The sequence below is a fragment of the Struthio camelus genome, chromosome 18 (genome assembly GCF_040807025.1).
Source record: "Struthio camelus isolate bStrCam1 chromosome 18, bStrCam1.hap1, whole genome shotgun sequence".
Lineage (NCBI taxonomy): Eukaryota > Metazoa > Chordata > Aves > Struthioniformes > Struthionidae > Struthio > Struthio camelus.
In genome coordinates, this window is record NC_090959.1 from 6,946,165 (window position 1) to 7,017,584 (window position 71,420).

Consider the following 71,420-nt stretch of genomic DNA (forward strand, 5'->3'; position numbering starts at 1 on the left):
AAAGCACATGATGAATCAGGTCAGTATAACAGTTTTGTAGAGCTCATTGGAGTTGACTGTCCATGTATTTGTCACCAATTCTAAGAGCAAGAAAGGATTAAACCAAGACTGACAGACTGATTCAGCTGAGAAAATTTTGGAAACGAAGACTCAGATTTTAGTCAAATTAACTGATCCCTCTGTATCTTTTAAGAGTTTTCCCGAAAAATCAGACAGGGTTTTATTGATAAAAGGTTACATGAAACAGGAAGGGAGGAAAAAGAAGTGGGGAGGACTTCATCTCTCTCAAACCAGAGCAGAGGCATGTGGAGAGGAGCAGGGCAAAAGCATTATTCCAGTCTTATTTTTTACACATATTTTTCTACAGCTGACTTCAAAATAAACAAAAAATAGAAGCTGTTGAAGAACCTCCAGGATAAAGACTATTTCAGCTGTTGTACCAGCAGGTGCTCTTTTGCTGTGTCTGAAGTACAGAACTGAGGGGAATTTCTTGGTTCTTGAATTTGTTGACTCCAGGGCTTGATGACACCCTTTTTCCCCCTCTCCCCCTATCCCTGAGCCAAAAGAAACACCAAAGAAACCCAGGCTGCAAGGGAGCCCTGATACGCCCCAGCCGGCATGTGGGAGGCTGAGGGGCCAGAACTGCAGGGTCTGCTACACATCTGCCCTGTAGCCTTCCGTGTGATGGCTCCGAGTACGTGAGAAACGCCCCATGTGGAACTCCTTGCTTCACTCTCGGGCTTCTTGCAAGCCTTTGCAAGATTTTCTCCAAGAGGGCCAGCTACTGCAAATCACCTCTGCAGGGTTTGGCTGTCGTCTCTGAAAATGCAGAACTTTCCCTGAAGTCTGAGACCCGTTTTTGCCAAGGGGAGATTTTTCCAAATAAAGAAGCCAGAATTTGGAGGAAGGTGAATAGAAAAGACAGCAGTCACTAAAGCAAACTCCTGGTACCATGCAACAAATCCTTCTTCTTAGTACAAAATAGAATAGCAGCTAGTGCAAGTTCCAGTCAGCACCTGAAACATGGGGAATAGCCTTTGTTGGGGCAGACATCACTGAAAAGGTAGGTGGTAAAATAAGCATATCCTGAGCAGGGGAGACCAATAAATCATTCATGAAAAGAATGGGAAGCATCATAGCCAGGGCAAAGAGAATGCTAATTTGCTTTGCAACCTGATCAAATGGAACGACTGGCCTTGAGGGATGCAGCCATTTTGGGGGTTGATTGCCAAAGCTAATACAGAGCATTAACTTTGCAGCTTTGCTCCAGGCAGAACTTGTCCCAAGTGATCTAAAACTTTCAATGCACTTATGCTATAGGAAGATTTGTGTGTGTGTGTGACTGCCTAATTAATGAGGTTCTTTTCAATATTAATACGCAGAAAAGTTTATTGCCTTAAAGGTGTGTCAATATATACATTTTTCTGGTTAAAGCCATGTGCCTTTGGCTATTCTAAAATATAAAAGCTATTAATTAAAGTATACAGTGCTTTAGGAAAAAAAAAAAAAAGATCGAATTGCTGAAGTCTTTGGGGGGAATTGCTACAGAATTTATGCCAAACATCTCAATAAATTGATATGTTAAAATGAGTAACCTGAAGTATTTTAGTAAAGATTTTTCACAAGGCTTCACCTACTCCCTCCCACCCACCAAAGAATACTGTCAAGTGATTTCAACCCAACTGCAATCAAATAAAGCCAAATTGCACAAACGCCTCCCAGACCTGTTCTGGGTGCTCCCTTCCCTGCGTAAGGACCGGCGGGGAGCAGGGGAGCCCCTGTGGGGTGAGGCATCGCCCCAGTGCCAGCCCACAGTGCCAGATGGGCACTTGTGCCACTTCCCCCAGCCGGCTCACCCTCTAGCTACGTGGCAAGCTCTGGCCCCATCTTGGCCAGAGCTACGAAGCCCCATGGAGAGGTAGAGCCATCACTCCACCGAGGCCATGCTTCATTTCAGGTGTGAACCTGTACTCGGAGGTGCTCCTTGACCTGTACCTCATGTCTGGGAGAAGCCAGGATGGAATAGAAATGATATTATTACCTTTGTTTTTACATACGGTAAACTGAGGCACAAATGCAAGATAGATTTCCAAGGCTATTTCCTCATGATTTTACCCGCCTAAAGGCCCCCAAAGACAACCTTCTCCAAGCAATTTTGTTACAGGTTATACAGGACGTCTGTGGAAAAGCCAAAGGCCAAGGGCTAAGTACAAAGCTTATATTTTAGCTGGATGACTGTCCTTCCTCCCCAGTGGGTGCCTGTACAAAGACGGCCAAATGGACCCTGAAACTATCCTTCCCGCTCTTAAATTTCTGTGGACACTTCATATTATCCTTTCTAGTGTAGCAAAGCCTGCTGCGTACCTCCACCAGTGATTGCTTGATATTCTGAACATGCCCTCATCCCCAAGACCTTGCGGGAGGGGAGCAAAACCACCTAGCATGCCTGGACCCTAAAAGTGCTGTCTAGAGATACGCAGGAGCACATGCAGCATTAAATATTTAGGGAAAGTGGAAGGAAAGAAAATCTCTCATCTTAATCAACCCATTGCGGGGAAGCGGCTGATGTACATGGAGGAAAATACAGCACCTGTGGCTGGGGGAACTGATGAGGTTATAAATAGCCAGCCCGCTCTTTCTCCTTAATTGTAATGCTTGGAGCTGGAGGGAATGGAGGGGTTTCTTGAACAAAAGCTTTCTGGTCAGAAGCCATTAGTTTGGAGTGAGAGTGCCTAGAAGAACTTATATCTCATGAGAAGGTTTAACAAGCAAGAGCTAGTTAGTTACTACGAAGTGGCAGAAGTTGTAGCAAGGTACAGGTAGATTTGAGATTCCTTTCGCTTCCTCCTTGCAGATGCTGAGACAGGGATGGGAGAGGAAGTGAGAAAAAGGAGGAGCTGTGAAATGTCCTCTTAGGAAGAAAAATTTCCTCCTCTGCTCTGTGTAGTTGGGAGGAAGCAGGAGAGAAGTAACTGCTCAAGGTAGGATTAGTAAAGTAACAAAAAAAAAAAATCATGCTTCATGGATTGTGTTTGATCTCTAATAAATACAGTGAATACAGGGTTTTTGCATGACGCTTTGATCCCGGTGATGTATGCTCTGAGTTACTGCAGCCCCTCTAATGAGTGATGATCTAGGCCCTACCTAAACAGTGGCTAGTGAAATAGGGAGGAGGAAGGCAAACTCAGCAGATCCCTGTTCTAAAATAAGGTCAAGGTAGGTCAAATAGGTCAAACTGTTCCAAAGGCCCAGCTGCAAGGGCTTTGCATGGTTGTGTTTATTCCTCCTGTAGGAGCAGACTGCTGTGCAGCATGAAGAGTTAGTGCTTTAGCTGTTTGTGGCTGAGGGCAAGTCTAGCTCTTACACTGGGTGAAGCAATTTAGTGACTTCTCTTGTGTGTATTGTAGAACAGCTCCATATGGTTTAACGGATGATCACAGCTCGGGAGTGAGGACTCTGACAGACCAGACTGAGAGCTGTGAAGGACTGTGAAGTTTCTACAGCAGATGCTTTATGTCTGGTACAAACCTATCCTGGTTTCACTTGCAAAATCCCAAACTGTGTGCAGAAAAATAAATGAAAATGCTCCTTCTAGGAGCAGCGCACTGTAGAGACATGCACAGAGGAATGACATGAACCTTGCAAAGTTTCAGAGGCAGCGGTGTGCTGTGCTCTAATTGTACTGCAATCAGTTGTCTCTGTATTCAGGTGCATTTTAGCGCCTGTTTGACAGCATGAAGAGTTCGCACATGTATCTTCCTCGAGAGGAATGTACTTTGGGCTCTGCAATGAGCTCTGACTAAGTTCCACGCATGTAAAGAGCTCTAGGCTGCTTTATCTGTGTAGTTCAGGACAGCCCCTTAACCATAAGCTCTGCAGGACAAGGAACAACATCTCCTGGTGCTTGGTCTAGTGGGTGCTAATTCAAGACTGACATCTAAGGTGCTGCAGTCATATTACTAATAAACCAGTTAAAACTGGAAAAGAGTCCTGATGCCAGCTCTTGTAATAACGTGTCCTAAATGTGCTTTCTTCTCACTCTTTCAAGTCATGCACACACAAGTTTGCAAAGTGGTCTCTTGTCTGAGCCTCACAAACTTGTTTTACTTTAAACACGTCTTAGATTCTAGCAAGGACTGCCAGAGGGGAAGCAGTGTTACACTGGATTGCACCACAGAAACCACCCAACTTAAGTGGATTACTCTTTTTGCCATGGGCTGACTTGCTTATGCAGGTTTGCTTTGTTATCAAATGGCTGTTACGACACAGGAAAAACTACTGGACGGAACAAGGCCAGTTCTGTGATCTGGATTAGCCACTCTCTGTTTCCCCATGGGAAAGACTCCTCTGCATTGACCAAAAAATCCTTCTCCTGAAAAGCCTAACTATGGAAGAAGAAAATGACACCACCTAGGTTTAAAAGCTTGTCAGTGGTCTACAGTATCTTGAAAGACGCTCTTAGTCCTCCCATTGGTAAAGCCTCAGATATGAAGAACTTGGATGTTGACCATCAGGCTGCTAGGATCCCTTCAGTCTCTTTCCTAAAGTGTCAGCTAAGTCAGTGATAGCATTTCACTTGTGCTTGATTTCACTTTAGAGTTTGAACTTTTAGAATAGAATTATGGCACCTAAACCTTTCAGCTTGTCTGCAAGAGATGGGCTAGGAATCAAGGAAGTTCTTCTTAATCCTGTCTTCCGGGTGTGGGTTTTCTCCAAATCTTGTTTCCTATTGTAAGTTTGAATGGCCTCTGACTCCAATTAGCGAAACACAATAAAAACAAGGCTGAGTTTCAGAGGATGTATTTCAGTGCCAGAACTATCGTAGCTCAATGTTGGGCAACGGAGTCCTATTTTCCCTGTCCCCTTCCCCCTCAAAAATTAGAATTTTAGTTCCTAAAATGTGAGTTTTTTGTAAAGCAGGTCAGGAGTTCTTCTCTTCTGCTGTCTTGATTCGCTGTTTTCGGGCCTTCCCCATACCCATGCAAACCAGAACCCTTCTTCTCTTAATCAACGCTGAGACTCTGGCATATGCAAATGACTGCAAGATTTAGAATTTTAAGAAAAATACCAAATGTCATGAGACTCCTCATAAAATCATGACAGTTGGCTAGCTAAATACACAAAGAGCAGTCTTGTACTTTTCTCTCTGAAGTTACTTCTATTTTGGACTAAGGAATCCTAGAAAGAAAAGGAGCAAAGTGCCCACAAAAGATCCTTGTGTCATGCAGCAAAATTCCTGGAATAAAGTTACTCACTCTCTTCCTCTGGAGAGATGTCAGCCTTTGAAGATGCAGTCTATCAGACAATACACCAGTTTGTAAAGGTATTAGAAACAGTACTTGGAGAAGCCAGAAGCTAAAAGTTGAGAACTGAGGTTTTCAAATGTGAAGGCCTGAAGTATATCGACTTTAAAGTACTTTCTATACCACTATAGACAAATAAATAAACCTTTTAAAAGAGAGGGTAAAATCAAACCAGAGGAATCCAGGCTGTGACTAGTTATCCTCCAGTAATCGTGAAACCTAGCTAAATTTAGAAAAAGAGGCCCTGAAACTTCTCCTGAACAGAACTGGTGTTTATACCTAGAAACGGTGATGAGAGTTTCACTTTTCATTAAAAGCAGATTATTCAGGCTTCTTCAGCACTGGTGTGTCAAGGAATTTAAACCACTATTAAAAAAACGTGTAGCTTTGTAAACTGTAAAATGACTGCGGTAGCAAAGCCTACGCTTGCTAAAGAGGAGTGAGTACGCTCCCCGCAGAGGGAAGTGCAAGCCTTAACGCCCCACTGTGGGATATAACAGACGACAGGGCAGATGAAAAGCAGCGATATTGTCCTATTCATTTTCGTTTCTAGGGCTAAACTCCTCGGTTAGCCTTAGACGTGTCTGAGAGAGGTTAAATTGGCTTTGTCTTGTGTGCTTTGACAATAACGGTTTTCACCTTTTCAACGTCATAGACCTCAGTGGCCAATGTAATCCCGGTCATCCTGCTCTTCCGATAGCTAAGACAGATCTAGAGATGGGGTACTGCTGTGGCCTACCCTCCTTCACAAGGTGCCTCTTTAAGGAAAAGAGCTGTTAACCCAAATTACTTGGCAGCTCTAAGAAATTCTAGCAGGTAATTTTTGCAATGCAGTCAGTCACTCTCAGCCCCCGTGGCTGCACTAGTTGCTCTGAATAACTACAGTAGCTCTGATCCCGAATTACTGTGATTTGTCAGCTGTAATATAAGCCCAGCTAGGGTTTTGATGCTTTTGCCAGCAACATGTGAAAGAAAATATTTGAGTGAAGCAGTTTAAGCCAGGTTGGGTAAAGAAAAGGGGTGGGGGGAGGAGGGAGCCAACCTGACCTGCCCAGATTTATTTCACGTGGTGGTGAAACCAGCCCACTGACTGGATTTAAGACCAGTGGATGTAATTCATCTATTTGAAAAACTTCTGATGGGTGTTGGGCTGCTTTCCTTTGGAAATTATAATCTGATTCTGCATACCATCTAAATAATGCAATAACCTACTATAATGTCTCTTTTCTTGGAATAAGTATACACAGCACTGAAAACAGAAGTATTTCTTTAAAATGGAAAACACCCTTCTGACAAGAATTGCTACAATTTGGATAGCGAGAATTTTTTTCCTTGCTGGGGAAGGGACTGACACCGAGATGAGCAGGGAGCAGGGAATGCAGGCTGATTTCTAAGTTGCAGTATCCAGCTCTCTTTGGTGAACTGTGCAGAAACCAAATGCTGAATAACTAACAATAACTGTACCTAGCTTACTATTGGGTAAACTAAATGATATTTTCTGCATCCAAGTGGGAGTTTGTGAAGGTCATTGAACTTGCTCAGTGAAATGTGCTAGGTAACTGCAAATGCATTGGTAGGGGCGTTCGCTGTAACAATTTATGTACATATTTTCAGTAATCTGTAGTTTTGTAAATTCCTGTTGAAAGTTCTCCTCTTGCAGTGAAGACCTTTGGAGACGGACATCCACACTTACCTCCACGCTTCACAAGAGCCTGTTCCAGAACTGGGTCCAGATTTTCAGTGGACTCTTTCATAAACCAGTATCCTCTAGCAAGAATTTGAAAGGACAGTACTTAAGCGCAAAATCAATCGAGCTTTTCTTCCTCCTGCACATGCTCTATGACAAATGAGTGCTGAAGGTTAATTGTTACTCTAGGATATTATATTTCTTCTCTCTCTTGTTAATTTTGGGGGCAGGGTGGGGAAAGGAAATCCCTGATACTTGAACCTTGCTGGAAATGTCTGGATGGTTGCCTAAAACAAATGTTTGCCTAATAAGAAAAAAAAAAAAAAAAACCACAGTCCAAAGGTATATCTCTTTTAAACAAAACTCGCTTACAAAAAGCCGCAGATTTTACCTGCTGCTCTGAGTGTTCCTATAGCCACGAGAAAGGGTCTGAATTAGGAACACCTATGACTTTGTATTTGTTTGTTTTAACAAGAGCAGAAGCCTAACTCTCTTACCCTACAAAGGTAATTCCATCGATGTCAGAGTTTCTCTGTGGCTTAAACACCATATAACAAGGTCAGAACTAGTCCTGTTAGCTCCAAGGATGCATGAGGAATGAGTGAACAAAAGAGGTGTTTCATTTTCCAACTTTTTTTTTCATTATTTTCCCGAATAGAGAAGAAACCCATACCCTTCATATTGGCTTAAAACTTCTCAGGAGGGAAGGGAGGAGCATTAACACAGTGGGGTGGGAAAAAGAGAAGGCAGAGGAGAGGGCCTAGCTGCAGTTCCTGGCTTTCTGTGCTGCCTCCTCAAATGGACTACCTGGCTGCCTCATCCACCCGTTACCAAGGGGAACAGCTACTGGCTGATGAAGCAATTTGGGCTTTTTTTTGAAGATCAATGAAAACATTTCCTGTGTTGGCTGCGGAGGAGAAGACCTACTTCAAGTCCAGCCTAAATGGATGGAGGCAACTGCACCAGAATTGCCAGTTCAAGCCAAAGGACAGAGTAGTGCTCCTGGAAAAGGCAGAGCCATTAGGATCACATTAACTGACTGATGAACTGCCTGTGACTGCCTGGCAGATTCATTTCAAACGCCATCCTTTTAATTCTAGCTTCTCTTTCTTCCACGCAAACCACAAGGGAGCGGATACGTGAGGGTTTCTACCCAATTAGGCCTCTCTTCAATGGCATTAGGAGACTGGGAAGCTGCTCAATACCTTGCTGAGGTAGATGGAATATTAGCATCTAAGAAGATTTATGTCCGTGACCTTCTGGATGTAAGGTGGCAGAGCAGCCCATGCAGTGCTACATCTAATATGCATATTCATGGCTCGTTTATTCATGAAAGAAATGACTGAATTAGCAATAGTTTGAAGGACACTGATCGTGGAGTTGAAATAAATTCAAGTTGCTCACAAATTAGACCGCCATCATCTTTGTAATAAATTGGTAACCACTGTAAATCCTTGCATATCGGTGTTGTTATTGGAAATACTATGCTGTATTTTATTGGATTGGAAACATTTCACAGCTATCAACCTGTCAATTATTTTAGCACAACACAAGGTTTCTCACAATGATAGATGGTGATTCTAAATAATTTTTATAAAGTATTTCTACTTACCATGGTGTCAGGAAGCCTGCCTGCCTGTGAAATATTGTGATTTTTGAAGCACTCACCTGATAACACTCCTTAATTGAGTAACATTAATCTATGTGTCAATCAAATACTTGCAGACTAATATATGGATTTTTTTTTCCTGAGGTTTTCATAGAGGGGGAAAAATTAAGATCACAGAAAACTGTTGGCAGCATATGAAGGAAGAAGCAATGCCAGACTTGTAACCAGTCATGAAAATGCATGTTACGAAGAATAAAGAAAAGATGAACCCTCTTCACTAATGAACTCTACTTTTATTCAGAATAAGAGTGTCTTCCAGCAACATGCTTTTTTCTGTCTCTCTCTTTCTCCCCACTTCTAGCACACTGAGTGAAAAGAAAGAAGCCCAGTTGTACATGTCCCGAGCAGATTCAAACACCTGTAAATCAGTAAGGTGCTAAATATTAGATACCTCCTCTTTAAGTTTTAAACTCCTTCTCAGAGGCTATAGTAAATGATATTATTTTGCCTTACAGAAAGGAAAATTAATTCAACATCCAGTGATTTGACCAAAATCACACAGCGGGTTAGTAACAGAGGTGGCTCTAGTGTCCTAGTGGGTATACCAAGTGGTACGCTATGATCCCAATATATTTGAGAGGTCAAGTTGGCCAAAGTTACTAACTCTAACCTGGATTCCCTTTCTTGACCGCTTTTACATTCAAGTCAAAGAGCAGAGAGGAAAGGGGACGCATAAGGGGCTTAGAGCCATGGGGTGCCACCAGCTCTCTTCTTTCCTACCTGAGGGGAACAGGGCCACTGAGGCGATGGGGACAGCCTGAGGAGCACACCTGGCCGGGGGCGGGCTGTGCACCCACTTCGGTGACACCATCTCTTAATCTCCTAGTCAGCCTGGGCCACACCAGAGAGGACTTCCAATGACTGCCGCCAGTGTTGCAATTATTAGCCTTATTGTGCCTTGATCTTGCTGAGTCTGGGACAGCTTATAATCCACCACCGTCAAATGCTGCCTCAAGTGCGTGCTAAACTACAGTTCTCTCCCGCTGCTGCTGCTCATGGTTTATTGTTACCATCAAATGCGCTGGTGCCACAGTCCTATTTACCTACTTCCAGAGCTTGCTGTGGAATAAGAAAGGTCAAAAATTTTTTTTGCAAAGGTGCATCCAGAATGTGACTACAAACCCAAGCAGTTACAGACTGACATGCTAGATCTGAAAGAGTACCTGTGTCAGGAGGGTATCTAATTCCCATTGCAGTGTAACCTGGGAGGCCGATGCTGCCACCATTCCTAAGCCGTCTGTAGATTACAGTACTGACCAGTCTGAGCAACTGTGGCAGGACTGGACTCTAGGTGGTCTGCTACTTATCCCTATTTATACACCATACAGCCTTTTCCAGTCATTAAACTGATTTTATATGTGCAAGCCTGTTTCAGCAATTAGAGCAAAAATCTTTATAGCCCTTTTGGTTTGAATTGGGCTGCTTTCAAACCCAGGTACTAAAATGGATAAAATTATCTTGGAAAGCAAAGGAATTACACTGTACTCTTAGCTCCTCTGCATCATGTTATGAAAGACACAAAGATAATATTTGTATAAATTAAAGCTATTGGAGACGTATAGTATTTCTGTTTCTGCTTCATTAAGTTGTCCTCCAGCCCTGAACATCCCTAGATCTATTCTGCAGCACTTTTCTATTTTAAATTTAATCTACCCTGCTGCAGAAAGAAAGCTTAAAAGGATATTGCCTCTTTAAATTAAATGTGGAGAAAAAAAAAAAAACAATGGTGGAATTCCTGCTACAGTGAATGCAATCTGTTATATAAGTTCTAGAATTCATAACATTTTCATATGTCCATTAGCTTCTCTGCTAGTTCAGCAGTATATTTCTTCCCTGTTTCACTATCACCACAGTTATACTTGTGTCATCGATTATAAGACCAGAAGAAACCACTGTGGCCATCTAATCCAATTTCACACGTATAACGGACCATAGGACATGTCTGGATTACTTCTTAATTTAATTAAAGCAGATCTTGGAAAAAATATCTGATCTTTTCCCTAACATTTCCAAGTGATGGAACAATCACCCACTACTTTAACTTTATATTTAAAAAAAAAAAAAAAAAAGTGCCCTCTATTTTGAATTTGAACTTTTGGCTTATTCTGACTTGTAGCTATTGGATCCCTCCTCTGTGGGATTTTTTTTCCTTTGTGTAGATATGATGGCAACCAAATAACCCCTGAAGCTTTTAATTGATGGCCAAAATACTGGGACATTGAAGTTTTCACTGTCGTCCTCATGAACCTTCTATGAGTCCTCCCACAAGCTAAGGCAAGAGCCGTCCATGCTAGCTGGTAAGAACCAAAGGGATGTTTTAAATCGTGATCTCTTGGGGATTATCCACACCATTCAGTCCCGTGAGGCATTAGCCTCCCTGTCACCTCCAGAACTTAAGCCTTCTGTAGGTGGGCATCCAAAGCTCTCCTATCAAAAAGAGACTGCAGCTCTGGCTGCTTACCTGGGAGACAAGAGGCAGGGACGAGGTTTGCTACTGCACCCAACGATGCAAGCACACCCCCCCAGAAATCCCTGAGCGCATCCCATCATTATTTTCCTACCCTGCTGTATAGAAGCTCTTCTACTTTGTACAGAATTATCTGTGCTGGGAGGAGGGAAAGAGGTTGCAACCGTGCATCTATAAACCAGTGGGTAGGACATCTGCTTGGGAGAGGGGAGTGGAGTTCTGGGACTTGTAGCAAAAATTATATATACATTCGATACATAAATCCTGCTCTGTGTCAGGTAGACCTGACGGGAATGCTCAAAGAACACCATAGCAAGCAAAGCCCTTCAGCCTGGTGAGTCTGAAGAATATCTTATTTTCATGTATGTGAATGAGATATAAGTTTGAGACAGGCAGCGAACTGCTTCTGGGCATCCCAGGAGCAGAACTTTGAGGGACTGGAGAACATTATTGTTAATACTGCAGATGCCTCCAGCCTGTAAGTTTAAGGGGCAGTCTAGTGGGGTACAGAAGACTCAGTGTTCCTGGTTCCCACAAGAGGTGTTCAACTTCTTTTGTGTTTCTGCATCATCAGGAAGCAGAAGAAACCGCAGCTCCAAGTTACTGCCCCGTGGGTGGGAGAATTACTTTGGAGATGAGTAAATTCCTACAAATAGAATTAGCAGAAGAACATGAACGAAATAGAAACCCAGAGAGGTGGTGTGATCTCCACCCTCGGAGGTTGTCAAGACTTTGCTGGACAAAGCCATGGCTGACCTGACCTAGTGTTGGCTACTATACTACTTTGAGCGGAAGGTTGCACGAGGCGCCTCCAAAGCTCCCTTCCAGCCAACATTTCTGCGATGTGGGAGCATGGAGGGACATGGTCAGGGAGGGTTTTCTGCAAAATTTGCTGCATGGAGTCATCTTGGAGTCATCAGCAGGTTCTCTGAATGGGAAGCAGCTCCTCCCCAACTCTGGCCACCAGAGAGGGTTGTGGTGCGCATTCTCAGTGAGAGCACCCTGGGAAGTGGCAATCTGCAGGGAAATGAACTGTGTCATTAGGAACAGCAGTTAAAGAAGCCAACTGAGATTTGAAGGAAAAGCATGAATCTATAAGGCACAGTAGTTAATTAAAACAGAAGCATCATCTTCAGGCCTTTTTCATTCACAGGAAGCTCCCGCTTTCTGCTAAAGGCATATTGCACTGGCGACGGTAGCTCAAGACAACTGTGGTTGCTTTTGGAATGAAGTTGTTAGTTCAGAAGAGGAACAAACACACCCCTTCCCTGGAGTCCCAAGTTCTTGGCTGAAGGAGCTTCCAGCCCTGCTGTACTGCATGTTCAGGGTGGAGCAAAGTGATTCAAGCAAAGGCAGATACTGATTATAGCTTAATTGCTGCTGCAATATATCTCTTCCCTGTGTTCAGCTATCTACTGGCACCTAACCCCCAACGGAGGCTGGGGTGAAATTCTAGGCCCAGCAAAGTCCAATGGCCAAATTCCCACGGACTCTGTTCTCTCAGGAAACGTGCCCATGCTTCAAGCATACTAGGGGCTCCTCTCTGTTTCTTCTGCATCCCCTTTGGATCATAGTTGCTGGTTCACTCACCATATCTGTTTGCTGGATCAGCTCAGCCAGGCCCATCTGGGAACTGGGCTGTGCTCCCACTGCTAACATTTGTAAAAAGCGGTACACAACAGGGGCACTCTAATAAACTTCTGGTACAATGCTGATAGAGCTGACGGGTAACTAAGCGAAAGACTAAAAAAGCTTTTCATTCAAAGGTTTAGAATTTTCTTAATTGAAGGGGTGGGGGAGAGGGAATGGTATTTTTCCCCACTTAATGAAAACGGCCTTTTCCTCACCACAACCAAGAAAGGAGGCTGCAGCACTTGGCAAACAAACTTCTATTAAGTGCATTTGCTGGAAATGTTTATACTTTGCTCTTGACAACTATCTTGAATATACTGAGCATTGCACTGTGCTCTAGCTTGCATAATTCAAACATGGGAGCAAAGTCCTTACGGGGGAGGTGGTAGTGTCTTTCTTTGGGATTTTTTTTTTCTGTTTAATACCTGCCACTTGTAATCAGAGGCAAAAACCTGCTTTGGAAAGTATTTTCCTCATCTCGAGGGATTTTCTCTCCCCCCAGCTGATTTTAGTAGCAGCAGGAGGAGAATGTCTTTGAAGGGTGTTGAAGAAGAGGGGGGAACTCCATTAGCACAGGGAAATCACCCCTACCTTTCATTCAGCCTAGCAGATGTTTAACAAGGGGTTCTGTGCCTTCCTCCAAAACTCCCCTTCTACAGCATGTTGCCTGGAAACTCTCTGCTTCTTCCCCTTTCACATTTAATTACTGCAAATTGCTGAAAACTTTATCTAAACCCCTATCAGACAGACAAATCACTGTTTGATTGGTAGCAGATAAATGGACCTAAGCGATTCCAAAAGTTGGTCTCTGTTTGCTTTGTTGGGTTTTTTGTTTATCTGGTTGATTTTTTTTTTCTTTTTCCCTGACAGGATTCAGCCCAGCATTTCCCAAGCTGAGTAACAGGAGTCTGGGCTAATTCAGGAAGGCCCTTGCTCACTGATTCTGTGTCGGACTACAAGATAAGAAAGGAGGTGGACAGAGATTAGCATAAGAGACGGGTTTGATGAATATGAATAGGTATTCTCACGTCTAAGCAAATGGATGGCAGCGAAACAGATGGTGCTTGTTCACTAGCCCCTGGTGAAACGATGCTAGCGGTGGGGTTATCCTTGCAGATGGGTCTCTTCCATATGGCTTGGCTTCCCTTCTGGAAACTTCCATCGAAATGCGACTCACATGGGAATTGAGTTACTCTTTGCCCCCAGCCTCCAGCTGCGAAGATGGAGGCCGGAGGCAAGGATGACACATCGCATGGGGAGAGAGGCCAGAGGGGAGTAACTCGTCATCTCGGTGCCATGCTAATCCTGTGGTTAAATGAGAGGGTGTCGCACGGCAGCAGTGGCGGCGCTGGCACGACTCCCTGACACCGAGGGTGCATCCACCCAGGTGTGGCCTCTTGGCACTCACTTCCCAGAAGAGAACCTGCAACACTGTCCCCAGGTCCTCCACGGAGCAGGAGGCATGCGGTGCCTCCCAGGGCAAAGAGCTTCCCCACTGAGATGGGAACAACCACGGCAGGAGGCAGCACAAGCCGGGTGTTTCTGAAGGTCTCCCTTTCATTTGAGGTGAGGGTCTTTCCCACCTGCAGGAGTCCTACAAGAAGATAGAAGCATAAAGGGGGGGCTACGTTTCGGATTTTGATTCTGGTTGTCCTTTATAAAAGAGCATTATCAAAGGCCATGAGATGCAAGCTCTGGACACGATTTGCAGGCTCCCAAGGAAGGAGCTCGTGGACTCCAGGACCATCGCAGGTTGGAGAATGGGCTGCATTGTGAAGCTGTCAGGAATAATTCACTCTGTCGTGACTGTCGTCTCCAAAAAGCAGAGCCATGGCAAAGCAGAAAGGCTAAATCACCCAGATGACTTCCAGAAAGAATAGTCTCCCCTAGGTCAAGAATGTTGGCAAACCTGACCTGAGGGCTAGCTGCCCTCAGGGCTTGCTTTTATCATTATTTTTTTCCTCTGACAAATGCCTGGCTGCTGATTCTGCCATAACCCAGTTTTCATTTCCTTTGTGAGGAAAGGCGAGCTCTTGAGGCACCAAAGAGTTAATCCATGCTGGAGAGGAAGCACGGAGCCCCGCACGTCGGAGACAGGCTTTTCTCTCGCGCTTGTGAGAATCCCCTTTCCCATACAGTTTTGCACACTTGCAGCTATCACAGTGAACAGGTTGTTTGTCTTTCGGTGGATCGGAGGGAGTCTGTGTAAACGTCCATACAACTGACTTTAATTACCTGCCAAACCTGCACCAAAGCATAAGCCCACATATTGTATGTGACATTACCAGTAGAGCAAGTACTGGAATGCAGGGGCTAGAATAATTTGACAGCTAACATAAAGCACTGTGATTTATATTTTGGTTATATTGAGATTTTCCCCCCCTCTTTGAGCACTCATATAAATATTTACTTAGATCCTAGGACCTTGCTTAACTCTCACAGTGCCACGTTTTATCTTCTTCCTTTTTTCTTTTTTTTTCCCCCGGTATTTTTGTTTTTCAGCAGCTACTCCAGAAATGCCTTTCATTTGAAAACACAGAAGATGTAAACCAAAAATAGCTTCACCTTTAAACTGTTTCATCTGTAAACAATGTCATCCAGTAATCTTCATATACTTACTGTAACGTTCAATTGAAAACAGATTATGGAAAAGGACTTCTTTTGAAAGATATAAGACTTTATTTAATAGAAATAGTGTTTTTAGATTCTAGAGCAGAGACCAGGTGATAATTCCACTATGTTTTACATTTGATCCAAATTACTTCATTAATTATTGAGCTGTGTAACATGACCATAAAATCAGTGTATTTCAAATATAAACCTACCTGCTGTCTAATGCAACTGTTTCTGTACTGCTTTATTTTGATTCAGGAAAGGGTCCTTTAATTTTGTCACCTCATGCTTTAAATCTGCAAGCTGTAGGAGAGAAATCACTTTGAGAAAGATCCAGTAATACTGCAAATCAGAAAGGTGTAGACTTTTATCATTATTATTATTATCACGATTCCTGGCTGGCTGTCTGGCTTATGCATGAGTCACTTATTATATAGCCCCAGAGGTTTTCAGGTATTTGCTTAATACCTTTCTCTTCTGGGTGCCTGAGTGGAGATAAGTGAAGACCTGGAAATACCCTTCCAAAAACATTTTCTACTAACATCTCTGCTATTCCTTTTGTCCATCTGTGGAGTGAGTTAACCTGTCACTCTTCCAAACCAGCGCTGGATCTAATGAATTTACGCTTTTCCAGTCTTTGAGATCAGGATGTTCACGCGCACCCCAGCATAGCATTACCACTGCAATACCCAGAAGAAAACGCCTGATCCATGGATCAAGGCTGACATAAAAATAATGACGGTCTGTTCTCAAAAGAGGGTCAGTGGTCCTCTTTCTGGTGTCCTGGATGCGCCCTGCGCTGCTCAAATTCTGCCCCATGCTAGAGCTGGTGTTAGCAGCTTGGCAATAGCGCTACCACGCCAAGCAGAGCTGGATGTGGTCAGGCAATAAGGAACACAGGCCAGGCTGCACATAAATGTAAAAACTTTCCTTTAGGATCTTGTGGCCAGAGATTTCACATTTGAAAGCACGTTTGCCTATGACTGTTGAGCACCTTAAATAAGGGGAAAAAAGAGATCCAGGGAGCTGTAAGGGCTAGTGTTAGCTCAGAGACCTGTTTATAATTAAATGTTCCCTTTCTCATGTTTGTAAAGGCTTTAGTAACTGCAGCACAGCATAAGAGCAAGGAAGAAGCAGTTAGCAGAAGTCCAAGGTGCGGGTTTATTGCCCTCTGTAATTTCTCTTCTAAATGGGCCCCCTGAAAACAGCAGGAAAGTTTCTGCTCCATTAACCAGAAGAAGAGCCTGGATCCATGCAAACACTGGATTGCAGGGGTTTGGGGCTGACTTCCCCTTGCAATGGTCGGTCTTGCCCTGTGCTTCCAGCTGGCGTGACTGGTGGAGAGGCAGCGCGGCCTGGGGAGTCTGCAAGTCCTAGCCCTGCCGTCAGTCTGCAGCTGACCTTGGCAGCGCAGGGCGCATCCAGCATCTGTCAGTGCCTCGGTTTCCCCAGCTGTAAAGTAGCAGTAATGGCAGTGACCTCCTTTAATAAATTGCCTGAAATTCTACTGATGAAGAAATAAGTATTACTTATTTCTATGAACACAGATTTCAGATATGTGACAGTGATTTCTTGCCGCTCTTATATCAGAAAAATTCCTTCTGAAGCCAGTGCCCTTCTCACTGGGTGTCTGATACCCTTTATAAAGCTAGCAGCACCTCTTTGGGAAATGAAGTCTCGTTAGTGGGAAACCCAGACTAGAGCAGAATCAGATCTCTGAGAGTTTTATCGACAGGAGGCTGCAGGCTTCGGTAGTCAAACACAGGTGCAAATGATTCACGTATTTTCGATGCTTATATGTTACTACAGTATTGAACGAAAGCATCCTCTTTCAGTGTTTGTAAATAATCCCATCTCTATATCTGTGCAGACATGTCCTAGTGTCTCTTGGTATCACAGTGAAAGTAAGAGTCAGCATAGACTGTACAGTCAACAAAATGGTGTATTAGAGCTGCATGATGACCTTGTCACTGGAGGAGTTTACTCTGGTATAAACCTTTACCCATTGCCTCTAAAAACGAGGAAGAAGGGAGGAGAGAGAAGTTTGAGATATTTCTTTAAAGAGAGCACTAAACTTGGTAAAAGGACATAGCTTTCCTACCTTGCTCTCTGCCCCTCATGCCTCAGGATATCATAAATTTTTGATATCAATAAAACAGAATTTTTGATGAGCTGCTATTTTGCATTAAAGCAACTTTACATGCAAAGATTGCATAATAGGAAGCAAAATTGAATTTTGCCTCAGAACAAGTTCTTATTATTAATTTAAATGTTTTTATATATTTTAGCAGCAGCTTATCATTCTATATATTTAATTTCTTTCAAGTGAGAACACTTAGCATTGGTTTCCTTATCAAAACAAATCTTTTAAGAGAACATATGTATAAAGTGGAAATACAGTGTTTTGCATCTGTGCCTTAAGACAAACAGTGAAACTTTAAAAGGGGAAATAAAATATGGCAGAAGATAGATATCTCTAAAACCTAATAGCAGCCACTGTGGGACAGAAGGACATACCGCTTTCTTTGTGTGGAATGTTTTTTTTTCCCCCATCTTTACTGTGGCTGCAATGTTTATCCCAACTATATCATGACAAACCTGTAAGTACCATAAGCCCCCAGTGGAGCAATTCTGTTTAAGGCAAAGCATTTGTAGTACGTTAGGTCTCAAATATAGCGCAATCCATTTTCTAGCACTTCCATACAACATGATGAGCAGGACCAGCTCACAAATATAAGGAGTATCTTCCCTCTTCTGGATGCAATAGCAGAAAACCGTTTTGTAGTGCTTCATGCTGTGTTCAAAATTCACTGTTAAGAGACACCATTTAAAAAGCACAAAAAGGCAGCACCGAAAGCTCTTTTTCCCCCCTCTTCTTCTTCTCCTTCTTCTTCTTCTCCTTCTTACATAAAACAAAAGTCCAATGTGGGATCTTAAGAGACCGCTGCATGCTACATTACTGAACACTCTAGGCAGGATTATGCAATAAGCTATTTAGAGTGTGTGTGTGTGCGCGCGTGTTAACCTCAGATTTACTGTAATCTTAACAGAGTGAAACATAATGATTTAAAAAAAAAAGTGAAACTTGCTCAAATAAGGCGCAAACTTGCCATTTCCCCCTCGATGGCTGTGGAAGCGCTCTTTCCATCGTCTAAGGACGAGATCAGAAATTAAAAAAAAAAATAATAATAGTATTAAAAGAGGAAAAAAACAGAGGCACCCACTGAGCACAGCGGCGGCAGGGGAGGATGCTGGCAGGCCGGCGGCGCGGGCGCGGAGCCGGCCCGACGTGGTCCCCGGAGCCAGCGCTCCGCGCCCGGCGGGACGGCCGGACTCACCTGCCCGGGCGGCAGCGCGGGCCTGGCTTCCCCGCGCACGCGGCTCCGCGGCCGCGGAGAGCCAGGGGGCTCACCCGAGCGCCGGAGCGGCTTTATCTGTCCTCCGCGAAACCTGACACCCGCAGCCCTGAAGAGCTTCCCTGACCTTGGTCTGTCAATCACAGAAAACAACCAGCCTGCTAGAGCCAGACGGGCACTTAGCCAGCTCAGGGGGGAAAAAAAAAATTAAACCCTAAAGCAGCTGGGAACAGTTATCTCGCAAGCCCTGGCTCATCCTAATAACACATCTTGCCTGCCCACCCCAATGCTGAACGCTCATCCACTGTATGGCAAGAGCGCTCAGCATCTCTGGAAAGTCTTAGCCTGATGTTTCCACCTCTAGTCCAAAAAGTCTTTTAGACTAAGATTCCTCTGTTTTGAAATTAAGGACAATCAGTTTTATATACTCTCCTGGAGGAGAGGAGGGAGAGGAACGCTTGAAATAGTCGATTAAATGCTTGGCACAGATAGTCCTTAAGTTTTGTGTCAGCAAATGGGGGAGGGGGGTGTTGCCAATTGCGTTTCCTATCTGAGTGTCTGGTTTAATTCTGGGAGCAGCCCTCCCCAGTAGTCACCTCTGCCCCGGAGAGGGGGATGCAGCGCTCGCTCCAGCTGTTAGCAATAGCTCTTGCAAAACTGCGAGATCAAACAAAATAATACGGTTTTCACCGAAGGGAATCGTTCTCCTGCGCTACACGAGACCACTGGTTTAAGTGTCGTCCGGCAGCTAAATTTGGCTGCACAAACCTTAGGCTCTTCCCCACCCCACGCCCCATCCCTGAGGGTGCAAGGCAGCCGGCCCTGCCGGCGCTGAGCCGTCGGGGAGCCGGGCCCAGCGCACCCCGGGACGGGCAGCGCCCTGCGCGCCCCCCAGCGCAGCTCCCCAAGCCCTGGGCCGGGGGCTGCCGGGCCCGGGCCCATCTCGGCACCCCCATCGCAGCCTCCCCGTGGCTGCAAGGAGCGGGTGCAGGCGGGACCCGGCCCTGGCTACAAGGGGTCTGGGCAGACAGTTTGCACCGTCCTCGCTCCGGAGAGCCTCCAGCGTTGCTGCCCGGTTGCCTGCCCGACTGCGGGGTCGGCGGCAGCGCTCGGCCCCTCGGAGCTGCGCCCTTGGCGGGGCGCTGCCCGGGTCCGAGTGCGCGGTGCAGCCCGCTCCCTCCTCTCGGCCTCCCCGCGGAAGGCCGGGCCGCCCGGGCGTGCTTCGCCTCCGCGGGGCGGCGCGGCGCGGAGCGGACCCCCAGCCCCGGCCGGGGGCGTGCGCGGATCCCTCCTCGCGCTGGGCGCAGTGACTCCGACGAGGGGCAGAGAGGGCGCATGCAAAGCGGCACGTCCAGAGAGGGGGAAGGAGGAGGAAGAAGAGGGGCTCCCGGAGGGAAGTTGCTTTATTCCCCGCAGCTTCTCCCTAGCGCTGCCGAGGGAGGCGGGGAGCCAGGCTGCGCCCCGCGGCCCGCTCCGGCCCGGCGCAGCCCCCGGCCCTCGGGGCTGCCACCGAGGCAGCGGGGCAGCGGGGGGCGCTGGGGCAGGCGAAGGGCACCGTTTTTCCCCTTCTGCTTCAAGAAACTCCGTTCCACAGTGCCCCCGACTTCTGCGGCAGCAGCCCTTTGCTTATCAGTAATGAGTGGGGAGGTATCAAAGTAAACACGCGGGGAGGGCAATAAACGAGCAAAGCCGAGGAGCACCGTCCTGCACCCCGGCCCGTGCTGCGCCCCCCTGCCAGCGCCGTCACCGCTGGTCCCGCTGCCGTCGCTGCATTGCCACCCGCCGGGACAGAGCTGTCCCCGCCGCAGGCCGGACAGCGCCGATGGCTTTGGCTCGCCTCGACACAACGTGTCCCTCCTGGCGAGCCAGCGGCCGGCCGGAGACACCGGACCCGGGCGGGACGGGAGCGCGCACAGCTGGGGGACTCCGCTCCTGTGCCCCGTGGCGCTGGGTTTTGCTCAGCTTGGCAGAGCCCTCTGAGCATTTGCGGGTCGGAGTCCCACCAGCTCAAGCTGTGCCGGTGGTGGTGGTTGGTTCCTTTTTTTTTTTTAGTCAGATAAATTAAAACTCAGAAATGGTACCGAGCCCTGCAAACACGCTGACCGCCGCAATCGCACTCCCCGTACAACGCATCTGCCCCGCCGCTGACATAGTTCTGCGGTGGGAATCCGGAGGGCTTTTCTAAGGCCTGGTTTCCTATTTTTTTTGTTGTTGTTGTTGTTCAATTAGCCCTAGTGATTTATTCAATGCATGCATGAGGGGACATTAATATGCGGTGGCAGTTCCCACAAACAATATTCCTCTCAGGCTTTCTGCAGCCCTAGCATCTACTGGCAAGGGGGGAGGCAATACACGGACAGCCAGGCGCTCTCATCTTTTTCCTTTGCGAACTCCTGTCCCCCTTCGCGGGGCGGGAGGGGGCCGCAGGGTACGAGGTTGGTCTCTGCTCCTGACCCCTGTACCAGGGGGCTGGGACCAGCCTCTGGCCCCTGCTCCGCTCTCCCACCCCAGCCGTCGGCCCAGCTGTCTCCGACAACGCAGGGATGCGGCTGGGATTTAACAGGGGATTTTGTTTTTAGGTTACTGTATTTGCTTTTCATTTTTTCCCACACTCTGTTCTTAACCGGTTTGTCCTCCAACCATGCCTATGTCGTCTCTGGAAAGGTAGTTCGCTGCTGTCGGAAAGAAAAGGGCAGAGAGAGGTTATTACTTCGGTTGTATGCTGCACTGGATTTTATTTTTAAGAAGGATTTAAAGTTCAGCCTAGTTTTCACACTTTGAGAGCAGCGGCTTGCAGAAGTGCTGCGGCCGGGGTCTGGGGCTCCCTTTCCCGCACCAAGGCGAGGAGCAGGGGCGATTTCTAACCTCCTCTGGCTGCAATTTAGGGAGCTGAGCGATTATCTGGGCTTGAAAGCAATTAGTGTATGGTGACACTGCCTTATGGTGGGGGAGAGCCCGGGGCGGGGGGGGGGGGGGGGAGGAGATGCAAAATATACAATCTCTGCCCTCTTCTGCACATGCACCTAAAAAGTCTTCGAAACTCTGTCCGTTGCTCAAGCTTTAAAAAAAGGCCAGAATAAATAAACTGTGCAGATGGAGAAGAGGAAAGTGAACTGCCAGCCCCGATCCCAAAGGAGCCAGGGGAAAGGACAGACTTGCCCAAGTCCTCTGCTTTTTCAGTACTGCGAAAAAAAAAAAAAAAAAGTGCCTTCACTTAGCGCTTCGCTCTCTGGCGGCCCCGGGGGTGGCTCACGCCGGAGGAAGGCACGGTCGCGGCCGTCAGCCCTGCGCCCTCCTGCCCTGCTGCATCACCTCCCGCAGAAGCGCAGCCCACCGCGGAGACCGGCGCAGCGAGGCTGCCGCGGCTTTCGGCCCCCGCGGGCAGCGGGTCGCGCGTGGGAACCGCGCGGGGGGAGGCTCCCCTTGGGCCAGAGGCGAAGCCGGGAGGGAGGCGCGGAAGGCAGCGGAGCGGGGCCGCGGCTGCGCTGTGCCCCCTCGGAGTGCCCGAGGCACGACCGCCCGGTGCCAGGCAAGCAGCTCCGCAAAGCCCTGCTCAAACTTGGGCGTAAAGAGAGCAGTCGGGCGGCTGCTTTGGCTGGACAGCAGTTTGAGGAGGGATTTCGGGTCCCCAAGTTTTCGGACGCGAGAGGTTAGAGAAGCAGGTCCCTCCAAGAAATGCCATTTCAATGATTTTAATAAGCAAAATAGGAAACAATTTTAATAACCAAAAACAGAAACCAGTCTGAATAAAACTACAATAGACCAGGTTTTTTAATATTTTTCATATCGTAAGCAGGATTTGAAATTGATCCCTTCAGAACTTTACATGAAATAAAAACAATTTTTTCCGCTGCTGCAATGTTTTGATTTCAACACAGTTGAATCAGTAAAAACCAAAGATCGTTTTCTGATGCATGACTAATATCCACAATATTTAAAACTGCAAGCACCATGCTGTTTATTACAATCTTGTTATTACTGTTAATTTATAAACTAATACAAACTTAAAATGCATCCGGCCAGCAGTGCCAGCTATCCTAAAAGGAAACTAAAAAATAAGTTTTCATTTTGGTATTTTTGTCAGTGCAACGTAAAATCCTTTTACTGACCTGCAGGAGGAAAAAAAAAGTGATAAAAACACCCATAAGACTCCAAAGTACTACTACTATACAACTGCAAATAAATTTTGGCTAAAACTTTCACTCGCTGCATAGGGAAGCAGAGAAGCAGACTACAAATCATTGCAAAAGAATACACTTAAAAGTTGCGGTATGTCTTCTTAAAAAAAAGTTTTAGTTTTATATGCCTTTCCAGCCCACTTATCCACTACTACCATTGATAAACCTAACTTAAATAGCAACACGAATCATTCACTGCGATTGCAACTTGACTCGTAACAAGTTTTTTTTTCTTTTCTTCATTTTACTGAAAATCAAGGGGCAGTTGTTTCTTAAAAGGAACTAATATCTCGTCCGTTCCTCGCTTCCTGAGTGTATAATCAGAAGGGAGACTGCATGGCCAAGTCTAACCACTACAGGCTGAGAATTGTCCTGAAGGAGAAAGAGCTTCACTGCCACTTTAAAACGTAGAGGAGGCTCTAGTGACCGATGAGAGCTTTCCCTGTTAAGTTTAGGTTTGTCAATGCCATTCAGGCGTTTTTTTTTTTCTTCTGCCCCAACAAACAAAAACCAAAATGAAAACTAAAAAAAAAAAACTTAAAAGTGCACCAGATATACAAAGTTTTTTTTTTCTGAATGCAAAATGCCCATAACTTTAAGTATCTCTTTAATACCAAACAAACCGTACAACCAGCCTGCTGAAATGTTTTGTTTTTGTTTTTTTTTTTCCTGTGCGGTTTGAAGTAGCAGATATTTACAAGCTAACAACCATGAAAGAAAATAGGAGAGCAAAACCAACGAACAAAACTGCACAAGCAGTAAAAAGTTTTGATAACTTGTGATGCTTTTCTTATCGATGAAACAAAACAACAGAAAGCTATGATCGATGATCAACATGCTAAAGTTAAACAAGAAAATGGTACAAAATAGAAATTATTACCATACATGTCCAGCATGCAGGATTAATATTTTTTAATGCAGATTTTCGTATTTTTCTATATAATCAAGCAGGCAATAAAACTGATGTGTTTTTTTTTCTTTCTTTCTTTCCTTCCTTGGATTGAATGTCCCATCTGAGTCCTGTAACTTATTTCTCGAAGCAGGCAATATATGAAGAGTTTGCATATATTGTCCTTTTTATTTATTCTCTTTTTCCAAGCAGGTAAATTGTGCATGAGATGGTGCTGTAATGTCCTCTCTTTCCAAGCAGGCAGTATGTTATAGATGGCTTGTTCATTGTCCTTTTTATTATTATTCTCTTAAAGTCCATCTCGTTCTGAAAGCAAGCGATCTATAAAACGCTTCACTTGTCCTTTTCTCCTTTGCCTCTGCCTCTGTCCCTCTTTCTAACTCGCAAACGAAAGTCGAAAAGTTGCACTTTACCTCTCCCATCCCCACCCCCAGCCTACTTTTCCCACAGCTAATCTAGAAGACTGGATGCTGCAAAAATCAAGTCTATTTTTCTCTCCTTCTTTCTCGCTAGTCAAGCAGACAGATGGATGGAGATGTCGGAGGAGGATAGGAGTGGGGTGGGGGGGAAGGTGCTGGGGATCGGGGTCGGGGTTTTTGTTTTTTTAATTATATTTGTTAAGCACTCACATGAAGAACTCGGGGGAAGACGGGTTGTCACTGGTGGAGCCGGCCTCTCTGAAGCCATTGCTGGCAAGTTTCTCACACTTGAGCTTGTAGGCGTCTCTCTCTCTGGCAAGCCGGGTCACTTCTTGCTTGAGCTGTTCCACCTGCTGAATTAGCTGGGTTTTTTCGTTCTCCAGGTGATGTTTCTGCTGGACACGTTTATACCTGCAGGACTGGGCATAGCCCCTGTTCTTCAAGGTCCTCCTCTTCTGCTTGAGGCGGATCACCTCGTCTTTGGTGAAGCCTCGGAGGTGCCTGTTGAGCTCCCTCACGGACATGGAGACCAGCTGGTCATCCGAGAACCGGTCCTCCACGCTGCTAGAGGGGGGATGCTGCTGGTGCGAGTTCTGGAGCTGCTGGGAGGAGCTGGAGGAGGTGGAGGGGGTGGGAGAGGCCTGGTGGTGATGGTGATGGTGGTGGTGGGGGTGCCCGCTGCCGGCCAGGTCTTCGTGGGTGACTGCGGGGTACTGGTGGTGGTGCTGGTGATGATGATGGTGGTGGTGATGGTGGGCCCGGAAGCTCTCAAAGCCTTGCAGCTGCTGGGACACCTGGTGGGACCCAATGAGGGCTTCGACGGCGTCCTCCGGGGTGAGGTTCAGCGCCTCGGGGTTCATCTGCTGGTAGCTGTTGGCCATCCAGTACAGGTCCTCCAAGTGGGTCTTCTGCTCAGTGGGGCTGAAGCTGGGCGATGAGGGCACGGAGCTGCAGGGGGTGCTGATGGGGGTGGAGGAGACGGAGCCGGCAGGCTGCAGGCGAGTGCAGTGCCTGCCGGAGCGGTCGTTCCTGCCCAGGGGCTCTTTCTTCACGTCGAACTTCATCAGGTCGAAGTCGTTGACATACTCCATGGCCAGGGGACTAGTGGGCAGCTCGGCTCCGATGCTGAGCTCTCCGGCCATTGCGGTCTTGCGGCACCTCTCCCGGCGCAGGGGCTGGAGACCTCACTCCAGCGCGCAGCCTGGAAGAGGGCTGGCCGCGCTCCCTTATTCCAAATAAACTTTGGCTTTGCTTTCTCGCTTCCTTTCCTCTGCTCCCCCTCCACCGCCTCCTCCTCCTCGGCCGCCTCCTTCTCCCGGCTTCTCGGGCTTCTTCAGTCCGGAGCAACAAAGCCAAGGACGAACCGCCACCCGGGGCCGCCTGGATGTCTCCTGTCTTGTATCAGCGTTTGCAACGCACCGCAGGCTGCAGCAGCTCCTAGCACTTAGACACCCCGTTGCAAGGAGAAAGGAGCAGTAGCAGGAGGGAAAAAGCAAAACAAAACAAAGATGCAGCCTTCGGGTCGGTGCCGGAAGAAGAAGAACGGTGCAAAACGTTTAGCCTGTGCCTCTGGCTGGGTTTGTAAGTCCTGAGCCTTCTCCCCGCGGTAGCAGAGCACCGGAGTCTGCCGCAACTTTCCAGTCCGAGCAGGCGGCCGGGGGAGCGCACTGGCTATTTGGCGGTGGTGGCTGGGCTTTGCACGGGAGTTTTCGCTGGCTCTCGCAGCGCAGGGGAAGGGGAGGGAAGAGGGGGAGGAAGGAGGGGAAGGAAGGAGGAAAAAAAAAAAAAGGAGGAGAGGGGGGAAACGAGAAAACCCAGGTCTCCGCTGTAGCTGCCGCCTCCAGCGCTCGTTGTGCAGCTGTGATTCGCAGCGCAGCCCCCCTTGGCTTCTTATACGGCCGTGCCCGCCGAGAGCGCGGCGGGGGCCGGGGCCGGCGGCGGCCGCGCCAATGGCAGCGCGGCGGCGGGGCGGGCGGCGGGGCCGGGCGGCGGCGGGGCGGGCGGCGGCGGCGGCGGCGGCGGGGGCGGGCCGCGCCGTGACAGCTCCGCAGCGCCAGCTGAGCGGCCGCCGCTCCCAGCCCCGCTCCTTTGCCTCCCGCGCTCCCCCGCTTTCTTCCCCCTCCCGCACAGTCGCCTGCTCTTTTATTTATTTATTTATTTTTTCTCCCCACGCTCCCCCCACCCCCTTTTCGGCCTCTGCAATCCACAAAGGAGGAGGGCTCGGGGACATCCTGCCCGTCCCTTTGTTCTAAATATAACAAAGTCCCTTTTTGCCCGCTCCCGTCCCGTTGCGAATTTCAGTGTAGCTCAGCTTCCCCCCCCCCATCCCTAATCCCACGCTCACAGATCTCCCCCTTCAACTTTAAGTAACCGTCCCTCATCCGAAGGAATCGTGCAGAAAAAAAATAAACACCAGCGTGCAGCCGGTCCGAGAGGGGAGTCAGAGCTGGGTGGCCGTGGGGTGGGTGCGCGGGGACCCGCGAGGGAAGGACGGGCTCGGGCAGGCTGACAGCTCTCCTTGTACGATCGCGGAAATCCTCCCCGTTACAAGAAGCAAATCGCTCCCTAAAGTAAAGCAAAAGCATTGACACAGACAATTGCAAATATTAGGGAGAGAAGGGAGAAAATATAATTGCATTTCACATCTGAGGGGACTGTGTTTGCCTTTCTCTACTGTTCCCTGAGTGAGTGACTGCATGCAAAGCACTCGGCTTGCGAGATTTTGGGATTTTTTTTTTTGGTCCGGTAACAGGATTTTTTTTTGAACATTTTGTAACGATTAAGGGAGATTAGGGCTTCTTTTTACACTGTTATACCGCTCAAACAGACAGAAAGTGCGACCCCAAGTGTCCATTTGCAGAATAACAGGAACTTTTCCCGGGGTAAAAAAAAAAAAAACGGAAAAAGGGGAAGGGTGGCCGGGGGGGGGCAGCGCAAAGCGCGGAGAGGAGCGGAGGTGTGCGGAGCCGAGCAGCGGCGCCGGGACCGGCCGCGCTGCTCTATCCACCTGTGTCTCGACCTCTGCAGCTAACGGAGCGCCCCAGCTTCTCAGCATCAGAGATATTTCCTCTCCCACCCCCCAATTATTTAACAACAACAAAAAGTTTAAGGCCTGGCTAGTTTTCCGAAATTAAGTAGACGAAAACTGCGTTGCTGGTGCTGGGACAAAGAAAACACTGAGAAAATCCCCAAGAGGACCCCCCCTCCCCCCATCGCGGATGTCTGCCAGCCGGACCCGAGCAGGGGGCGATACCAGGGCGATGCCAGCTGCTCCCGGCCGCGCTCGCCCCACTCCTTCGCATCGCCTCGGAGCCGGCCGCGGCCGCGCAGGGAAGCGCTCAGGCAAAAGCCCCGAAAGTTTCGGGGATCCCGCCGGGAGCGGTTTGGAGGAAGGAGGTGGGAGTCTGGTGAAATGCCCCTCCGTGTTGCAGGAGCTCCGGGGATGAATTCTGGATGGCAACGCGAGAAGCGCCGGGCCGTCTCGTTTGAATTTTTGCCCATTACATTTACAGGAGATATAACTCCCGATCGATAACTCCTTAGATCCGCGAACTCTGGTGCGTTCCTTAACCCACCGCTAATCCCGCAGCTTTGTCTTCCCCAGGAGGTAACCGAGTCCCCCCCGCCAAACCTAAATCCTAACCGTGGCCGGGACTGCGAGGTTCCCCCGAGCACACAGACTCCCCCGCTGCAGGTTCCCCTGCTCCAAACTCGTGCGCGCACCCGGGTGTGAAAACCCCCGTCCCCGGCTCCTCGCTGCATCCAGCCGGCTTTGGTGGGAAAAACACCCATCGGTGTCGGGAGGTCCCGGCTCCGCACGAGCACCGGGCTCCCGCTTTCCCATCAGTGCCAGAATTTGGAAATCTCCCTCTTTTCGCTGCTAACGAGCGCTCCCGAGGCACAAAGAGGTGGAGAGCTGGTGTGTGCGCGGTTCCTGCGCGGAGGGCGGCTGCGGCCGCGGAGGGGCCCGGAGCGGCTCCGGAGGCGCTCGGCGGTCCCGGCCCGCAGCTGCGGCCTCCTGGGGAGGCGGGAGAAGCCGAAAGGCTCCCGGGTAGGTCCACGGTAGTTATTATTTACTAGGTACTGCAAGGTCCTTAGGAAGAGCTTTATTTTTACCGGTAAGTTAAACGTTATCGTTGCAAGGGATACCACCTAACAGAGAGAAAGGAGACCCCGGCCAACGTTTGTGAAGCTTGGAATCAGCCTCGGAAAATGTACCATTAGATGGCTAATACTTTTTCTCTCATAATTACTGAGGCATATTCACAAGGTGGAGCTACTGAAAGGCGGAGGAAGCCCTGATCTGATTATCTCTCTGTCCATACATACTCTTTCCATTTCTTTAATCCTTTAAGCTGTGAACTACAGCTCGGTTCTGCGTGTCCATCTTCATCGTCATAACATTTCCAGGGTCCGTTTTTCTGCTCTTCCATCCTTTGCTCCCTTCCCCACATACGCGCTAGGAAATACATTCCGCAAAACTTGCGGCGCTGCACAGCTGGCTAAAATAAGAATCTCTTTGTGCCTCGAATCCCTAGTTAGAGGCCAATTTTGTTTATTGTAGTTTTGAATTCAGTCATCAAAGCTTAATCACTCTCGGATGCATATGTTGGAGGGAATCTCCCTTCGTCTGAGCCACTTTTTTAGAACAAGCACACGGGGAAAAAAAGCGATGTTTCTGGAGTAGAAGAAGAGGAGGAGGGTTCCTGGGCTGGGCGAAGCACAGAGCAGCCCAGCGGGGCAGCCTGGGAACAGTTTCCCCTCGGTGGGGACGAGGCGCCGAGCCGCTCGGCAGCCGCGGGCGCGGTGCTGCGCGCAGGGCGGGCGCCGCGCAGCCCCGGCTGAGCCCGGAGCCGCGGCCGCGGCGGGAGGATTTCCCCTGCCCGACGGCCCGAGCCCCCCGAGCCCCCCGAGCGGCGGGTGCCCGGCGCCGGGCGGGCACCTGGCGAGGACAGGGCGCGGAGAGGCACAGAACCCGCCTGCCTGCCTTGGCCGCGCCGCTGCGCATCCCGCTTCTCTCCCCTGAAATCTTCCGGGTAATTTTTGCTTAATCGTGACCCACTCCCGACGCTTAAAAGCTTAGCAGCTTTCAAGTGGTGCATTTTTCTTCTCTATTTTTTAAGATCTTTTTTTTGTTTTTTAAGGCTAATTTCAACTAAGGAATGACTTCTTCCCCCTTCCACCTTGTCACCCCCCCGCCCTCCCCCAGACTCCCTGTCAAAATCAGGAAGAGTTCAAACAAAATGATAGTGTCATTTCAGAGCAGCGCCATCCGGCGTGTCCACCCAGATCAGGGCAGCGGAGGTCCTTGAGCTACTGAAATTTGAAAGCTCGCCCTTAAAATTGGTGCATATAGATACCTGTACGGACATGGTTTGCAAGGGCTTTTGCCTGAATCGGAGATTTGACATCTGAAAGGGAATTGTATTAGGGAGACATTCCAATCCCAATTCTTAGAAACAGCAGAGCTAGGTAATTGATAAAAATAAAAATGTTCTCATATATTTTTCACGGTGCTGCTTCTTCGAGAAGCACTTCTCGGTTTTGGAAGCTGACTGCTACATTTTCCCCTGAATTAGCCTTTTCACCCCATGACGTTAGTGGGATGTGTTGTCTGAAATGGTAGTTTTGTTAACAAACCTACAAACCGAAATCACCCATGGCTGGCAGTCGGCACTGATGGAGAAAAAGGGCATCACTTTGCTAATTCTTACCTCCCCTCACTTGATTGTTAATTTCTCAAATTGCAAGCAGACACTGTGCTGTTTATCAGTATTTCTTTTCCCCAGTGTAAGCAGCAAGGGACCTGGTTAATCATCTATCGCAGATACATGTGCATGAGAAAGAAAAGTGTTGATGTTTGCTTGTTCGGGTTGATGGGGATGGCCCACGAATTTAGGATTAAATTACTAATGGTAATCATAAATCTTTGTTTCCTCTCTCTCTCTCTCTCTGTCTCTCTTTTCTGCTGGGATTGTCAAAGTAAAGCGCACAACATTCTTTGGGCAAAGTCTGCACAGCAGCTTTGCAATATAAAATAAGCTATTGTACTGTCCTGGGTTAACTGGGATCTCTCCTGATCTTAGCCTGAACCGATTGAGAGCGAGGCAAATCCCAATACTAACTTTAGACCCGTTTTCACAGGTGCATCTGAGAGAAGGAAGTGGAGCTAACACTTCAGAAGGGTAGGTTTTGTGCGGGTATTTTTGTTCCCCGAGGCTTCGCAGCGCCCAGCATTAAGCCCCGGTTTGGGGAGAGGGGGTGTGGGGGAGCAGGGCTTGCGGCTTGTCTGGACGCGGCGGGTCCTGCGGAACCAGGCGCCTTGCGACGCGCCCGGACGCGGACTGCCCTCCTGCAAAGCGCGGTTTAGAGCGTTCATCTGAACGCACCACGATTAACTGAAAAACACGACTTTGTCCGCGCGGGGTCTAGGTGCAGGCTTGTTTCCCGGCGCAGGGATGTGTCACCTGCACGCCACAGTTAACTCTGGACGGAGTCCTGCCAGGCGCGCACGTTTGCGCACCCACTCTCAGCCCATCACCTCGACGAAACCTCTCCTTTCAGCAACTCGGGCGGGCACACGCCGCTTTTTCTCCCTTTCTAAGCATCGAGGAATGAGCCCGGCTGGTGTCAGGGCTGCGGCGGGGCCGGTGCAGAAGGGGCTGGGGGCCGCGGCGCGCAGGGACGGCGCCGGAGCGGGGCGCGGCGGCCGGGCAGCTCGGCACCGCGGTGCTCCCCCGCGGAGCGCGGGGGGCCCAGCCCGGCCCCCTGCGGGGGTCCCCCCGGCTCTCGGAGCGAGGGGCAGGGGCACGCTGCCGCCGTGCCTTTCCTCCTGCCTGCGAGTGCCCTTGTGGAGAGAGAAGCGCGGCTCCCCAGCGGCACCCTGCGCAGCTGGCGCGGGTTTTCGCTGCACGGTGGGGAGGAGGAAGGGGGTGTCTTCGGGGCCAAGCAGCAGCATTTCACCCTCCTCCACAACATCCCGTGAAGAGTCCTTTTGGCCGCGAGGCAATCAGAGAGCAGAAACATTCTCCTTTCAGTTATTTCTTTCACCTTAGCCCCCTCATCCGGTGCCACGGATGAGTCGATCCTAATTTGTTTTCAGGGGAATTTGTCTCTTCCTCATCACTTCCAAACTCTGAGGTCTTATTAAGGCCCCCCTCCCAACACAGGTACGTGCCTTCGCTATTATTCCCTTTGCTATCACAGTAAAAAATGTTTCTATCAGAAACGCCCGATCCAGAAGCACTGGTTTTTAGAAACGACAAAATACCCTGTTCAAACCTTGCTAGAGGGAGCTTTCCTGCCGAGCTTGGGTGGGTCCCCGCTTCTCACTTGAACCCTGGCATGTTGAGTCTTAGATTTGAGCCCTTTTAGGAGCATTTAGCTAAAAAGCAACGCCAAAACTTTTCTGAAAGATCGGAACAAGCCTCTCAGGTCTGAAGTAGCCAGTAGAAGGTGAAGAGCTGCAATAACTGCAGCCACATCTTAGAATGGCATTTCATGTCATTCAGGGTTTCTCAATTACTTCAGAACTTGGGCCACATCTAACTAGAGGAGTTTTCTCGCCTACTTATCTGCTTCTTTTGCGATCACAAAGGGACTGCATAGATTTCTGGGTGGGAAAAGTGATCTTCCGGAGGGTTTTTAACATCCTTGAAAGAGATTTAGAAAAGGAGGGTGTCAAGAAGAAAGGGAAAGCGATCCAGACCTATGCCCAATGTCATCAAGTCATCAGGAGCCGGGAGATCTTCAAGGAAAGGTCAATCCTCTCCCTTCAGGAAAAGATCAGCCCCCAGTCTTTTCCCTGTTTTTTCCAAGGGGCTCAGCATGAGACGTTCGCTACGATCAGACCTTTAGATGGTCACAAAAGAGAAAAAGAAGATGTGGCCTCAGTCATGCTTGAGGCAACCTACGGCCATGCAAGCCCACTTTCGAGAAAGGTCAATATTGCTGCAGGTTCAATAATCAAGGCATCGAAAAGCCTACCCATAGCAGAGCTGAATACATCTCGTGCCCCTTGCAGGATCAGGGGACTAGCACTACAGACCATGAGTCCATATGCATGCTCTAACACCCACTGGGATCTGTGCTTTCATTCAGACTGATTTGTAATTCCTTTTCATTGCACAAAGTCCTAGATCCAAAAAAAAAAAAATGCTTATATATAGAAAATTTCTGGAATTCCCTTTCCAGCATTTGCTGCATAAGGATTTAAATATAATCATAAAGCCCGTACTGTACATTCTTCTTTTCGCTCTTTGCACCTTTAGTCCCTGTTAGGGATTTAGTTTTGTTTCTGTTTTGACAGTCACTGTATATATGTGTTTGTGGTTGTTCTGTACTGTTTCCTGATTTAATATCTGTGCAGTTACAGGAGAAGGATGCACAGTTAGCATTTTTTGCTCAAAGTATTTTTCAAGCTCCTTTTTGATGTACTGGTCAGGTTTGCAGCTTCCATGCTCTTGTTGATCAGAGGAGGAAGGATCAAGTTTATTGTGCCCCATGGGAGTGAAGCTCTCTGTTCACCGAAGAAAAGTCAGCTGTCTTCCTGTGCTAGCCCCTCCATATAGATCCAGGTGTAAAAGAAAAACAAGGAGGTTCTTGCAGAAGGTATTTACTCAGAAGCTGCTATTCGGTGAAATTAAAGACCTTTTGTGCATTTCTGAGAGATAAGGATGAGCAGAACTGGAAATGAAGTGGCTTTTGAAAGCCTCCAACCTTCCTCCCCAGAAGTCCTAAATATCAGGATGAAAGAAGAGAGAGACAAAGAAAGGGAAGGATTTGGGGGAAATGCTTTTGTGTGGCCTCTTTTCTAGTCTTGGGAACACTTATTCAGCTATTGCTATTCTTTCTCTCTTTCAGGAGAAAGAAAAAAGATCCCAATCTTTTTTTCTTTTATGTATAAACATACCCACAGCCTCGAATAGCCCCAGACTGGATGCTTTCAAAATCAGGATGTAAATTTTGCTCAGTTTGCCCAAACAACGTGCTTGGCTCATAGTGCCACCTACCATTTTCTCCCTGGGAAATAAAGCTGCATTTTAGCATGTGTGTCTGTGCAGTTGCTGCATTTTGTGAACACCTCCCAGCTTACATCTTGCTAGGCCTCCAGGCCCTGGAAAAGCTGGAGATGTTTCCCTTCATTGGCTGCTACAAGGATCCTACGGACAGTCAGCAGGGAGTGGATCTAATGTGACTTGGCCGGGACCCATAGAGGGCTTGCCAAGTTGTTTGCTGTCCCTGGGGCAGGCTGCTTTTTCTGTGTAACCGTTTGCCTTTGGCGCATCTCCGCAGAACTGTTAAATTCGTTTGTGCAGGAGAGCCCACAGCACAGTGTTGCTACAAATTCTCACCCACTGCTTCCTAAGCAAAATGCTCTCTGGCCAAATTGGCCAGCTGCTGCATGGATCATTCCGTGAACCCAAAAATTGTGGCTGCATCTCCCCAGCTGGAGAGAGGGCATCAGAAAAATGCAGCAAGGAGAGAGTCAGTGTGAGGTGAGTGCGGGCTGCTGTTAAAGTGGTGCATGGTCACCGAAGCTTGCTTCATTTCTGTGTCTATTTTAATGGCAATCCTACGTGGCACAATGAATTTGCTAAATTGAAGGAGACCATTTCTGCTTGTTTTCCTGTGGTGTGATCAATACCTCATATGCTCATGAAGGCAAAATACGTACCAAAATGTCCAGCATACACACTGCGAGGTAGAAAGGTAACAGCTTCTCCAGCAATCGGTGTATACCAGGCTATGTCAGATTCAGTTATTCCCTCTTGCAACCAGAGTGTTTGGCCAAACAATAATTACAGGTACTAATTTAATTTTTAAAATACATATGAATATCCCCTGCAATTTAAAAGTAAAAACAAAACACATTTTTTTCTCTGGTTGCTGTGTGCTAATCTGCACATATGCAATAAAATACCACTTTGTGCATATTATGAAAGGGAAGTTTGTATGGATAGCCTTCTCTATGAATCTTCACGCTTTCAGTATGAGTGCCCTGTTTATATTTAATCTTAACTCCATATTTCCAGGCTTTTTAATAACTATGTTTTCATCCTTCAAACATCCAGATAAAGAACTTCACCCTTTAAAGCTGTGATCACACCTCAGCAACCTCTCTCTTGGCAATGTATGTGTGGTTTATGCTTTGTTTTGTTTTTCTGGCTCGAATTAACACATGTTTCAAACCTCTAACGTACTTCTTTAATAACTGGCTTAAAAAAAAAGGGGAAGATAGAGAATTTCATCCAAGAAATCCCAGCTGGAGACATCTGTTCAGCAGCAAGTCACCTGATGAACAGTTCTAACTAGCCAAGCATGAGCTATTTTTATTGGTTCAATGTTTTAAAATGTATATTTTTTTTCTCTTAATTAATACCTGGCTAGACATTTCAATAGATTCCTTCACTGGTTTTCATGGACTTGGATTGATTTCTCCTGAAAGACTGGTATAGCCCAAATCAAGTGATCTGTTGATAGTTCTATTCTAAAAGCTAGTTGACTTGCTGAAACCAGTAGGAACCAGTTAAATGCCTGAAATGAGGGTTTCCACTAGGGTAATCAAGTTTCCCAGCAGGTGATGGATTTGATATATAGCCTGTCACGGTGCGTTGTAGGCATTCAGCACCCCTGAAAACCAGACCATAGCAGCTTTCAGCAAAGCTAAAGAGATGGGGTGTGTGCACACTCGAGTGAGAGCGAGCTGCAGATAGGACATGTATCTTCATTGATCTGGAAAGGGAGGTTGTACCCTTCCTGCTTGAATCACGTGATTTGTCATCTTATTTAGCAGCTGTTAAGCTTAGGTGAGCTTGTAGGACCTGGTCTGTACAAACTCAGCCAGAACCCTATCTCAGTTTATTTGTCTACAATGTTACTTGACTCCTCTGCCAGTCCCAAAGCTCCTCCTGTGGTACCTCCTAAAGAGCTGAGCCTCACTCCTGCATGCACTTCCCTGCAATCCAGGCTCTCAGAGGAAGGCTCCAGAGGCCAAGGCTGTTTTTACATTTCTTTTTCTACTTTTCTTCTGTTGTCTTTATTGTGCCCACGAGGATTTTTGAGGCACAATTGCGCCTGAGTTTTTGAAATACCTGCTGGAGCAGGATCACGGTTTGGCTGCTGAGGAGAGTTAAAATAGGCCATGCTGGCCAAGGAGAGGACAGGCACCGGTGCAGATATGGATCCCTCCACCCAACCCACCCTGGGGAGAGCTGCAGGCTCCCAGCAAGTGAACTATGGCAAGTGAAGCAATAGATACGGGCAACAAGCAAAGAGCTCGGAACGTTGAAAAGTTACAAAGGATCAAGGTCATTTCCTTCTTTCCTTGCCATCTGACACTTGGATCTTGGTGAGATGTGCAATGAGGTACTCCAAGATAAAAAATACATGCCCTCTTCTTTTCCTGTTGCTCTTTCCTGGTGATCGGGAATCAGATGGTCCTACCAAAAACAACTTCCCCCTCAAAACCTCAGTCCACTTGGACTGTGTAATATAATGGGAGAGGCTGGGGAACGTGATCTGTGGGATGACAGAGAAAGAAGAATGGGAACAGGTAGCAACAGGTGAAAAGGGAAAAAGTCAATGAAACCTGAAATGTGGAACAGTGCCCACCAGCCGCAAGCAGCATTTCTGCAGGATGCTGTAGATCCTCCTGCTCTCCATCCGTGCAGAAAACTCTCACATAGCCTGCGAGCAACTTTTCTAACTTGATTTGACATTCATAGGCTCTTCTACAGCTTTGAATGGTACCAGATGAAGTCACCAGGCTTCCCATGTGCTTTGGAGGACACACGGGAGTGTTCATGGGCACATCCTGTCTCTGGTAGGAGATGGAAAGCCTTCCAGGTAGATAGCACATTCACTCTGGTGCATGGCAATGGGGCCTCCCACAAAAGACAAGGCCACCAAGTCCAGCACCAGTGCCCTCCCTGAGAAAGGTCGACATCCGATGCCCACATTACCTTTCCGAATCCCAGCACCAAAGAAGGACTGAACTCTTTCTCCTCTTTTACTTTTTTCCTTAGGAAGATTTGGGAGGAAGGGCCTAAATTGCTTGCCCTTCTTCTACTGGGAAAAAGCTGGAGCTTTGAACTCTTCTCCATGTCCCAGCATGTGGTAGAGTTGATTAAATGGCTGGAGTGGATCCAGAGCCACCACTTGCCTGCACTGTCCAGGCAGATGTACCTGGAGGAAAACTCTCTCCTGAGAACCACTGGCAGGGACAAATCAGTGGTCCAAGAACAGTTTAGACAAGGGAGCATTAGAGAAATCCCCAGATTCTTTCGGCGCTTCTTCCTGTTGAGTTATTTGTTGCAGGCAGGAATGGGCGGTCACAGGTGGAGAACACGCTACGGCCTCCTCAGCCTCCTCGTTTTTCCTCCCTTTGGGATACCTTTAATTAATCATTTCTTATCTTTCAAAAGAGAATGAGGTTTTTCTCAGCTGAAAAGAAAGGAAATGTTTTTGGAAAGTTGTATTTTAATTGACCTGGGCCTGGGAGCAGGGAGGCTGAGGTAAGAATCATTGTCATGGAATTAACTTTATGAAAGAAAAGCAAATCTCCACCCTGTTTAAACATGGGGAAAACACCACAGAGGCATCCTGCTGCACCAAATGGTAAACATGTCCACGTATTATATCACTTATGGCTTCCTTTTGAGTTTTATGATGCTGTTCTCAATTACTGTGTTTGCATTTGTAATTAGAGTGCAGCACACATTGTGAAGGCAAATTATAGTACTAACTTGTCCTTTCAAAATAACCCCTAGACGCTTCTTTTTATTCAAGGGCCTTCAGTGAAGGACTAACCTTCCCTGATAAAGGCTTGGAAGATACATTTACCGGAGAGGAAGTGGGAGGAGGAGAAACACATTTTTGTTCCAAGGTTTTATTATTTATTATTTTATTAAACCACTGAAACTGCTATTGGTTGCAATGAAGAGGATCCTCCAGCAGTCTGAGCACCTGATGGAACAGGGGAAAATCAGTTATATTGCACCGCCACAGTTTTGCTGTGGAGCCATGGTCATACCACTTCGCCTGCCTATGGCCATTTAATTGGGAAAAAAAAACCCGTGGAAGAGGTAGGGTATTACTGCACAACAGTAGAAATGTCTATATGGAGGCGAATAGGAGTGGTTGCTAGTTGTTCTTTGGTATTTTTTTCTTTTGCAGGAAGAAAATTTAGAAAACAGCTCTCTGCAACTGATGCTTTTATGTTCATTCAGTCTTCGTCCTGGACTCCCCTTACAGAGGGGCTGATTCTCTATTCAGGTTTAGCGACGACACTTTGCTTTGGGCCACGTTGCCCTACGTGCTCCACAAAGTTTCTGTGCAAAGAGCGCTCTGCTGCTTGGCTTTGCTCTGTGTTTAGCAGCGTTTCACTGAGCAATTTCGGACTACCTGCACCACATGTGATGCCCTTTTGTTTTGCTCTGGCTATTGAGTGCCATCAGCGGAGATATGATCTTCCTTTAAGGTAGGTCGATTTTGTATACAGGAGGTTGGAGTCTAGGCCACCTGTGCACTTTGTCTTTCAATTCAGTAGTGGAAAAGCTATATTCAAATCTGAACTTGGATACAATAAAGCTCTGCTTAGAGTGAAATGGAAGGAAAGTCTCCAGCTGTTACTGTTTTGTCCAGTTTGCAAAGGATCCCTGTATCTGGGCCATTTTTTGCAAAATGTGCACTAAGACAAAGGACTTGTATCGGTAGAGAAACCTGTTGCAAAGCCAAGCAGCATTTATCCACAGTGAAGTAGCATTCCTGCACCCTCGTTGGGCCTGGCACAGGAAAGTACCCTGTGGCACGTTTCCTCATAAGCATATTCTCCCCCTTTATGGCCATGAATAGTTGACTTCATTTGATTTCCCCAGCCGAAGTTTGAGAAAATTTCAAGCTCCGTGCTTGACACCTACCTAGCACAGTCCACTTGTATCCTCTTAGCGCTCTGAGTTGTCATGAAGTGATCTGGGCCCAAGCTGAACAAAGGGACACCTAAAAAAGATGTGCAGTGGGTCCCAAAGCCAGGAGCTGCCCCCATCCCAGCACGGACACAGCACAGGCTGCTCCTGACCCAGCAGCTTGCAAAGGGGCAGCTTTCTCTGCTCGCTACAGTCTGCACATCCAGAGTTAGCACTCGCCTGCACTGGCTATGACTCCCCATCTTTCCCTTGAACACGGCCTTGGCTTTCTCTGGCATGATAAAATCTGGTCTGTGTTTTTTGTCTTTTGCTTGGGAAAAAAAATAAACATTTCCCTATGAGGTTATTACAAGCTCTTTTTTTCTTTTTTCTTTATCCCTCTTCTCACGTGTTCTCTGAAATAAAAGCCCTAATTTATATAACTTTTACTGCTGCCACAGATAATTCCCTGTTCTGCTCCTGGTACAGCTGCTTCAGAGCTTCACTGTAGTGCTGCCTTTCCCCATGCTGATGCCCAGTTACTAAATTCATTTCTTGGTATCTCTTAGATGGGCCAGGAAAGCTGGTTTCTAAGCTCCTACTTTCCTGGCAGGTGTTTGTTCCTTCCGAGCAAAGATCAGGTCACGTTCAGATGATTCACTGAGGAAGCTGGTTTTATTACTTTCCCTAGATATGGGAGAGCTTCCTTAAAGAAAGAAGCTATAACAGGTGGGATGACTATCCTGAAAAGAAGAACTGACAAGGGAGTTTGTCAGAAGTTTTGAGTCCCGCTTTATTATCTAGTATCAAATTCTTTGTTTAGCGGCATTAAATCCAAGAAAGTGTCTGGGAGAATAAGTTTGAACTTTATAAATTGTGGGATTACTTGCGTAGCAAACTGGGAAAGACATCTTCTGCCATTCATATGAGCAAAGAAGAGAGACTCCAGTGTTGTGTTTCAAAATGCCAGATGCACCCTAGTTTCTGTGCTTGTGTGTTTAAAATACTGCCTAGGTTCACTGAGCAATGTGAAAACACGTCTGTAATGCTGACCATGCAATGAAATACAGCTGTAAAATAGGCAGGCTCAGTTTTGTTGGGGGAACAAAAGACAGAAGGGTGTTTGTCTTCCGGAGGATAAAATTTGAGAAAAACCTACTGTTGTTTGACTAACTGGATTTTAAAATACATATGTCATCATTGTGTCTTTGTTGTTGGTAATGCCGTTTATTTTGCTCTTCCATCACGCTGCTCAGGCAGCTAAACTAGATGGATAACTTTCCCTGTTTTTCCTGATCAGCAGACCGCTGGCTCCGGCACCTCATCCTCAGGGAACCAGTCAGCCTGCCAGCGTCCCAGTGCCACCACAGGCACATCTGGAGAGATGGCCACCAAAAAAACAAGCAGGTGAGAGATGCAAATGTTGCTGTTTTCTTTTCCTGAAGGTCAATAGTTTTCCTAAAATTTCAGCTTCCTGCATTTTTCATTGTTGATGCAAGTCTGCTTCAGCAGTTGAAGGGAGAAGACATCCTGCAAATAACATATGGGAGACTTTTATGAATAAATAACTGATGCCCTTTAACACGGGAGACCTTTATTGCCTTACAGAATTGCAGTGCCTGAGTTACAAACACTGCAGGTGCTCAGTGCAGCGATATTTCAAGAAAAAAACACAGAGGAAAACTCATATTCATGTTAGATTTCATGGAGAGATTTTGAAACACTTCCACTGGAGTACCCATGTTTCCTGACAGCACTCACAACAAGACTAGGAGATAAGAGTGTAAAAAAATAAATTAAAAGCTCTTTACTTGATGGTATCCTTGTAGCGTGTGCTATTTTGAACCTGTCAACTATTTAAGTAACAGCTTGTCAGCGATCTTGGCCCAGCTGAATACAAGACTTGGTAGCATGGCTGCAAATTGTCCAGGGCTGAGTGATCTCCCGGGTTGTGATTTATGAGTCCATGAACAATGACAAGCGAGGAGAAAAGGCCCTGGTAATTTAGGAAGCAGTTGTGGAAACAATTAGATCACTTTTTTATTAGGTCATTTATAGAACTCTTCCCTTTAAAAATTAGATCCTTGATGAGTGCATTTTTCACACACTTGGATGCTTTGTCCCGTTTTTCAACTGAGGGGAAATCCTGTGCTTTCCTTTGGAAACGCTGCTGTGCGATGCCTTGAACCGAACAGAGGATGTGAAAGTCACAGGAGCACATCGGGTTGCCCGAAGCGCACCCCTGAGCCCTATCTGCATTTGAAGCCCTTTGCAGAGATTCATTTCTGCAAGGCTCCTTGCAGGAATTGCACGGGTTTCCGTACCATTTTCACACTGCTACTTGCTCTTATTTTTTGGCTGACCAGACTTTTGCCTGTGACAGAGCTGCAACCTCCTTCTCAGCCTCTGGGAAGTTTCAATGCATTGCACTATTATTGGCAAGCAATAACAATAACGAAAACTCAGACAAGTGCTGCATTTTGGGGTTCTTGTATGCTGCTGGTTTTGCCCGTCCTTCTTTCCAACAGCAGTATTATTTAGTTGTCATTATATTTCTATTTTTAATTTCTTCAGCAGCAGTTTGTCCCTCTGCTGGCCTCAGGGAGCTGAGCAGCACCAGATTTAGTCCTTTTTTAAGGAGTTGGCAGCATTTCCATCTAGAAGTGCCATGTCCTGCTGTACCAGCTCATATATACGGCAGCTAACATCCCTGAAAAGACGCATTTACCCAAACCTCTCCCCTTCTTAATTTTGTTTCTTGGAAATTATCTGTCAGGGCTCCCATGCTGTTCTACTCCACTGCAAACAGCACTGCCAGGTTTGGCAGTGTTTGCCTGTTTGGCCAGGTTTGGCAGTGTTTGGCACTGTTGCCTTGGGGACAACGTATCACAGGGCCGGCAGTTCTAAATTTACTTATGGAGAAATCAGCTCCAAAATCTCTTGCAGAGTGACTGAAGCTGCTCGGAGCTGCGGTCCCTCAAAGGCCTCCGGCCCAAGGGGCCCCAGCACAAATTCAAGCTCCTGCGGACAGGTCTTGAGGTGTTTTGCACTGTCACTGAATAGGCCCACTATGATGGGGATTTCTGCTTTGGAAAATAATGAAAGATCAATCCAAAAAATGAACTCTTGCTGTATAAAGCCCCATTTCCTTCCTTCCCTCTCAAGGAGGAGGAGGGGCATCATTGCATCTCCTCAGCTCTGCATATTGAGTGGGATGGGGAAAAGAGCTGTGCTGTGCCGTATTCTGTAACCCAATGAGAATGAAACTTATTCTTAGCTTTGAGTTTTATTATTCCCTTGCAAAAATCTCTTCTATTGTGCTATACACCAGCAAAAATCTTTTTTATTGCCATTAAAATGGCAGCTGAGGTGCCCATTATTTTTTTTATTATTATTGTTTGTACAGAACTCAGCAAATAAAAATGAGTCCTGGATAAAAGGTGTGTCCTTTCTAGTAAAGCACAAAAAAATCTTAATCTTTGGTCCAGAAGCAGTAGATTGCCACAAACAGTCAGCAGCTAAAATCATTAATCTTTGCTGCTTGCCCAACTGGTACTAGTAGTAAAGAAGATAATACACTAGCAGAATCAGTGACCCACTACAAATTGGTCCTGAAAGGTCCACCAGCCTAAATAGACTTTTGCTGATCCAACACTTGTTAGGAATCCCAACAAAGAGACTATTGGCTCATCTGATGAGCCGCTCACTATTGGGCCTTTTGCAATGGCTGGTGATGGATGACCATACCCTCTTTGAGGGGGAAGATGCAGCTCCTGGTATGGGGCCTTTTCTCATCTTAAATTTGTACTCAATAAATCACAGGTGCAGAAGAGACAGCATCAGTTTCATTACACCTACATGCTCCAGTATCAATCATGCCAACACAACGGCGTGCGTGCAGTTCATTTCGGGAAGCTCTTTCTGTTCCAATACCATTTCCATTCTGTTGTGCTTAAGCAATCCAAAAGTGTTGGGAGTCTGCAGCCAAGCCCAGGCAGAGCCTAGGCTGATGTGCTGTAACTGCACCCTTCAGACACAAGGCAGGGCTTAGCTCATGTGCTTTGGTTTATGAGCCCTGGCTATTGTTAAAGGTGGTCTTAAATAGTTTGGTAAATAGCGTTACCCAGTTCTGCGGTCATCTCACATCACTTTTGCCACTAACCTTGTTTTTTTCCAATTCGCTCTTTAGCATAGACCTTTACTGTAGGTAAACAGCAATTGCCCTGGAACGATCCCCTGTTGTGATTATAATATCATCTTTCCATCTGGTTTATGATATTTGTTTAGATGATGCTATAATTCTGTACTTACCATCACAAAAGCCTAATTATAACAAAAATACAGTTTCAGGGAGCTTCCTCTGTTTTCTCATTAAAAGAGTTTCTGCCGTGCCCTCCGGCTTGTAAACACCCTGGGACCTGTGAAAGGTATGTCCATTACCATCCGCAGTTTATGACTGTATTGCAGGGCTCACGCATTGTTGTGTTAATTTCAGTGTCAGCGGCTAAAATACACTTAAAATAAGGAGGCTTTAGAGCTTTCAGGCTTCATATTTAATGTACATAATCAAATACTTTCATGTCACTAAATGCATGTCTAACACTCATCATAAAAGCTGTGAACTGTGTGTTTCAAGTATGATAAAAGGTAACAGATTATTATTGCCCGTATGCGTCCAAAATCCACTTTGCCATCTTTATATGGGGAGAGTAATTTCTTAGTGCCCAATTATACTCCGATTTGCATAGGAACAACTATGTTTCGTGCAATTAAGTTATCACAAAGTCCTGTCATTCTGTAGCATTCTGTTAATCTTTAACTAAACGAAAAGCCATGTCAGCAGAGCACCAACACAGAAAAGATGGGTGTTCAAAGGAACTGCAGTAGGAGCACATTCAGGACTGTCAGACAGAACAAGCTTTTCAAAAGGACACTTCCATTCAGTTTAAACCTACAAGGGTGTTGGGCTGACACCTCCATTTATTTGCTGTGGGGCTGTAAGGAGAGAGAGGGAGAGACTTTCAGTCTTATTAAAGCAGTATTTGGAATACAAAAAAAGGGATTCTTTTCCTCTGCGCCTTTTAGTCTGTCTCAGCGGCAGATCATAAAGCATGGAGAGCATTAATGCAAGACCAGAAAGTGTCGGTTCTAACGTGCAACTGAAAGACTCGTTTTTCTGTGAGCCAGCTATCAAATCTATTTATTTGTTAGGGTTTTTTACAACTGGCGGAGGGACAAAAAAAGGAATGTCCTTTTTGAATGACTTTAGGATTACAGAAGTCCCAGTAAATAGCGCCCTTCTGCCACATCTTTTTGTGGCTGTCCGGTCTATGATCTAAGAACAGGTTGTGGTTAACAGCACCGGTATGGTTCAGTGATTATTCTGGTCAGGTCCCTGCATCAGGTTCAATTTTACAAGATTAAAATGTAATTGATCTTTGAGAGAACGTTTGAGGACAAAACATGATTATGTTCGTAACAGGTCCTTAGCTGGTACAAATTGGCAGGAGGCCATCGTAACCAGTAGAGAGAGCCCGGCTGCATCGCTAACATCATCCGCTCTCAAAATGGCATTGGAGTATGTGAATACTGCAGGTAAAATTCTGCAGTGTGGTTATTTCTGTATGATTTCCAAACCTTCCTTAAAAGCAGCACAAGAGGGTCCTTTCTGCTGACATTCTTACTACTTCCCCTGAAAACTAGCACTTACCTTTTTTATTTTGTCTGAGGGATCTTTACTTCTATGAACACATGTTTTCTAACATTCATTTTGCTGGGTCAGTTTGCGTAAAATGTTTCGCTTTCAAGGTTACTTCTAAATTTTTATATTTTTCATTTTTCATCTCAATTAAAAATAAACCATGCTGTGAGTCTCCTTTGTAGTTCTTTTATTATGCTACAAACTATCTGCATTTTGTCACCTGTGTACTAATAAAAAGAGCTTTTTAAATATATATAAACATATATATAACTCAGTAAAGTAACTAGTGTTTAGTGCTACTGTCCAAAGAAACTTTTCTTGTCTTTCGTTTTCACTGTGCTGCAAAATTCAGTTTTAACTCAAAAGAAAATGTAAAGAATTCCTTGTTATCTTCATTTTGGCCTTAATCTATAATGAATATTAATAGTACTTGTAAGGTGAGGTACAGATTGAAAGCGTTAAAACATAGCTTGGATGTATTCAAAGGTTGCATGCTGGGTAACGTTTCTGGAAATGCCAAAGGGCCAGATTTGTTAGTGCAATTTCAGATGTGACTTTGATCGCTGTTTTTTAAAGGTGCAGAAAGCTATGCACAAGTACAAATAGGTATTTTATGTGAGGTTCAAAAGCACCTTCATCATCACCAATTTAAAATAAAATTCAGGTGCTTTTGCAAATCCCTTTAGAAACTTATTTGAATCTTTACAGTTTTTGTCTAAATAACTTCCAAAAATGGTATTCCATCATGTAGGCGCCTTTGAAAAGAGTGTCCAATATATTCATCAGTATAGCACACTGCTTTAGCTATAAATGAAACCCAGGTGATGGATTCGGTGTGGAAAAGCAAAAAGAGCCTTCTGGTAGGGCTGAATCCTGCTCCTGCCAGAGTCTGTGCTAAAACTGTCACCGGTTACCAGCGATATCGGTTGAGGACTTGGAAAGGGGCAAAATCCTACTGTTGCACTTTTTAACTTTGAACGTGCAGCTGAACGCTAATAGCCACTTCAAAAGAAAGGAAGCTTTCTCTCAAGAACGTTGCTGGAGACAAAAGTCTGGCCGGATTTCAACTGATTTGGCAAAGGAGCGCTTGAACGCAGTCCGTATTGTTTCTGATCGAAGGCGCCGGGTCGCGTGAGACCTCGGGGAGGGCGTCAGGCTGCGCCCCGCGCTGCGGGTCCTAGGGTCACCGAGCGGGGGCTCTTCCACGCGCACCGGCCGTGGGACCCCCGTGGAAAGGCGCGCACGTGCGCACGCGGACCGTGGCCGATTTCTCCTGCCCGCTTGTGTTCACATCTGCTGCGGCGCAGCAGCCCCCAAAAGCCTCTCTAAGCCCTGAAACGGATGATGAAACGTGTGGCCCGTTGCTTCAGTCCGAAAATAAATTCAATCAGTGAACGCACAGGCATACTTACGGAAACCAAGGCGATCCGAAGGCGGCGCTTATATTTTTGGCCATACGTGTCACGAGTTAAGGGGGGACTAGTTTCACCCCCGCAGGCACGAGGGCGATGTGACTGAACCCTGGGTCAAGGGACCTCTCCCAGGATGTGAAGGTTTTAGGGGGGCCAGTTTAATGCCCCTGGGGATAAATCTTGAACAGTTCTGCTCTTCCCACACAGCTGTTAAACAAGTTTGTCTTGACTGGGACGGAGGGGAAGTTTTTCTGAAATATTTTGCTTATGTTTGTCAGAAGGCAAAAAGCTGGCGCGAGGGGCTGACCACGGAAGTAAAATCTTGATCCGTCCCTCTCAGAAAACGAAGGGGTCCAGACTTTCTCGAACGGTCAGGAGCCATGAAAATTACCCTACAAAATGTTCTCACAACCTGCTAAAAGAGCTGATTTAATAAAATTATTACATTGTCCGTTTATGATTGTACTTTGAAATCTTTTGGCTTAGTTGAGGTTGAAAAAAAGTCACCAGTTTTCATCCTTCGGCAGAAAAAGACCCCATCATTTATTAGATGAATGAAGATATCAATTTCTGTTTAAACATTAACAGGGTGATGCCAAATATTAGTCAGTTCCTAATAATTTTGAGGGATTAAAAAGATAATAAAAGTAATAGTCCATTACATTACCTACTTCAGCAAGATTGTAATGAACGTAATAAATTCCAGATCAGGGTTATAACAACTTCCATCTATTTAAAATGAATTTGTAGGGTTACTTTCATTAACTATGTATATGGAGAAAATGATCTGACATATTACTTTAAAAGAGCTGTAAAACCGATTAGAAGGAAATATGCTTCCCAGACAGTGATCTAGGCCGCTGGGGGAAATTCTATCCCCGGGAAGAAGGAGAGAAAAAGGAAGGGAAGAGGAAGGTATCTTAAAGGATGATATTACATCATTTCTTTAAAATGCCTCCTAAGCCGGTTTGCTCTTTGGGAGCGATTAGGGCAATAGCAGCGGTTAGAAACCAGGAGGGAATGCAAGCGGCTGCCTCCCCTCGCCTTTCCTAGTCCCTCCTCCCCTTTCCTCAGGAAAGGCCCGATCTGTTAATGAACATAGGGTTCCCGCGCTGGGGATCGGCGCGTGGAAACGAAGCCGAGCCTGGCGCTGCGGCGGCCTTTGGGCAGCCCAGGGGAAGGCTGAGGCATTAAAGGGGACGGTGCCCTCGCTGCCCGGCGCAGACCGGGGACCTAGCACTTGACTGCGCTGCAGAAATTGCTGCCGCACCTCGAGTGCAGCCTTCATTTATCAATTTCATAGCAGGGGGGACAGGGAAAGGGAGGGGGCACCAGCGCCTGGCCGCCTTCTCCAGCCCGCGCCACCTCCGGTCACCGAGAGCCTTCCAAATCCAGCCATGTGTGTTATAGAGTCCTGGATAAAGTAACTTAATACTGATGATTTATACTTAATCGGACCTCTAAGTGATTAAAGTGGCAGTAATGAATGAGTAACATCCTACTAATTCCCTTTTTCCATTTGGCTTGGGCTGCGGGCCCTTCCTTTGTGCCGGATTCGGCTCGGGGGGAAGCGATGCCAGTGGTTTTTAAGCTTTTAGTAGCGCAGCTGAGATGAGACGCTTGGATCGTGTTTACAATAAATGACTCCATAAGCATGCTACCAGAGCATTGATTTTTTTTTCTTTCCTTATTTCTTTCTCTTTCTGCCTTTCTTTTTTTCTTTTATTGGATTAGCCAATTGTGAGGTTAATGAATATGCATTTGGCAACCCATGTTTGTGAAGCCAAGTCCCACGCGGGCACCAAAGGGTTTGAAATGTGTGAGCGTAAATATCTGCTTTGTCAAAATATTGATTCACTTTAAAAGTAACGCAGCTCCCTACCCCCCCTGTGCTAACGTGCTTAAGGATAGCCCAGCTTTAAGGTTTTTTTTTTTTTTTTGCTTATTTTATAACGCTTAATATTGCCAATTAATTGACTGAATCAGCTGTGATTTTCTAACTGTATACTTCAGTGCTCTTTCCTTGCTTTTTCAATCTAAAAATGGTTGTAACCCTCTTTTTTTTTTTTTTTTTGAACAAATCAAGTGTAGGCCTGAACACTTGTAAGGTCTGTATATAACTTTTAAAGAAGAAAAAGACTTCCAGAGTGTCACGTATTTCGCTCTTACATTGAGCAAAGAGGGCTGCAAGCAGTGCTTTGCAGAGCACAGTCTGCCGGCTGCAGTAGGGTGGAGCAAACACGCTCATCAGACGCAAGCAGGAGTCCCAGGACTGGACCTCCAGATGCCACCACATCCCACCGGGGCTGCCCACAAGCTCGAACCTGCTGCATGTAACTCAGTCGCTGGCTTGTCGGGGAGCTGCTGCCTGGCCCGAAGCCGGGCTGAGCGGCTGGCAACGCCGAGGCAAGTCCTTTACGCTCTTCGCTGCTTCAGATTTTGCTGCTTTAGTTAAATAAGGCTGACAATCATCAGAGGTGCCTACACTGTTGGACATGGCTGCAGCAGCGAGCTGGAGTCATGCTCAGGGAGCGGGGCTGGGTTAAGACTCGGGCTGCGGGGGCCATCCCAGGACACCAGTTAAGCCCTTGGTGGCTCACTCATGCCGAAATTAGTTGCTATCCTGGATTGACAGCTATTTAAAATTAATTTGGGTATGTTTACCCACAGGCTACATTTACACCTCTTACTGCATGGATATAAGAGTACCGCCTGCACCGTACAGTGCTTGGCACAGGGATGCTGTGACTGGGTTGTGACACAGCAAAACTGACGTAATGCAAATTTAAAAACTAATAATAGTGCTTAGGCTTCTTTTATACCTAAAAATTGATTAACCTAGGCAATCCCCCAACTCTCTGCTGCTGGATGTTTTCCTCTATGTCTGTGGTAGATTTTGAACCACCAGTCTTCAACGTTGTGGGAGCTCATCCATTAAGCCAAACCAGGTGCAAGATACAAAAAAGAGATTATCTGGGACGTTTGAGTTTTTTTTTTCTCTAATCCCTGATTCAGGAATATTTGATGGTGAGAAAGCTTTATGAAATAGCTTTTGATTTCATAAGATATTGTTAGAGATGATGCCTATTCAGCAAGCGTGAAAATTCCCTCACCTGATTCTGAGGGCAGATTGCTATCGAAAGCTGGTTGCCGTCATGGGTAATAAAATTCCACTGCGGGTGTTGATAGGAACTGCCTAATTAATAGAGCATTACTGTGCTGTCATTGACTAACATTAGGACCCTTTGAGACTGGTTAGGCTAGCAAAAATCTGGAGAAACTCACTGAGTCTGATGAAACTTAGATTTAATGATAGGCTTTGACCTAAATGTTAGGAGTGTATCATTATCTCCAGCCCTGTCCACGCTGATTTTCAAATTGTGTGCGCGTGCTTTACAGGACAAATGCTTGCACAGAGTTATACGCCTCGGTGTACAAAAGGAGGGAGTTTGGGAGAGCTGGGAGCTCTGACATTCGCCTTCTGCAGTTTTTAGACATCAAGTTTAGTTATAGACCTTGCTCTGGGCTGATCCCAGTCGGTGCAGACCCAGGAGGGTCCCAGAGAGCAGCTCTCAGGTAGCTCTGTCGGCCTCTCCTCGTGCGTCTGCCCTGGTCTCCCACGGCGCAGCTCTACCTGCGTGCGCTCACGTCCACTCCTGCTATGGTACTGACAGGTTTGAACAATGGCAGTTGTCAGCACGAGCCACATGGCCAGAGAAACATTTCCTTCTGGAAATGATTATTTTATTTTTAATCTTTAATGTAGAGAAGAGCTCTCTCTGATGCATCAACTCCTCAAGTTTCTTAGGTAGGAGAGGAAAGCATGAGGATTTCATGCCTTGTAATTCAGAATACAGCAACCAGTCTTCTCAATTTTGAAGCAAGAAATCCTGCCCTCCATGCTGCCAACCACAGCAAGATTTTCTGCTTTGACAAGACCCCTGGAGGGACCACCTCTGAAACATCTTCCTGATGCTCAGAATCCAGTTCCCAGTGCCATTTTGGATGAAACTAATTTTTCCTTTTTTTTCTTTTTTTTGGGCTTTTTGTCTTTTTTTGTTTGAAGTGTCCGGGCTGCCGTGCCCTCAAATCCTTACTCGATGAGTTTGTTTATTTCTTTTTCACCACTGCTCTCTGTACCGTTTACCTGCACAGTCGGAGAAGGGGCTGGGCGCCTAAATGGGGAACCTCTGCTCTGCTCGGCTGTCCTCTGCAGCAGGGACACAGGGGTGTCTCCTCCAGACTTGGGGGTTATCTTGAAAACTGGGAGCATGTCGGGGGAGGAACAGCTTGACACACTGGGTTTTTTCAGTCTTGCAGTTCTGGCAAGGGGTAATCTTGGTTCAACATCTTCTGAGACGGTCCAGCAGTGATTCAGGAGAAGGCCGAAAAGGACATTAGTGGGAAGTAGCAGGGGAGGGGAGAGGCATTATCCAGAGCTACAGAAAATGCCTGCTCAGGAGTGCGAGAAATGAGAAAAAGTGAAGAGTGGAAGAAATAAGTGACAAAAGAGAAGCAGTAATGGCACTTAACACAGAAAGAACGAGTCAAAGTGATTTCTGAGACGGCGGGAAGAGGACAGCGCGAGGAAAGGCGGGAGGATTCGTGGAGGAGCAGCTAACACAAGCCTGGAGCCTGCCAAAGGCTGAAGGAAATTCAAAAATAAAATAAAATAAAGATAGTTCATTAGACATTCTTATTTCTGGAAATGAATCAGTATTTGCACCCCCAAGGCTGGACATCTCAGCTGAGCGCTTTGGGAAGCTACCCCAAAGACTGAGTCCAGCTGAACGAGTGAGAGTGAACAAACAGTGCTTGGGTTTTAGCTGAGCCTTTGGCTACTGTAGCCCTGGCCGTGCTGTTAGTCCAACATGTTCTCGTCATCTGCGGAGAGAGATTGCAGGGTAGCACCCCCACACTGGCAGCCAGAGCACTCTCTCTCTCTCTCTCTCTCTGAGCTATTTCTGCTCAGTCCTTTTCCACAAAGCAACATAACCTTCAGAAGAAGAGCTGTAAAAGTGTCACTTGTCAGAGTCCTGGGAGTCATTTCTCCTCTAGATCTCCCAGAACAAAGTGTATCAAACCATCTTAAAATGGAAGAAACACTGAATGCACAACTCCGCTCCCTGATAATCCCTCCAAATTCTTGTGAAGAGTCTTATTCATGTTACAGAGAGTTCCCAGGAGGACTCGCTCTCTTCAAGGACTAGTTAGCTGTACAAACATACCATTTCCTTTTGCATCTCTTTGAACTATCCTCAAAACACCGGAGTAATAATTGGATACCCTTACCTCTGCTGGCCTGTGCTGCATGGGTCATATATGTAAACATCAAACTCAAATAACAACCCCCAAATTTAATTTATTTCTACCTAAACAAGTTCTTTTATCATAAAGCAATAAATTTGTCTTGGTGCTAGCAATTTGTTGCGGGTGACATAACACTGCAAATTGATTAATCGCTACTGTACACGACAAAATGAGAAAAGCAAGGAATTATTATGAATAGCGTCCATCTGATACAGTAGGGATTCATTATTCAAAAGTGTTAGCTGGTGGTTAGCTATCCCCTTGCCGCAGATTACATTCATTTGCAGAATCCTACATCATGCTTACACAAATCAACAAACATGCATTTATTAAGATATGGAATGAAAGCTATTAAAATGTGAAAAATTGCCTTTTTCTTAAAAAAAAAAAGAGTCAAGTTTGGTGGTAGGGTTTTTTTTTGCGGGGGGGATGTTTCTACATGACTGAAGAAAAGAGGCTTATTACATTACTTCTGTGTCTGAGTCCAGAACCAGTCGCATCAAGCTGAGTCATGTCAGTGCGTTGATACTGGTTGTTACTGTCGTACAATGAGGAGGTCTTACATGTCTTAATTGCAAGTGGTAGCGTCTGGTGTACCAGGAGTGCCAGGCGAAAATTATATGTGCAGTAAAATAGACTCCCTTTGCCCTTTCAAGTGCATTTTATTTTTTAGCGTTACATTTGTAACTAGTAGATTGCAATCATGTGTGAGGAACATACGCTGCTTGACGTGAAGAATAAACAAACACAAGAAGAGCTCTTCCCTTTGATAAAATAGAAAAATAATATTCAGTGCCAAGATATTCCATGTTTCCCAGGCTGAACACTGGACTTCATTTTAAGTATCAAATGACTCTGGAAAAATAAACTTCAGATGCTAACTGTAGAAAAAGCCTGATCTGGAACCCTTTTTTGGTTAGCTGTCCTGGTGTCTGAGGATCATCGATCTCTAGAGACTGGGAACAAAGATTTGGTATGTCCATCTCTATTGCACGAGTGATGAATCTAAGCTTGTCGTCACTGTCAGGCAACTCGTGTTTTCTGTGTAAGCAGGTCTTGGCACAATAACATAAATAAAAGGCCAGTTTAACTTTTGAGGAAGGGCTTGAAGAAAATACAATCTTTTCTTCTGCTCCCCTTCTGGGAGCTCTGCACTCCCGCTTTGTGATGCTTCTACAGATAACAGGATTTAAGGGCATCAAACAGTGAACTTTCCCCATCTCCTCTCTTCCCTCTGAACCTCCTGTCAGTGCAATGTGCTTTTCCTTCTCTTTGGAAAATTGCTTCTCTCATGTGTTGCTTGCGGAAAGAAACACACTAATTGTGGAAGCAGCAGTTCAGCGATAGCTCAGTCTTTGAACTCATGTATCTTTTCTTTTAGCTCTGCTCTGAAATGCCACGTGTTAAATTGTTTTCATGGCTGCTTGCAATGGATCATCAGGAAAATAATACCAAAAGGTGATCTTTTTAAGGTTCCTAGAGTTTCAAAGTGAGGTTAAGTCATCCCATTTGGTTGTTATATGTTACGAAAGAAAATTGTACTGAAAAATGAGATCAGCTATGTAAAGTAAGGGTGTCAGATCACTGGTACATAGTATTAATATGTACTAGAATTGATTATTGGTTAGTCTTTTAGGTCTAGTTTCATTAACATGCTGGGAATATATAAGCTGATTTTGATATGTGGTATAACTATGGATCTTGCCCAGAGGAAAATGCCTCCAAGTCTGTTATTGAGCTCCTTGGAGGTGTGTAGGCCCAGAGAGAGCAAAATAGCTTTGTGCTGGTGAATGATGTCTCCTTGCTTGAATCCACTAAGGCCACGTAGATCTTAGGAATCATTTCTCTGCGCACCATAACCAGGAAAGCCAGATCACCCCCAGCTGGAGCCAGCACTGGCTCTCCTGATTTTGTTGCTGCTGCAAGTCTGGCCTGTCTTTCTAAGAAGGATGTTGCTGCTTTCTCTTGCAGCACTTGCAACACTCAGCTAATGCCAATTTATCTGTTCCAGGTTGTTTTAGGAACCTGAATTTCATGCCTATTGGCTGACTCATTAAAAAAAAAAAAAAAAAAAAAAGGGAAAAGGAGTGTGCTGCCTGCTGTTACTTGGTGCAGTCCCTGCCTGGTTGGCGGTGCAGTAAGGTTCGCCCGACCGCCTCCCTCTGCACCCCCTTGAAACACAGAAGGGAAAAAAATGCTCTGCGGTGACGTGTCCAGAGAGGACTTAATGCTGTGCTAAAGGGGGACAGCCCGGGGAAGAAACATGGGTACGCCTCCAAACCAGCCCTGCCTGAGCCACCGCATGAAGCCACCACGGTGGCCAGAGGAGGTGACGCTGGGGCTGAATGACGCCAGGACGCGGGTCCACACCGCAACTGGGAGGCCTCGCTCTGCCCCCGATGACAAGGAGCTGGATGCCTAAATCCTTCGGAGGATCTGGGCCCGACTGACTTGTGCTGTCAAGGTCAACAGCGTTGAACCTGACTACAGCTGAAATGCAGACCCCTGGGGAAATTCTGGGCCTTCTTGCTGGTTATATCGGATTGGGAGGTTGTGACTGGCTCTGACAAGGATTTAGAAGGGAAAGAGACGGGATATTTCACTTATCCCTTCAGGAGCAGCTACAGTGCAATATAATAAGACATTATATTCCAAATCGGTTATGTTTCTAATCCAATTCTGGCTTCAGACTTGCTTCAGCAAAGTAGTTTAAACACTTTCAAGGTGCTGCCAAATCATTGTTCTATCTAGAACCACAATAGGAACGTGGAGGGTCATTTCCTGCAGCAAATTAGCTCTTGGCCAGTCCTCTCTGTGCTAGGTAAGCCATTTCCATCAGCCACTTACAGTTTTAATGAGAAGAGTGTGGAAAAAAAAGAAAGATTCTTGTCTGGGCAGTCCTGTTTTGCCCTGGGAGTATTTCTGTGCTGTTGTGCAGTGAAAAGTTAATCTTTCTTGACAGGTGATGCATGTGGATAGTACTTTGTGCATTTGATACCGAACGCTTGATATAGCTCAGTGAACCCATATAAACACTGCAGAAGCAGAGGGGACCCTGGGCACGGAAAGGTCTGTCTTAAATCCCTGTGGCTGTCACAGCACAACATCCTTCTGTAATGCCATGCAAACTTCAGAGAGGCTGCAGCATCTCTGTCTTGTCTGGGAGACATGTAGCTGTTAATGACTAACTTTCCAGTGACAGCTTTTCTTTTCATAGCTTGCCCCCCTTTGGGTTTTTGCAAAAGCATCTGCACAATAAATAGGTAAATAAAATCAATCTGTCAAGGACAGGCAACTTGTGTAGGTGGACATCAGGAATCTGAACCCCAGCCATTTGGATCTTTCTTTCTTTCTTTTTTCTTTTTTTTTTTTTTTCTTGGAAGTGGCAGCATCTTCCTTTCCTTCTCCCTTGATCCCCTTATGAGGAGCAAGAATGGAGCTTGGCAAAGGTGTCTTACTGTTCAAAGGAAAGTAAAGTGACTATACACAGGATGGAAAAAGAGGCTGAAATTCAGTCACAAGACAGCTATAAACCAGAGCTCCTGATAGTTGCTTAGAGCATATGAATACCCAGGAACTGAGAAGCTGCCAAGTGTGCTCCGCTAACAGCCCCGTCTGGAGCTGGTGGCAGTCACTGCAGCTTTGCTGAGGCCAGGGCAGCAAATCTGACTGATCCCGGCCGGGGAGGTGGCCAGTGGGCCTTGAGTACAAGATAAACGCTTACTGAGGGGGAAAGTTCTCTCTGGGTAGTGCCATTGCAGGAAAAAACAACTCAGACAAATCTCTTTATCTCTCAGGTTATCTGTTGTCATTAACAGATCTTTAATTGCTATTTTGGGGATTACTTCTGAATCTATGTTCAGAACAAAATCCTGTGAAACATCTATTAATGGTTCCTGCATTAGAGAGAAGTGAGGGCTCCTTTACCAAGGTCCTGGATGCAGGTGGACAGACCTGTAATTCTTCCTTCCCTAATTAAACCTTAATCTGCCCTGGAAACACTTTGTCCGTATGCAGTGGCGGGCTGCCTGCACAGTTAAGCACATCAGAGATTTCACCTCCTTACAAATGTTGACCTCCACCAAGGCATCATAAGTGACGCTGGCAAAAGCACAGTTTTGGCAGTACCAGGTCTCCGCCAGCCAAGGAGTTCAGCAGCATGGACGTGGGGTAACTCAGACTGTTTACAGCCATCACATGGGCTCCCCCGAAATCTAGTCTGAAAGTGTTTAGTTGCAGAACTAACTGCATGGGGCTTCCCTGCAACTATCCAAAAATATCCCTGTGCAGCTAATTGGACTGCAGCTTTGCCCCTGTCCTCGTGTTGCTTTCAAATTGCAGAAATTCACCATGTAGGTAAAGCCTACAAATGAACAGTTAGACAGACTGGGTGCTCATAGAGGGAATGGGAAGAGAAAGAGGGCATGCAGCTATTTGCATACCTGTTTCGAGGTCATCTGAAAGCCAGTGGCAGGGCCAGTGCTTTAATCACTGTGTGTCTTTCTAAAACTCCTGCGGGTTTGATAGCAATGACATATATTTCACCTGCAGCTTATGATGCTGGGTTCTCTGCTGCGATTTAACTGCACACCTCTAGACAGGGCACTTCCTTTGCAGCGGTAATCGAATGGGGGAATCCTCACATTTCAATGGAAATGAGTAACAGGAGGAATGAATGGAGGTGAAAAAGCATCGTGCCCTTTGTCAATGTGTCATTTTACTCCTGGCAGAAGAAAAAGCAGCCAGCCTCTTATTTATCTACTGGTTGAGCAAAGGCCAACAATCTTCACTCTGTCAAATTACTTAAGTCTAATAAGTGCAGCAGGACCTGAATCAAAAGCAGATGGATTTCAAAACTGGTGAAGGATTGTCATGGGCTGTGCTCTTGCACCTTTTATAAAACCATTGCATCAATGGAAGGGGAATAATCTCAGTAAGGCCATTAACCTAGCAAGAGATGGAGCTGTCAGCAGAGCCAGAGAGCATTAAGTGTCCAGTTGCCATGTAATTTCAGCAGGAATCAGTCCCAGACTCCTCCTTCGAAAATCCCAGCCTAGCATTGCTGACATAGGCATGGTTTTGACTAGGAGGACTTGTTCCAGCTATATCTGGCTCAGCGGAAAACACAAAGGGGTATTTCCCAGCAGGGACCGGGGTGGGAGCAGCTGCTGGGGAGCTGGGGAGCTGGTTTCCCATTCCCCAAGCCGTCTGTGCAAATTGAGAGTAAAACACTTCCTAGCCAGAAAGTTAAGCTCTGTACACAGGCATAGGGGCTACCTAGGGAGGAAGGTTGTGTCAGTTCACCTAGGACATAGGTGTCTTGGGCTGTAAAGGAGTGCATTTTCTCTCTCTCTAGGGTGTCATGAACATTGATCCCAAAGCTGGTCCAAGATGACATTGAAAATTGCTGGATAAAAACCTGTGACGGAAGTGCAAAGTGTGCTTGTTTATTTTAAAACAAAGATTTCTCCTAATGGAAAAATCAAAGTGCGCAGGGGAATCGGTGAGCAAGAGGAGGAAAAATTAGAGCTGATTACGAGATGGTAATTGATATGGTTTTTGAAAAATTCTGTTTTTATCTAAACCAGGGAGGAGGGAGGAGAGAAAGGAAGCAGCCTGGACTGCTGTCAGACTCCTCTTATCTCATACATTTACACTCTCTGCTGCACAGATTATTCTAGTTCACCTCTAATTTTCCTTTTGATAGTTGGAGACTGATACCAAATACTCCTGAAAGCTGACACTTGGCAAGCAGCACATTACACTCCCTTCTCAAGAGTGTGACACAAGAGAAGGATTCGAGGCCATCAGAGCTACGAAAGCCACTGCTGGTGTGATCCTAGGACATTTTAACACGACTTGATTTTGCTTTTATGTGCTATTCCTGTGCATCCTGAATGTGTAGGCGTGACAGAGGAGTATTCATTTTAAAGAATGCCAAAGGAAAGCGCTGATGATGTGTGCTGGACATCTCGTAACAAGAACATCTCCCTCCACCTTCCCTTTCTTTTTTTTTATTTTTTGGCAAAATCTCAACAACTGAATTGCTTTCTCTACCCCCTGCCTTCATGCACACTGGCAAGCTGATTTATCCATCACTCTCTTCACCCAAAATGTCTGTCTGCAGTTTCCTCCTCGTCACTGGCACCCTCTGAGGCCCTGACCTTTGCAGTGCTCTGCGGTGTTCGATAGCGACCCTCCATGCAGACATACTTGAGGGTTCATGTATGTTGTATTGCTGTTGCCTGGGCTGTCAGAGGACAAATAGCAACCAGATAGTAGTGCAGTGTTAAATAATTGGAGACTAAGTGGATTACTTCACAGTCCTGGCAGAACACCTTGCTGTTGATAGACATCTGCCCTTAGAGAACAGGGAGCAGGAGCGCGTGAATTTTGGGGGTGAATATTGGCAAAGATTGGAGCCTCACTGGGCCAAAGTGCTCTGTTTCCCCTCTTCATGCTGGGAGGCACAAAATCGTCAAGGGACTGGACATTTCTGCAGCCCAGGGGAAAATGTAGCTGCTCAAGCAGCCAGAGGAATCTGTCTGTTGTTTTTGGGGCTTTGGTCGCCTGCCAGTATCTCTGGGTGCCTAAATCACTGAAAGACGGGCAGTCTAGGCAGTCTATTTCCATGCTCCACTGTCCATTCTTTAGAAAGGTTTTTCCTGATCTCTAAATCCTGCTTTGTGCATTTTAAATCTATTGCTTCTTGTTCAACCCACAGCCAACCCAGAGATTCTTTTCATCCTTCTTGGAAGTGAAGATCATTGCCTACAGTCATGTTCCATTTATTATATGAAAATCACTGTTCAAATGCATGTTCTCATGATGTTTACGGACTGGAAATTTTTTTGAATAAGTTCCCATTTAGAAAAAAGTTTTGGAATTTTTGGAGCAAACCGAATGAAAACAACAACAAAAAATCCAAGTGATTCCGTGAGTATAGAGCAAAAATTCCACTCCCGTTTCTGAATTTTGTTGTTTTTTATTCGGCAAAATTCAAGAAAATAGCACACAACAAGCCCAGTTCTAGGCTTAACCAGCAGGAAATGTTGTCACTTGCATATCTGGCAGTGGCCACTAACTCACCCTGATAACAGCCTCATTTCTGGTGAGAATCACACCCTTCTTTAGCCTTGCCAATTGACAAAAGCCTATTATGTTCAGGTAAGCTTCCCCCCACCGACTTAGCCCTCAGCACTGAAACTGTCACGGATCCGTTACCCCCCAACAGCTTCCTTTGAAGTTATTTATTTACTTTTTTTGTTGGATTTCTTTCAATCAACTCAGTTAGTCTTTCGCTCTGTGTTGACATCTGTGAGGACATATCAGAACGCAGGGCCATTGCAAGACAGCCCAGTCCAGCCCCGGACTCCTGTCTGCTGTGCTTGCCTACAGCTGGGCTTTTCTAATGTTCATATATGTTTATGAAAGCTGATACCTGGGTAGCAGTAGACTGCTGTGGGACGAGGGACTTCTGAAATTTCACTGCGTGATCTTAAAGCATGGACCGACATCTTGTTAACCGTAGATGAGATTTAGTACTCTAGTTCTTAAATCTCCTTCTGAAAATGGGGCCCCTAAAGTCGCTTAAGCAGTTTGATCGTTTTTTTTGAAAACCCATTGTTTTAACAAAGGTCTATATGTGAGTGCCACTGACAGTGTACTGACACTGTCCCTGCATCTGATACACCTGTACAGGTATTACATAGCTGGTATTTGCATTGCACTACAGTAGCACAAGCTCAAGTACATCACAAAGCATCTGGTGTGCTGTAAATGTGATGTTCAAACAGCTTACTTAATTTCAGATTTTTTATTCAGTGAGAGGTACTGGAGGACAAAACTGATCTCCACTTGTTCAGCCAGGAGGTTTAAGCGTGAACCTTCATCTGACCTGGCCAGTCATTTAGGTTTAATACACGCTCACACTCAGGAAGGGGGAAAAAGTCACCAGTCCATTTTGTTGCATGTTTCCCCACTCTGCTGTGCAGATTTGTTTTCCTGTGTGTTTCTAAAAGAGCTTGTTATCCAACATGATTGTGAGTAAATAAACATTTGGAAAATTTACCATGAAATGAAGTAACAGTGTCCAGTGGAGAGCTTGGGACTGGGGGCTGCCTTTGGGAACAGGGGTTCTCTTCTCCACGAGGTGCCTGTGATCCCACAGTAGTGATGTGTCCAGAAGACGTTTCCCAGCTCTATATAGGCATTGCTTTAAATAAAACAGAGTCAAAAGAGGTGCAACATTTTCACTTTGGACTCCATCCATAGTGAATCTAGGAAGAAACCGGTCCAGAATCAAACCCTCGGAGGAAATCACACACCACCTAGCCTCTAGGGAGGTCTTCGCCACAGCCTGAACTTGGCATCTTTATTAATGGACTAGACTTTCTGTCAAGAGTGGCAGTTCCCACCTATCAGTGCTAAGCAAGACAAGCTGTTTTGTGAGCAGCAGAACTGATAAAATCTGGTTTCCTACTGATTTGTTTCCTACATCTTTGACAGATAGCCTGTGTTCCCAGCAAAAACGATCTCCCAACTCCCTCTCGCATCCTCCGCCTCTTCAGCTGGGCAAACGGCCCAACTGGCCACTTGGCTGCTACCGATCAAAACGGGTAAGGGCTAAGCTGTAATTACCTTTCCTTCATCAGGAGCACTGTGTTTGGTATGTCTCTTCTGCTGATTTTCAAAAAAAAAAAAAAAAAAAACAGAAATTCCATGTCAGACAGACAGCACATGCCTCACTGTCTTAGAAAATGAAATGAAAATAAGTTAGAAAAAAACTGTTTTCTTCTAGGCTATTGCCTTTCTATCATGTTGCCCTTGCTCTAGCCCCTGTATAGCAGAGTTTTGAATTTGACAGTCTAATCCTGGGACATGAGTCACTGACCTGCACCACCCATAAGTTCTGCAAATCATTCCTGTTTGCTTTCGTCTTGCTGTTGTATCTCTGCTCTTCCCATTGCAGTTAATGATAACCAAGAAACCAAACAAAATCAGTTGTTAGATCAGGCTTTCCATCAGTGGATCTCAAAGCTCTTTTTAAAGAAAATAGATTTTTCATTCATTATGAGAGATAGATTATTACCAGTCATCCAGGACATTCACCCCTATTTCTCCTTGCTGAAGAGACTGGGGCTGCTCCTGTTCCCTGTTGCTCTCCTCCTGACATTGCCATGCACCACCTCAGATAATTGTTGTTATAACTCTCCTCCTTCCCCAACTAAAATATACTTGCTTGGGAGGGAGAGGGGGAGCAGGGAAATAGCTGGGTTTATTTTAATAGTTTCCACTCTCAGTTCAGTTTTATAGTACAGTATATTTAACTTTAACGTATGGACAGCTGGATGCATTTAACAGTACAATGGAAAGAATTTAGCAAGTATACATTACAGGCCATGTATTTGGAGCTGATCACCACATATTTCTTCATAATATTTAGATGCGGCTGTTATAGATTGTGTCGGGTTGATCAAAATATGTTTGTGCCAGGTAAGATTTGTCATAGATGAGTCTCTTTATTTCTTTACTTACTAAAACTCTTCCTACAGGAGGAAGCGCAGTTTAGCTGATATCAGCAAGTTTAGCCTGATGCTTGCGAGAGGGTTACTTGCCTTCTCTGCAGAAGCTGAAAAAAGACATAAATACATAGAAACATGGGGACATATTCTGAGCTCGCGCTATGGGCACATAACTCCATTTTTGGTGTCATCTTCAGCAGTAAAGCACTTGGAGAGTAAAGGATCGCCAAAGTGCCAGAATCTGACCCGTATCCTCACACACAGCTGTAATGATGGGAAACAGCTACCACCACGAAACACAGCCATAAATCCTTCAGATCTCTCCGTAGGACTTGCATCTCTCCCTGAACAAGCCGGTTACTCTGTTGCACCCATCTTTACAGCACCGTGGAGATTTTTTTCAGTGACAGCTGGAGACACAAGACAGTAGTCTTCTATTTTGTTCTCAAAAATAAGAAGAAAGGAGATTTTCAGCAATACTTTAAAATCTATGTACCTTGTATTAAGAAACAAATCCTCCCCTGTTCATTGTGGGAAAATAACCCCCTCAACCACGTTTATTCCACTCACCCGGAAGTCTAGGTGCCTGAACTACAGGATTTTCTCAAATTTGTCTTGTTTTCTCTGTTTTATTACTCAGTGCCCACTGCAGCAATGTAAACTAAAGGCAAATCAGCCAAGTGACTTGCTAACATATTCAGCCAGTATTCTTTCAGGAGCTGGAAAATAATAACAGTTTCATCTTTCAGTAGACGGGGGGTTTTTGCCTGTGTGTGTTTTAAAAGTGCTATCTTCCCCTGCTACCGTAGGATCACATGATTAATACTGATGAAATGTAAGGGGTTGTATTTTAAAAGTATCGTTACAAATATACCAAAGAGAAGTCTCAACCTAAGGAATAGCAATACTTAAGGTCTGGAGATATTCCAACATGCAATATGACTCAATCTTGCTTTTTAAGTCGTGGAAGAGCTTCAGTTATTTGGGAAACTACTATGTTTCAGATTTTATTTTAAATATTGCTTTGCCACTAAGCACTGGGGGAGGGAAGAAAGAAGGAGAAAGATGCTTAAAGCAGAAAAACTCGTACTGTAAAAGGAAAGACCAAATTGTTGGAAACCCCTGAAGTGTTCGCATTAATGTCATGTCATTACACTGTATTGCTGCACAGGTTAATATAATTGGGTTACTGTGTGTGAGCAATGATCCATAGCATGTTATGGCACTGAAACAAATGACATTTAACCAAGAGATTTGTAAGGCCCCTTGTTATCTGCATGGTGAACAATTGGAATGGATAGTCAGATCGCAAGACGAGCTACTGACAAATTAGTTATTAGGTTTACTGAACAGCCTGGATTTATAACCGCACAATTCTAACATAATTTATTAGATCCATACACAGAAAGATCAAATGTTTTTATTTAGATTGCACCCTCGCTGTAGCCTCTGATCCTGTTCAGCTGCAGTGCTGTTACAGGCTTGTTTTACTCTTCATGTAACACTCAGTTTTGTGTTGGGGGCAAGGTGATCTGAGATCAATAGCCACAGATTTCTAGCACTAAAAATATCTACACTCCAGTTTACAGAGGAATAATTTGCAGATGCAGAAGCTCCACTGGCCATCTCTGGACTCTCCAAGTAGGGAAGGATGCTAATGAAAGGGATTGGTAAAAGGTAGAAATTCATTTCAGAAGAAGATCTTCCCTGTCTGAATCTATTCACCCGCAGGAGAAATCTGTGTCCTTCCTGAGAGAGATTTATTTAAAATTCTAATTGAAAAGGATTCCACAGGTTCTCTGGATAGATTATTCCAAATCTTTAAATAGTATAATTTCCTCAGTATTTCCCCCTATCTGCTGTGAGTTAAGTCAATGACATCTTCCTCCAAAGGCAAACAATCATCATCTCCCACTTTATGGTGCCCAGTAACAGATTAGAGGACAATTAGCTAGGGTGGCAGCCATGTGCTCCCAGCTGCTCCCCTACACCTTGCCTTTAGGTCTTTTCTCGCCTTGCACAAATCCAGCTCCTTAGCCTTTTTTCAGCAGCTGCGTTTTGCAGCCTTGCAGCCATTCCTGTTGCTCTCCTCTTCATGCTCGCCACTCAGTCGAGCATCATTTGTGACATTTGGTGGCCAGAGCTGGGTCCAGGCTTCCCAGGTTCTCAGGAGGTTGAATCAGGGTAGCAGATGTGTCCCTCTAGCTTTTCCATTCTAGGAAATGGTGAAACCTTGCCTGGGTTCAGAGAATTGGCTCACACCAAAGTTTTTATGAGGTGATAAAATGATCACCTTTGGGCTTGTGGCTGCTGACTTAGACCAGAACTAGAAGTCCAAGGCTACCACCCAAGACAATATTCTTGTTTCATGTCCAGCTGGCACCTTGGGATCACTTGCTCTCTTTCCAGGTTAGAGGCCAGTTTTGTTTGGGCGAGATAAACTCTGGAGAGTTGCCCGAGTTTTTTGGATGTTCCTCCACAGAAATTCTGAATTCCACTTCTTTTGGAAGGTTGCCTCTCTCTAGTTAGGATTTAAAAACTTCTCTCATTTTGATTGTGTCAAAAATAATGTGGAGTGACTTGTGAGGCTAGCTCTGAGTTTCCGTTGTAAACTGATAACGGCTTTGAGTTAAGTAATAAAAATAAGACACGAGTCTAAACCTAATCAAAGTGCTGGAAAGTCATGAACTGTGAGTGAATTTGAAATCCCAAGTCAGGATATGGAGCGGAATGAACATCTATCTGTGTATCCGGGCTGAGCTGCATTGCTGATCTCAAAGGACCAGATTTGTGACTCGTAACTTGAGTGACCTGAATGGAAAATGCCAGCATCGCGGGCAATGTGTTCCAGGTGTATCTTTGTGCTGGTTAGAGGAGGTGACTAGGTGCGTAAAATAGGCCAGGCTCTTACTGATATAGCCTTGTGCGGTTCCATTCCCTGTTCCCATAAGCATAGCTAAGCCCATGCTGTGCATTAAGCCCATGCACTGCTCTGCTCTTCTCTTGCTTCTTAGCTACGGCTAGTAACAGCTTACTTGAACAAGTCCATCAGGGGTTCCCCTCATGTAGAGCTATTATTGTTAAAATAAACATGCATTTAGCTTCACCGTATAATATTTCACAAGGCTGAGGCACAGCAGTTGGAATGCATCTCCCCCAGCCTTAAAGTACGAGGCAAAGTGAATCAACGCATTGGAGCGTTTTCAAGGTAAACACCAAAGGATTTGTTGATACAGGCTTTCATGTGGCTGTCACTGTGGCGAGGGTGTTGTGTGCTGTGACATCTTTATGTCTGAAATAGCACAATGCAGACTGAGCCCAACTACTATACTTTTAAACATATCTAACATCAAGCTGCTGGAGGCAGTTGGGTCCTGGTCAGTCAACTGCACAGGATACTCCAGATCAGTCAGTCCCCAAACTAGTGTTAAACCCCGGCTCCAGTATGCAGCAGCTTCTAGTACTGCTCACCCCTCTCTTTACAAGCTACTTGTCTGGAGCGGACTAGTCCTTTATGCTGTCACCTTCCTGCCCTTAGTGCCACCTCCATCCCTGTTATTGCTTTATTCCGGGAACAGCCCAGGCAGCTCTAGTTGTGCTTCGCACAGCTCAGTACCGGTGAGGAGGGCAGGCCCACCTATCTCCCCAGCTTGGCCTCCAAAATTAGCTGATGTGGGTTTGCCAGCCCAGAACAAAGGACCTGGCTCTGCTGTGGTGTGTGTTGCGTGTGTACGCGCATACGCACGCTTCCTCATACCTGTAACAGAAAAGCAACCTCTGCCTATCGCTGCCTGATAATCTAACTCTGTCTTCCTGAGCAGTTTTTGATGAGTTGCTTTCTTGGGATTACTTGATTCATTCTTAATATTTTAAAATTTTGAAGGCCAAGTTCATGCCTGATTTAGTGTCACTTCAATTAATTTTCCAACTGGTAAAAAAGCAAGTGAAAAACTTAGAGCTAAACAAGACTAAAATAACATTCTTTCTTTCTTTCTTTCTTTTTTTTTTTTAGGCAGGTCAACATAAAGGTGCAATAGTAGATTTTATATGAAAGTACCTAATTAAAGCAAATCCCCGAACTATGCATTTTCATTTCTCAGTGTTTAAAAGAAAAAGACACTTTTAACACTCCCACCAATAATTTCTGAGAATGAAACTCAGCAGGGTGAGTAAAAGGAAACATGTACAGCAGTGGAGGGGAAGAGATGCTGAGCATACGCAGGGGTTAACACAATCTAAGCCTATGATGCTGTTATTGTACTTGCCAGGGAGACTGGGAAGAAAATCCTAATGGACCTACTGGAAACTGTTAATGCATTCTGGTTGTGTGTACAAAAAGGACATGAAGCCAGCAGAAGCTGCTAACGAAAAATGATGTGAGTGTTCAGCAGTGAACGTTGTTCAGAGCCCCGATGGCTGAGGAAGGAGGTGGATGATGCTAGTCAGGTGAAGCACTGGACACCCTGGGACAGTATCGCCTTTCGAGCTGAACGCTGCCAACAAACTTAGGGAAATGTCGAACCATATCTGGAAGATGAGATATAGCTTTAGAGAGGTGTAGAGGGGCATGCTCCTAGCAGAGGCTTCAACCAAGAGAAAACCCTCATTTGTTTTACAGGTGAATAATAAACATTTCCTTGAGCAATCCCAGTCACATAATAGCATGCAACGCTATCACTTAGGGTTTCATCACAAGCAAATAACCGTGCCTGTTACCGCTAATGGGAAAATCTTAGGGCCAGGCCCATGTAAGACAACTGCTGGCCGCTCCCAAACACTTGGATTATTGCGACTTTGGGCATGGGCTCTCTTTGTACAGCACCTAGCACATTGGGAGCTTTGGGACAGAAACTTTCATGTATTACCACAGAAAAGTAAATATATGGTCTTGGATCCCCCAGTTGTAGCTTTCTCATCGATAAAAGCAGATGAAAATAGTTCATATGTTTCCAGGAGGTGTGGATTGTAGGAGAGCTGGACTCAAACAGTTGTAATTTTCTTTTGTATTTTCACCGAAATTTTGAGGGAAGAGAAATGCAGCCACCCCTTTCCCTATTAACTCAGTGGGATAATACACATTTCAAAAATTTCAATTTAGGGCCAGGCTTTCTTGGTCTCCAGTTTATTCTTAGCACCAGCAAGAATATAAAAAGACCAATTTATGTCCAAACTAAGAAAGAAAATTTCACTTTCTGCTGCTGTCATGATGCTGAGATGGAGAACCTGGGGAGAGACCGAGGTGTCCAGCAGTGCCCTCTTTGTTTAAGTGGCCTCCTAACCACACTTGTCCCATGGCCAGAATGCTTCCACAAGTCACCATTTCCACGGAGAAATCCAAGAGGTATCCAGAAAGTGTTCTACTATCCTTTCTGTCCTGGTAATGTTTTGGATAATGCAGTGTTACTTTAGGCCTTTGCTGGTTTAGGCCCTGTTTGATTAAATTATGGACTATCTTTCTTTAGAAGGGATGATGTTTCCCCTAGTTTAAATAGCTCTGAGCAAACAAGTACCAATTTGGATGTACTTTCCCATTTAATATTTGTCTGATTTATGCTTCTAACCAACCCTTCTGCTTTCCTGTTTACATGTTCAAAGCTCATTTTTTAAATACAGTTAATCATGCTGAAGCAGAACGTAATTCACAGAGAGATGATGTTGGCCAAATTTTATAACCATGGGCTACCGTATTGGATGTCAGCTCCGACACTGAAAATAACTACCCTGGGACAGGTGCCTTTCCTGGCCAGCAAAATGTAACGCAACTTTTTAAAATCCCGGCCAGAAGAGGTTTGGGAAGGGAAGGGAAGAAACCTTCTAGCGTTTTGGGGGGGAGGAGGGGTGGTGGAGGGTTGCTTCTCTCAGCTTAGGAATTGAAAACTGCTTTTTTGAAGTATTGATGAGCTAATAGGAATCTAGCTGGACACGAAGCAAATGTCAGGCTCACGTGCAGAGTACTTTGCCTTTCTAGCCCAGTCACAGGTTAGGTCATGAAGTGGTGGACTGAGTAATTTCTAATCTGTGAATGCTGCTGTTTGCTGTGCCACAAAACAGAGTCCATCTGTGGCTCCCCAAAACAGCGTGTGGTCCAGAATTAAGGAACAAGCAGGACAAATGCCTCGTGCCATGCCTGTATCCTTGCACAAAGAAACCTTCGACATCCTCCTACCAAAAACGGAGACGCCGGCCCCTCTGCAGTGACCATGCTCCTTGATGCTCCTTTACCAGGTCCCGGCACAGATTCAGCACCATCTGAATAAACCAGGCAAATCCGCATGCCAGCAGCAGTCCTGGTTCCCCGGGTGATACCTGTATCTTCGTTTCTTTAACACTCAGGCATGGAAGAAGAGAATAGAGAGATGTGAGAGAAGGAGGTCAAGGTCCCCGCTAGCAACTGAGAAAATACCTGCAAGTGCTTTTTTTCTGACAACCTGGCGGACGGATGGGGCACTGTCTCTCCAGGCCAGCTGCACGAGGGACGCACACTGTATTCAGTGTGCTAAATGCACTGAAAGTTTTTGCAATGCAGATGGTAATACACCAAAAATGGGTGTTTAACGGGAGATTGCCTACTCACGGTGAGCCAGGGAAGAGAGGGCAATGAAGGGTTAGCCATGACTAACAAAAGATAGATCTTTACTGCAAGTTTTAAAGCAGCCACATCAGGTAGCGTGAGCAGCAGCGTCCTGGTGGACCAGAAGTCGTGCAGGCTGCACAGCTGCGGTTAACCCCTGCTGAGCACGTGTCTGTTGGGCAGGACTGCTCCCCGGGCTCGAGTGAGCTGGTCTGAAGCAGCAGCTGCCGCAGACGCCTGCCCTCAGGTGATTACGCACCTGATCGCTCTCCATCTATACTAGATGCAAAGTCCTGCTTAATATAACACCAGTTTTCAGCATGTTTTTCTTTCTTCCCCCCTCAGTGGGATGAGGACCCTCCCCAGGCAGTGGGATATAAGTATTCCCGGAAACGCGTCAGCCACGAGGGAGCGAACAAGCAGCTCCAGCAAACAGAAACTCTCGGGTTTCTCACGCCTCCTCAGAGACGTCCCGGTGATGGGCGGCAGTGCCCCGCTCCACCTGCAGCTTTCCCAAACCTGCATTGCGCTGCCCGGGCAAGAAAGCGCAGGAGACAGCGGCCTGCTCACGGAGAGCAGCCTCACTCCCACAGACCCATTTGCTAGTCCTTCTTGCTGGATGTGTCCTTTGCTCCTTCCAGGTGCAAAAACCAAGTCCGACTTGGTTTTCAGGGCCTTTGCAGCAGCTATACCCAAGGCCGGAGCTCCCTGTTCACCATGCGGGGACTGCCGGTTCACGGGTCTGGGGGAGCAAGCAGCAATATTGCACGTTCCTCGCATCGCGCCCTGCACGACTTTCAAACACCGTTGCTCCTCTTTGTTGCAATGCCAGGGAAAGAAAAACACATCGCTCCGAGTCTTTCCACGGGAGAGGAGGAATACCACCCTACAGCACTTCACAGCCTACAGAGGCGAGGAAGGTTTTCTGTGGTTGAGTCTTAGGGCCAAACGCATTATGCTGAAGGATACACAAGCTTTTCCCAAACTGTCGTTTTCTACCAATTACAGCTTCACATGCATTTACCAAGTGATAATTCTGAAAAATAAGAAAAATGTCAGGGAAACAAATAATATTGCTGCTTTTAACCAGCACACCTAGGTCTGGAGACACATTGCGTTTGGTTGTCAGAAGGACTGCAGCGTTGCTGATTATTTATTTTGAGCGGCAAATGCCTGCAGAGCTGCACAATCTTTGTTTTTGAGGTAGCAGCGTGTGCTCTGCAAACTCTGACATCTGAATTTATTCCCTGTTTCAGGCTTTATATTTGGAAGTTGGCTTTGCTATCGGGTTTCTACAGAAACATGTTGGTGGGATAACTTGAACTGGTACACTTAATCTTATCGGGTTAGTTTTTCTTTCTCTTCCCCTCCCTCCTACCCTCGAAGTTCAATATCTGTAAGCCAAAATAGAAGAAAAAATTAACTGCTAATCCATTAAAAGTAGAGCTTGCTGACAATGACACCTTTCGTTAGAACCTGCTTCCCGCACAGAATGAGATTAAGACCAGCCTTTTTTTTTTTAATTTGCCTTCCCTTGGAAATCATTGCAGATGTGTTTCAAATAGGAAATGCAATAAAATCTGGAAAAATAATTTTATAATCAGAATGGGTCTCATTAAAAAGAAGCTCCACTTTAGAGACTGATATCAGATGTGAGTTATAGACTGCCAAGTGTAGGAAAGGCACCAGTTTCTGTGTCTGGATGCAATTAATGGAGAATGTTTATTCAGATTGCCACAGCCCAATGGACAGGGTTTAATATACAACTGATAATGCCAGTATCTCTGTTCAACACAGATATCCTGTCAATTATTTTTAATACTGAAATTTCCACAGGTGAGTTTGATTCCACGTGTGACTCCAAAGATGCCCAGCTTTCCAGCACCAGGTCTGCACACTGGGCCAGATTTCCCACTACATAGTTCTGTTGGTGCCAGAGAAGTCCCATCGCCTTTAAACTAGGCAAAGATCTGCCCTAGGTTTCTTTTTGCTATCTGTGGTGTATCACTGAGATACATTTTCACAAAGGTAAAAAATTGGAGGCAAAATGCTTTCTGTTAGACAAAAAAGAAAACTGTCTCTATCACAAGCCAGTAGTATTTATTTATTAATTGCTGATTAAGAGTTGCAGGTAGATGAAATAACGCTTGTGGGTATGTTCCAGGTATAGCTACTGTTGGCACGAAACATCCCATTCAAATATCCTAGAAGAAATAGATATATTGAAGTATGCCGCTATTACATGCACAAAGATTTTATGAGGATTTGCTTTTGCCTCCCCCACAACACACTGGGTCCTTAGGAAAACGTTCCTGATTTAGGGATTACCACAGTCCTTATATGTACCCATTAAAATCAAGTAGAAAATGGATACAAGAGCGAGGATACCTAAAACAGGGACATTACCTTTCTAATACTTTCATACTTCAGCATGTGCTGTCTTTTGAGCAGTGTCTAAAGCAAAACTCATGAAAATAACTGGAAAAAAATGACTTCAGTGTATATTAAAGTCTCAGTCCTGCAAAGCCTTATCAAAGTGTTTTATTTTAAGCACAAGGCCCATCCTACCGAGCCCAGGGGATAATAGGCTAGATTTTGTACAAGTTTATAGTAAATCGATGGTACCAGCCCCAAAGCATCTCACTGTAAGTAAATCAGGCAAAAGACCAGGAGAAAACAGTTTTTTTCTTCACTTGTGTTATTTTCAAATACTGCATAATGAACACCTCGGATGGTTTGCAAAAGTTTCCACAGATTTTGGTTCAGTGAATATACTTTTGTTATCCAGTATTTATCCTGGAGGAACACCCACAGCCATGCTCCAATGCTACGAGGGCAGATAGGGAATGCGCCTTCAAAGCTCTCTTCAATCTTGATCTGCTGGGCAGAGCCTCACCGGGTCCTGCCATTTCAGATTTCATTTAACTCTTCATCTTCTGAGTAATACTTTTTTGAAATGGTAATTGCAAGACCTTGTGTCCTGTTTACACTAAACTTGTGACCATTTTGAAACTTAGCTCCGTTGCACATGTAATAGATAATATTTCACTCTTTATGAGTAAACTCTCTGTTTTTTATGGATAATGACAATTTCAGTGGAAAGTAGAGAATGAAGCCAAAATCATTGGCAGCTCTATTTTATTTATTTTAGGGTACCCAACCAGCACTAATTGTTTTCTGTTTTAGCAGAAAATGCTTTTATCACTGTTTTGGCCCTGGATCTTCATTTGGTCTCAAGTCAAAGTCTTGCCCCAAACACCTCTCCTGAATTAGGTCACACAAAAGAATCCAGCATCTGCGTGATACTCCAGGTCACGTTGCTATTTGTGGAATGGATATTAGTACAGTCTTTGTGAGTGCATGATGTATGAACTGTATGTATTTCCTTGATAAATTGTTTTTAAATATTTCCTCCTTTTTATTAATTGAAGAGGAAACTCATGCATCAATGACATTTTTATGCTGGTTTACACATAAATTATTTCCCTGTGATGTTCATTTTTATTATTATTGCCGATATTATAGCAAATGCATTTTTTTGCCTTGTAAACAAGATTTTGCTTACAGCTAAATGAAAAGAAGCGAAGTTAATCACGTTGAAATAATAGGTTTAAAAAGGTAATTCAGTAATGTTTGGCTGATGTTTAATCTTCTCCAATAGAAGCCATGCCGAGAGGAATGACAGAAATTCTGTTTCTGTAATTAAACAGTATTCATCACCGGCAGGGCAGCTGAAGGAGAGCTGAAATACTGCAGTGACTGCCTACTCCTGGCAAACACTTTTAAGCAGGCACTCAGGTTTTGTTGGGTGAGAATGGTGACTGCAAACCTTGAAAACGAAGAGCATCTTCTCAGCTCACCATGGGAGAGCTCGACACTGTGAGTCTCTTCACTGCATTTCCAGGGAGGAATGAAGTTTTCTCAGAGCACACTAGAAAAGACCTTCACTCTCAGACCTGCCTGAAAACAGCAGCCATCCTTCAGCAGGACAATAGAAACAATCACCCAAGATGATTCACAGATTTGCTTATGCCTTGCCCTAGCACCTTCATGTTTTGTCCCAAGCACTGTTCCAAGAGGATAAGACCCATCAGAGAAGCTTTTATGTCTTGTTCTGTCTGGTTTCTGACAGTGTGAATATTCCAGCAAAGGAAATCAGATTTGTTAAGTGGTATCAGACTCTCAAGCTCTGTGGGCCAGCGTGCTGCAGAACAGCGGGGCGCTATTGGGTTTATATGTTACCACCCTTTTATTTTTAGGTTATTTGTCACTCAGGGACCCCTTAAATAATTCACTTTGAACTTCTGCAAAGAGCCTAAGTTTCACATTTCTTTTGCCAGCTTTGAGGACAATACTAGGATTTCACAGTGGCTGCCAAAACTCTGGCTCCTTTGTTTGCAGCTTTTGCAACCAAGTTAACACCAGTGACCACAAGTAGGAGAGAAAGCAGAAAACGATCTCCAACATTTAGTTCCTGAAAGACCTACCCAAAACTGCTCTTCTGCCTTCCTTGTAGACAGTCAACGGTATCGCCTTTGTCATGAATAGTCTATCCCCAAATGTAGAATAAAGAGAAATGCATTTTATTTTTACGGCTTTTATTAAAAATTGGCTTACCATACAAAAGCAAGTTGCTTTCCCATGTCAGGTCTGTGCTTTCTCTGTACTCCTTATCACCATCTGGCCACATTTAGAGTGGCATGCTGAAAACCAAGGTCATCTAGTCCAACTTCCTTGCCTAATGCCCGGCATAGCTGCACCTAA

At 45.7% G+C, this 71,420-nt stretch overlaps 1 protein-coding gene and 1 long non-coding RNA gene across 2 annotated transcripts; one reads left to right on the forward strand and one right to left on the reverse strand.

Annotated features, from left to right (window-relative positions):
- Nucleotides 1-22,480: 22,480 nt before the first annotated feature.
- Nucleotides 22,481-26,158, reverse strand: MAFB (MAF bZIP transcription factor B). The gene has a single exon (XM_009671138.2). It carries the CDS (start codon nucleotides 25,374-25,376, stop codon nucleotides 24,441-24,443), a length of 936 nt encoding a protein of 311 aa, XP_009669433.1. The 5' UTR covers nucleotides 25,377-26,158; the 3' UTR covers nucleotides 22,481-24,440.
- A 10,889-nt stretch (nucleotides 26,159-37,047) lies between these two features.
- On the forward strand, nucleotides 37,048-39,881 carry LOC138061500 (uncharacterized). Its single transcript, XR_011135300.1, has 3 exons — nucleotides 37,048-37,319; nucleotides 37,411-37,714; nucleotides 39,442-39,881. It is a non-coding gene; the product is annotated as an uncharacterized lncRNA (long non-coding RNA).
- The last annotated feature ends 31,539 nt before the right edge of the window (nucleotides 39,882-71,420 follow it).

What these genes read in the sequence shown, in the direction of transcription:
- MAFB (XM_009671138.2), bottom strand. Translation starts at nt 25,376, where the DNA reads ATGGCCGGAGAGCTCAGCATCGGAGCCGAGCTGCCCACTAGTCCCCTG.